Source organism: Phalangium opilio, unplaced genomic scaffold (genome assembly GCF_054372755.1).
Source record: "Phalangium opilio isolate 3A_F unplaced genomic scaffold, DU_Popi_V2 ptg001675l_1, whole genome shotgun sequence".
Lineage (NCBI taxonomy): Eukaryota > Metazoa > Arthropoda > Arachnida > Opiliones > Phalangiidae > Phalangium > Phalangium opilio.
Genome location: NW_028324261.1, coordinates 333,536 through 405,624, shown reverse-complemented (window position 1 = coordinate 405,624; position 72,089 = coordinate 333,536). Strand labels below are relative to the sequence as shown.

General features: G+C 40.0%; 2 non-coding genes and 20 pseudogenes across 2 annotated transcripts; 12 read left to right on the top strand and 10 right to left on the bottom strand.

Moving 5' to 3' along the window:
- Window positions 1–38,344: 38,344 nt before the first annotated feature.
- LOC149582397 (5S ribosomal RNA) lies at window positions 38,345–38,463 on the bottom strand (annotated as a pseudogene).
- A 360-nt stretch (window positions 38,464–38,823) lies between these two features.
- Window positions 38,824–38,942, bottom strand: LOC149582396 (5S ribosomal RNA; annotated as a pseudogene).
- A 583-nt stretch (window positions 38,943–39,525) lies between these two features.
- Window positions 39,526–39,628, bottom strand: LOC149582395 (5S ribosomal RNA; annotated as a pseudogene).
- A 133-nt stretch (window positions 39,629–39,761) lies between these two features.
- Window positions 39,762–39,880, bottom strand: LOC149582394 (5S ribosomal RNA; annotated as a pseudogene).
- Window positions 39,881–40,018: 138 nt separating this feature from the next.
- On the bottom strand, window positions 40,019–40,137 carry LOC149582393 (5S ribosomal RNA; annotated as a pseudogene).
- Window positions 40,138–46,460: 6,323 nt separating this feature from the next.
- LOC149582392 (5S ribosomal RNA) lies at window positions 46,461–46,579 on the top strand (annotated as a pseudogene).
- Window positions 46,580–46,714: 135 nt separating this feature from the next.
- LOC149582391 (5S ribosomal RNA) lies at window positions 46,715–46,833 on the top strand (annotated as a pseudogene).
- Window positions 46,834–46,968: 135 nt separating this feature from the next.
- Window positions 46,969–47,071, top strand: LOC149582390 (5S ribosomal RNA; annotated as a pseudogene).
- A 122-nt stretch (window positions 47,072–47,193) lies between these two features.
- On the top strand, window positions 47,194–47,312 carry LOC149582389 (5S ribosomal RNA; annotated as a pseudogene).
- Window positions 47,313–47,672: 360 nt separating this feature from the next.
- On the top strand, window positions 47,673–47,791 carry LOC149582388 (5S ribosomal RNA; annotated as a pseudogene).
- A 135-nt stretch (window positions 47,792–47,926) lies between these two features.
- Window positions 47,927–48,029, top strand: LOC149582387 (5S ribosomal RNA; annotated as a pseudogene).
- Window positions 48,030–48,150: 121 nt separating this feature from the next.
- LOC149582386 (5S ribosomal RNA) lies at window positions 48,151–48,269 on the top strand (annotated as a pseudogene).
- Window positions 48,270–48,404: 135 nt separating this feature from the next.
- On the top strand, window positions 48,405–48,507 carry LOC149582385 (5S ribosomal RNA; annotated as a pseudogene).
- A 376-nt stretch (window positions 48,508–48,883) lies between these two features.
- LOC149582384 (5S ribosomal RNA) lies at window positions 48,884–48,986 on the top strand (annotated as a pseudogene).
- Window positions 48,987–49,108: 122 nt separating this feature from the next.
- LOC149582383 (5S ribosomal RNA) lies at window positions 49,109–49,227 on the top strand (annotated as a pseudogene).
- Window positions 49,228–49,362: 135 nt separating this feature from the next.
- LOC149582382 (5S ribosomal RNA) lies at window positions 49,363–49,481 on the top strand. Its single transcript, XR_016380610.1, has one exon. It is a non-coding gene; the product is annotated as a 5S ribosomal RNA (ribosomal RNA).
- Window positions 49,482–49,860: 379 nt separating this feature from the next.
- Window positions 49,861–49,979, bottom strand: LOC149582381 (5S ribosomal RNA; annotated as a pseudogene).
- A 121-nt stretch (window positions 49,980–50,100) lies between these two features.
- Window positions 50,101–50,203, bottom strand: LOC149582380 (5S ribosomal RNA; annotated as a pseudogene).
- Window positions 50,204–50,325: 122 nt separating this feature from the next.
- Window positions 50,326–50,444, bottom strand: LOC149582379 (5S ribosomal RNA; annotated as a pseudogene).
- Window positions 50,445–50,565: 121 nt separating this feature from the next.
- On the bottom strand, window positions 50,566–50,668 carry LOC149582378 (5S ribosomal RNA; annotated as a pseudogene).
- A 136-nt stretch (window positions 50,669–50,804) lies between these two features.
- Window positions 50,805–50,922, bottom strand: LOC149582377 (5S ribosomal RNA; annotated as a pseudogene).
- Window positions 50,923–52,728: 1,806 nt separating this feature from the next.
- Window positions 52,729–52,801, top strand: TRNAS-GCU (transfer RNA serine (anticodon GCU)). Its single transcript has one exon. It is a non-coding gene; the product is annotated as a tRNA-Ser (tRNA).
- Window positions 52,802–72,089: the final 19,288 nt, after the last annotated feature.

Genomic DNA, 72,089 nt, shown 5'->3' with positions numbered 1-72,089 from the left:
CCCAAGATAATTCCAAAGATATTTCCCAAGAAGATTCCAAAGATATTTCCCAAGAAAATTCCAAAGATATTTCCCAAGGAAATTCCAAAGATATTTCCCAAGAAAAATCCAAAGATATTTCCCAAGAACATTCCAAAGATATTTCCCAAGAACATTCCAAAGATATTTCCCAAGGAAATTCCAAAGATATTTCCCAAGAACATTCCAAAGATATTTCCCAAGAAAATTCCAAAGATATTTCCCAAGAAAATTCCAAAGATATTTCCCAAGAAAATTCCAAAGATATTTCCCAAGAAAATTCCAAAGATATTTCGCAAGGAAATTCCAAAGATATTTCCCAAGAAAATTCCAAAGATATTTCCAAAGTAATTTCCAAAGAAAAAGAGGCCAATATTCCCCAATTTCCTAAAGAACGCCTTAAGGATTTCGAAAGAAATTTCCCAAGGAATTTTCTTAAGAGTTCTTAAGAAGATTTTTGTAAGGGAATTAAGCTAAACGTAAACAAACAACCCGTCCAAAGGAAATGCATTAGACTATGCTTTGCAGGCCCATAACTCTGTGTTTACTAGAGATACGGGGATGTCCTTAGGATATGTTATAGTCCAAATTGTCCCCCATCTAACCATACTAAAAACATTGAGCTACGACAAACAGGGGCCGAGATATTAAGCAAAATGTTCGTCAACTTTGGTATCGTCTCACTTATTTTTATTATGTTACTTATGATTTTTGCACTAAACTTTGGAGGCTCATAACTCTTGTTCTACAAGAGATACTGGGATCTCCTTTGGATATGTTATAGTACTCTTTGCTCCCCATACAAGGATACTTTAAACTTGAGGCTACCTCAATATCGTCGTCAACTTATTTTTTGTCTCACTTATTGTTAGAAGGTTACTTTTGATTTTTGAAAATAAAGTTTGCAGGCTCGTAACTCTGGTTCAACCAGAGATACGGGGATGTAAATAATGTGACCTTGACACTAATGTTCGGATAATTATAAAGGTCTTTGCATGTTCCAAGCAAAAAAAAAACTTCGCGGTTTCGAACCTGTGGCCTTCCGGGAGTGAGGCGGATGCGATAACCGCTACACTAAAGATATGTTATTATTTTTAATCGAAAGAACAGGTTCAAGTAATTAAGCCATACATGAACAAACAAACCCCTCCATAGAAAATGCATTAGACTATACTTTGCAGGCTCGTAACTCTGTTTCTACTGTAGATACGGCGAGGTCCTTTGAGTATGTTATATTCCAATTTGTCCCCCATCTAACCATACTAAAAACATTGAGCTACGAAAAACAGGGGCCGAGTAATTAAGCTAAACGTAAACAAACAACCCGTCCAAAGGAAATGCATTAGACTATACTTTGCAAGGCCCATAACTCTGTGTCTACTAGACATACCGGGATGTCCTTAGGATATGTTATAGTCCAATTTGTCATTCATCTAACCATACTAAAAACTTTGGGCTACGACAAACAGGGGCCGAGTACTTAAGCGAAACGTAAAGAAACAAACCCCCTCCATAGGAAATGAGTTAGACTATACTTTGCAGGCCCATAACTCTGTGTCTATTAGAGATACGGGGATGTCCTTTGAGTATGTTATAGTCCAATTTGTCCCCCATCTAACCATACTAAAAACATTGAGCTACGAAAAACAGGGGCCGAGTAATTAAGCTAAACGTAAACAAACAACCCGTCCAAAGGAAATGCATTAGACTATGCTTTGCAGGCCCATAACTCTGTGTTTACTAGAGATACGGGGATGTCCTTAGGATATGTTATAGGTCAAATTGTCCCCCATCTAACCATTCTAAAAACATTTAGCTACGACAAACAGGGGCCGAGATATTAAGCAAAATGTTCGTCAACTTTGGTATCGTCTCACTTATTTTTATTATGTTACTTATGATTTTTGCACTAAACTTTGGAGGCTCATAACTCTTGTTCTACAAGAGATACTGGGATCTCCTTTGGATATGTTATAGTACTCTTTGCTCCCCATACAAGGATACTTTAAACTTGAGGCTACCTCAATATCGTCGTCAACTTATTTTTTGTCTCACTTATTGTTAGAAGGTTACTTTTGATTTTTGAAAATAAAGTTTGCAGGCTCGTAACTCTGGTTCAACCAGAGATACGGGGATGTAAATAATGTGACCTTGACACAAATGTTCGGATAATTATAAAGGTCTTTGCATGTTCCAAGCAAAAAAAAAAACTTCGCGGTTTCGAACCTGTGGCCTTCCGGGAGTGAGGCGGATGCGATAACCGCTACACTAAAGATTTGTTATTATTTTTTATCGAAAGAACAGGGTCAAGTAATTAAGCAATACGTGAACAAACAAACCCCTCCATAGAAAATGCATTAGACTATACTTTGCAGGCCCATAACTCTGTGTCTATTAGAGATACGGGGATGTCCTTAGGATATGATATAGTCCAAATTGTCCCCCATCTAACTATACTAAAAACTTTGGGCTACGACAAACAGGGGCCGAGTAATTAAGCTAAACGTAAACAAACAACCCCTCCATAGGAAATGCATTAGATTATACTTTGCAGGCTCGTAACTCTGTTTCTACTGGAGATACGGGGATGTCCTTTGAGTATGTTATAGTCCAATTTGTCCCGCATCTAACCATACTAAAAACATTGAGCTACGACAAACAGTAGTCGAGTAATTAAGCTAATCGTAAACAAACAAACCCCTCCATAGGAAATGCATTAGACTATACTTTGCAGGCCCATAACTCTGTGTCTACTAGAGATACGGGGATGTCGTTAGGATATGTTATAGTCCAAATTGTCCCCCATCTAACCATACTAAAAACTTTGGGCTACGACAAACAGGGGCCGAGTACTTAAGCAAAACGTAACGAAACAAACCCCCTCCATAGGAAATGCATTAGACTATACTTTGCAGGCTCATAACTCTTGTTCTACAAGAGGTACTGGGATCTCCTTTGGATATGTTATAGTACTCTTTGCTCCCCATACAAGGATACTTTAAACTTGAGGCTACCTCAATATCGTCGTCAACTTATTTTTTGTCTCACTTATTGTTAGAAGGTTACTTTTGATTTTTGAAAATAAACTTTGCAGGCTCGTAACTCTGGTTCTACCAGAGATACGGGGATGTAAATAATGTGACCTTGACACAAATGTTCGGATAATTATAAAGGTCTTTGCATGTTCCAAGCAAAAAAAAAAAGTTTCGCGGTTTCGAACCTGTGGCCTTCCGGGAGTGAGGCGGATGCGATAACCGCTACACTAAAGATATGTTATTATTTTTAATCGAAAGAACAGGGTCAAGTAATTAAGCAATACGTGAACAAACAAACCCCTCCATAGAAAATGCATTAGACTATACTTTGCAAGGCCCATAACTCTGTGTCTACTAGACATACCGGGATGTCCTTAGGATATGTTATAGTCCAATTTGTCCTTCATCTAAATATACTAAAAACTTTGGGCTACGACAAACAGGGGCCGAGTACTTAAGCAAAACGTAAAGAAACAAACCCCCTCCATAGGAAATGAGTTAGACTATACTTTGCAGGCTCGTAACTCTGTTTCTACTGGAGATACGGGGATGTCCTTTGAGTATTTTATAGTCCAATTTGTCCACCATCTAACCATACTAAAAACATTGATCTACGAAAAACAGGGGCCGAGTAATTAAGCTAAACGTAAACAAACAACCCGTCCAAAGGAAATGCATTAGACTATGCTTTGCAGGCCCATAACTCTGTGTTTACTAGAGATACGGGGATGTCCTTAGGATATGTTATAGTCCAAATTGTCCCCCATCTAACCATACTAAAAACATTGAGCTACGACAAACAGGGGCCTAGATATTAAGCAAAATGTTCGTCAACTTTGGTATCGTCTCACTTATTTTTATTATGTTACTTATGATTTTTGCACTAAATTTTGGAGGCTCATAACTCTTGTTCTACAAGAGATACTGGGATCTCCTTTGGATATGTTATAGTACTCTTTGCTCCCCATACAAGGATACTTTAAACTTGAGGCTACCTCAATATCGTCGTCAACTTATTTTTTGTCTCACTTATTGTTAGAAGGTTACTTTTGATTTTTGAAAATAAAGTTTGCAGGCTCGTAACTCTGGTTCTACCAGAGATACGGGGATGTAAATAATGTGACCTTGACACAAATGTTCGGATAATTATAAAGGTCTTTGCATGTTCCAAGCAAAAAAAAAAGCTTCGCGGTTTCGAGCCTGTGGCCTTCCGGGAGTGAGGCGTATGCGATAACCGCTACACTAAAGATATGTTATTATTTTTAATCGAAAGAACAGGGTCAAGTAATTAAGCAATACGTGAACAAACAAACCCCTCCATAGAAAATGCATTAGACTATACTTTGCAAGGCCCATAACTCTGTGTCTACTAGACATACCGGGATGTCCTTAGGATATGTTATAGTCCAATTTGTCATTCATCTAACCATACTAAAAACTTTGGGCTACGACAAACAGGGGCCGAGTACTTAAGCGAAACGTAAAGAAACAAACCCCCTCCATAGGAAATGAGTTAGACTATACTTTGCAGGCTCGTAACTCTGTTTCCACTGGAGATACGGGGATGTCCTTTGAGTATGTTATAGTCCAATTTGTCCCCCATCTAACCATACTAAAAACATTGAGCTACGAAAAACAAGGGCCGAGTAATTAAGCTAAACGTAAACAAACAACCCGTCCAAAGGAAATGCATTAGACTATGCTTTGCAGGCCCATAACTCTGTGTTTACTAGAGATACGGGGATGTCCTTAGGATATGTTATAGTCCAAATTGTCCCCCATCTAACCATACTAAAAACATTGAGCTACGACAAACAGGGGCCGAGATATTAAGCAAAATGTTCGTCAACTTTGGTATCGTCTCACTTATTTTTATTATGTTACTTATGATTTTTGCACTAAACTTTGGAGGCTCATAACTCTTGTTCTACAAGAGATACTGGGATCTCCTTTGGATATGTTATAGTACTCTTTGCTCCCCATACAAGGATACTTTAAACTTGAGGCTACCTCAATATCGTCGTCAACTTATTTTTTGTCTCACTTATTGTTAGAAGGTTACTTTTGATTTTTGAAAATAAAGTTTGCAGGCTCGTAACTCTGGTTCTACCAGAGATACGGGGATGTAAATAATGTGACCTTGACACAAATGTTCGGATAATTATAAAGGTCTTTGCATGTTCCAAGCAAAAAAAAAAACTTCGCGGTTTCGAACCTGTGGCCTTCCGGGAGTGTGGCGGATGCGATAACCGTTACACTAAAGATATGTTATTATTTTTAATCGAAAGAACAGGGTCAAGTAATTAAGCAATACGTGAACAAACAAACCCCTCCATAGAAAATGCATTAGACTATATTTTGCAGGCCCATAACTCTGTGTCTACTAGAGATACCGGGATGTCCTTAGGATATGTTATAGTACAATTTGTCCTTCATCTAAATATACTAAAAACTTTGGGCTACGACAAACAGGGGCCGAGTACTTAAGCAAAACGTAAAGAAACAAACCCCCTCCATAGGAAATGAGTTAGACTATACTTTGCAGGCTCTTAACTCTGTTTCCACTGGAGATACGGGGATGTCCTTTGAGTATGTTATAGTCCAATTTGTCCCCCATCTAACCATACTAAAAACATTGAGCTACGAAAAACAAGGGCCGAGTAATTAAGCTAAACGTAAACAAACAACCCGTCCAAAGGAAATGCATTAGACTATGCTTTGCAGGCCCATAACTCTGTGTTTACTAGAGATACGGGGATGTCCTTAGGATATGTTATAGTCCAAATTGTCCCCCATCTAACCATACTAAAAACATTGAGCTACGACAAACAGCGGCCGAGATATTAAGCAAAATGTTCGTCAACTTTGGTATCGTCTCACTTATTTTTATTATGTTACTTATGATTTTTGCACTAAACTTTGGAGGCTCATAACTCTTGTTCTACAAGAGATACTGGGATCTCCTTTGGATATGTTATAGTACTCTTTGCTCCCCATACAAGGATACTTTAAACTTGAGGCTACCTCAATATCGTCGTCAACTTATTTTTTGTCTCACTTATTGTTAGAAGGTTACTTTTGATTTTTGAAAATAAAGTTTGCAGGCTCGTAACTCTGGTTCTACCAGAGATACGGGGATGTAAATAATGTGACCTTGACACAAATGTTCGGATAATTATAAAGGTCTTTGCATGTTCCAAGCAAAAAAAAAAACTTCGCGGTTTCGAACCTGTGGCCTTCCGGGAGTGTGGCGGATGCGATAACCGTTACACTAAAGATATGTTATTATTTTTAATCGAAAGAACAGGGTCAAGTAATTAAGCAATACGTGAACAAACAAACCCCTCCATAGAAAATGCATTAGACTATATTTTGCAGGCCCATAACTCTGTGTCTACTAGAGATACCGGGATGTCCTTAGGATATGTTATAGTACTATTTGTCCTTCATCTAAATATACTAAAAACTTTGGGCTACGACAAACAGGGGCCGAGTACTTAAGCAAAACGTAAAGAAACAAACCCCCTCCATAGGAAATGAGTTAGACTATACTTTGCAGGCTCTTAACTCTGTTTCTACTGGAGATACGGGGATGTCCTTTGAGTATTTTATAGTCCAATTTGTCCACCATCTAACCATACTAAAAACATTGAGCTACGACAAACAGGGGCCGAGTAATTAAGCTAAACGTAAACAAACAACCCGTCCAAAGGAAATGCATTAGACTATGCTTTGCAGGCCCATAACTCTGTGTTTACTAGAGATACGGGGATGTCCTTAGGATATGTTATAGTCCAAATTGTCCCCCATCTAACCATACTAAAAACATTGAGCTAAGACAAACAGGGGCCGAGATATTAAGCAAAATGTTCGTCAACTTTGGTATCGTCTCACTTATTTTTATTATGTTACTTATGATTTTTGCACTAAACTTTGGAGGCTCATAACTCTTGTTCTACAAGAGATACTGGGATCTCCTTTGGATATGTTATAGTACTCTTTGCTTCACATACAAGGATACTTTAAACTTGAGGCTACCTCAATATCGTCGTCAACTTATATTTTGTCTCACTTATTGTTAGAAGGTTACTTTTGATTTTTGAAAATAAACTTTGCAGGCTCGTAACTCTGGTTCTACTGGAGATACGGGGATGTCCTTTGAGTATGTTATAGACCAATTTGTCCCCCATCTAGCCATACTAAGAATTAGGGCTACGACAAACAGTAGTCGAGTAATTAAGCTAATCGTAAACAAACAAACCCCTCCATAGGAAATACATTAGACTAAATTCTGGAGGCTCGTAACTCTGGTTCTACCAGAGATACGGGGATGTAAATAATGTGACCTTGACACAAATGTTCGGATAATTATAAAGGTCTTTGCATGTTCCAAGCAAAAAAAAAAAGCTTCGCGGTTTCGAGCCTGTGGCCTTCCGGGAGTGAGGCGTATGCGATAACCGCTACACTAAAGATATGTTATTATTTTTAATCGAAAGAACAGGGTCAAGTAATTAAGCAATACGTGAACAAACAAACCCCTCCATAGAAAATGCATTAGACTATACTTTGCAAGGCCCATAACTCTGTGTCTACTAGACATACCGGGATGTCCTTAGGATATGTTATAGTCCAATTTGTCATTCATCTAACCATACTAAAAACTTTGGGCTACGACAAACAGGGGCCGAGTACTTAAGCGAAACGTAAAGAAACAAACCCCCTCCATAGGAAATGAGTTAGACTATACTTTGCAGGCTCGTAACTCTGTTTCCACTGGAGATACGGGGATGTCCTTTGAGTATGTTATAGTCCAATTTGTCCCCCATCTAACCATACTAAAAACATTGAGCTACGAAAAACAAGGGCCGAGTAATTAAGCTAAACGTAAACAAACAACCCGTCCAAAGGAAATGCATTAGACTATGCTTTGCAGGCCCATAACTCTGTGTTTACTAGAGATACGGGGATGTCCTTAGGATATGTTATAGTCCAAATTGTCCCCCATCTAACCATACTAAAAACATTGAGCTACGACAAACAGGGGCCGAGATATTAAGCAAAATGTTCGTCAACTTTGGTATCGTCTCACTTATTTTTATTATGTTACTTATGATTTTTGCACTAAACTTTGGAGGCTCATAACTCTTGTTCTACAAGAGATACTGGGATCTCCTTTGGATATGTTATAGTACTCTTTGCTCCCCATACAAGGATACTTTAAACTTGAGGCTACCTCAATATCGTCGTCAACTTATTTTTTGTCTCACTTATTGTTAGAAGGTTACTTTTGATTTTTGAAAATAAAGTTTGCAGGCTCGTAACTCTGGTTCTACCAGAGATACGGGGATGTAAATAATGTGACCTTGACACAAATGTTCGGATAATTATAAAGGTCTTTGCATGTTCCAAGCAAAAAAAAAAACTTCGCGGTTTCGAACCTGTGGCCTTCCGGGAGTGTGGCGGATGCGATAACCGTTACACTAAAGATATGTTATTATTTTTAATCGAAAGAACAGGGTCAAGTAATTAAGCAATACGTGAACAAACAAACCCCTCCATAGAAAATGCATTAGACTATATTTTGCAGGCCCATAACTCTGTGTCTACTAGAGATACCGGGATGTCCTTAGGATATGTTATAGTACAATTTGTCCTTCATCTAAATATACTAAAAACTTTGGGCTACGACAAACAGGGGCCGAGTACTTAAGCAAAACGTAAAGAAACAAACCCCCTCCATAGGAAATGAGTTAGACTATACTTTGCAGGCTCTTAACTCTGTTTCCACTGGAGATACGGGGATGTCCTTTGAGTATGTTATAGTCCAATTTGTCCCCCATCTAACCATACTAAAAACATTGAGCTACGAAAAACAAGGGCCGAGTAATTAAGCTAAACGTAAACAAACAACCCGTCCAAAGGAAATGCATTAGACTATGCTTTGCAGGCCCATAACTCTGTGTTTACTAGAGATACGGGGATGTCCTTAGGATATGTTATAGTCCAAATTGTCCCCCATCTAACCATACTAAAAACATTGAGCTACGACAAACAGGGGCCGAGATATTAAGCAAAATGTTCGTCAACTTTGGTATCGTCTCACTTATTTTTATTATGTTACTTATGATTTTTGCACTAAACTTTGGAGGCTCATAACTCTTGTTCTACAAGAGATACTGGGATCTCCTTTGGATATGTTATAGTACTCTTTGCTCCCCATACAAGGATACTTTAAACTTGAGGCTACCTCAATATCGTCGTCAACTTATTTTTTGTCTCACTTATTGTTAGAAGGTTACTTTTGATTTTTGAAAATAAAGTTTGCAGGCTCGTAACTCTGGTTCTACCAGAGATACGGGGATGTAAATAATGTGACCTTGACACAAATGTTCGGATAATTATAAAGGTCTTTGCATGTTCCAAGCAAAAAAAAAAACTTCGCGGTTTCGAACCTGTGGCCTTCCGGGAGTGTGGCGGATGCGATAACCGTTACACTAAAGATATGTTATTATTTTTAATCGAAAGAACAGGGTCAAGTAATTAAGCAATACGTGAACAAACAAACCCCTCCATAGAAAATGCATTAGACTATATTTTGCAGGCCCATAACTCTGTGTCTACTAGAGATACCGGGATGTCCTTAGGATATGTTATAGTACTATTTGTCCTTCATCTAAATATACTAAAAACTTTGGGCTACGACAAACAGGGGCCGAGTACTTAAGCAAAACGTAAAGAAACAAACCCCCTCCATAGGAAATGAGTTAGACTATACTTTGCAGGCTCTTAACTCTGTTTCTACTGGAGATACGGGGATGTCCTTTGAGTATTTTATAGTCCAATTTGTCCACCATCTAACCATACTAAAAACATTGAGCTACGACAAACAGGGGCCGAGTAATTAAGCTAAACGTAAACAAACAACCCGTCCAAAGGAAATGCATTAGACTATGCTTTGCAGGCCCATAACTCTGTGTTTACTAGAGATACGGGGATGTCCTTAGGATATGTTATAGTCCAAATTGTCCCCCATCTAACCATACTAAAAACATTGAGCTAAGACAAACAGGGGCCGAGATATTAAGCAAAATGTTCGTCAACTTTGGTATCGTCTCACTTATTTTTATTATGTTACTTATGATTTTTGCACTAAACTTTGGAGGCTCATAACTCTTGTTCTACAAGAGATACTGGGATCTCCTTTGGATATGTTATAGTACTCTTTGCTTCACATACAAGGATACTTTAAACTTGAGGCTACCTCAATATCGTCGTCAACTTATATTTTGTCTCACTTATTGTTAGAAGGTTACTTTTGATTTTTGAAAATAAACTTTGCAGGCTCGTAACTCTGGTTCTACTGGAGATACGGGGATGTCCTTTGAGTATGTTATAGACCAATTTGTCCCCCATCTAGCCATACTAAGAATTAGGGCTACGACAAACAGTAGTCGAGTAATTAAGCTAATCGTAAACAAACAAACCCCTCCATAGGAAATACATTAGACTAAATTCTGGAGGCTCGTAACTCTGGTTCTACCAGAGATACGGGGATGTAAATAATGTGACCTTGACACAAATGTTCGGATAATTATAAAGGTCTTTGCATGTTCCAAGCAAAAAAAAAGCTTCGCGGTTTCGAACCTGTGGCCTTCCGGGAGTGAGGCGGATGCGATAACCGCTACACTAAAGATATGTTATTATTTTTAATCGAGAGAACAGGGTCAAGTAATTAAGCAATACGTGAACAAACAAACCCCTCCATAGAAAATGCATTAGACTATACTTTGCAAGGCCCATAACTCTGTGTCTACTAGAGATACCGGGATGTCCTTAGGATATGTTATAGTCCAATTTGTCATTCATCTAACCATACTAAAAACTTTGGGCTACGACAAACAGGGGCCGAGTACTTAAGCGAAACGTAAAGAAACAAACCCCCTCCATATTAAATGAGTTAGACTATACTTTGCAGGCTCGTAACTCTGTTTCCACTGGAGATACGGGGATGTCCTTTGAGTATGTTATAGTCCAATTTGTCCCCCATCTAACCATACTAAAAACATTGAGCTACGAAAAACAAGGGCCGAGTAATTAAGCTAAACGTAAACAAACAACCCGTCCAAAGGAAATGCATTAGACTATGCTTTGCAGGCCCATAACTCTGTGTTTACTAGAGATACGGGGATGTCCTTAGGATATGTTATAGTCCAAATTGTCCCCCATCTAACCATACTAAAAACATTGAGCTACGACAAACAGGGGCCGAGATATTAAGCAAAATGTTCGTCAACTTTGGTATCGTCTCACTTATTTTTATTATGTTACTTATGATTTTTGCACTAAACTTTGGAGGCTCATAACTCTTGTTCTACAAGAGATACTGGGATCTCCTTTGGATATGTTATAGTACTCTTTGCTCCCCATACAAGGATACTTTAAACTTGAGGCTACCTCAATATCGTCGTCAACTTATTTTTTGTCTCACTTATTGTTAGAAGGTTACTTTTGATTTTTGAAAATAAAGTTTGCAGGCTCGTAACTCTGGTTCAACCAGAGATACGGGGATGTAAATAATGTGACCTTGACCCAAATGTTCGGATAATTATAAAGGTCTTTGCATGTTCCAAGCAAAAAAAAAAACTTCGCGGTTTCGAACCTGTGGCCTTCCGGGAGTGAGGCGGATGCGATAACCGCTACACTAAAGATATGTTATTATTTTTAATCGAAAGAACAGGTTCAAGTAATTAAGCAATACATGAACAAACAAACCCCTCCATAGAAAATGCATTAGACTATACTTTGCAGGCTCGTAACTCTGTTTCTACTGTAGATACGGCGAGGTCCTTTGAGTATGTTATATTCCAATTTGTCCCCCATCTAACCATACTAAAAACATTGAGCTACGAAAAACAGGGGCCGAGTAATTAAGCTAAACGTAAACAAACAACCCGTCCAAAGGAAATGCATTAGACTATGCTTTGCAGGCCCATAACTCTGTGTTTACTAGAGATACGGGGATGTCCTTAGGATATGTTATAGTCCAAATTGTCCCCCATCTAACCATACTAACAACATTGAGCTACGACAAACAGGGGCCGAGATATTAAGCAAAATGTTCGTCAACTTTGGTATCGTCTCACTTATTTTTATTATGTTACTTATGATTTTTGCACTAAACTTTGGAGGCTCATAACTCTTGTTCTACAAGAGATACTGGGATCTCCTTTGGATATGTTATAGTACTCTTTGCTCCCCATACAAGGATACTTTAAACTTGAGGCTACCTCAATATCGTCGTCAACTTATTTTTTGTCTCACTTATTGTTAGAAGGTTACTTTTGATTTTTGAAAATAAAGTTTGCAGGCTCGTAACTCTGGTTCTACTGGAGATACGGGGATGTCCTTTGAGTATGTTATAGACCAATTTGTCCCCCATCTAGCCATACTAAGAATTAGGGCTACGACAAACAGTAGTCGAGTAATTAAGCTAATCGTAAACAAACAAACCCCTCCATAGGAAATACATTAGACTAAATTCTGGAGGCTCGTAACTCTGGTTCTACCAGAGATACGGGGATGTAAATAATGTGACCTTGACACAAATGTTCGGATAATTATAAAGGTCTTTGCATGTTCCAAGCAAAAAAAAAGCTTCGCGGTTTCGAACCTGTGGCCTTCCGGGAGTGAGGCGGATGCGATAACCGCTACACTAAAGATATGTTATTATTTTTAATCGAGAGAACAGGGTCAAGTAATTAAGCAATACGTGAACAAACAAACCCCTCCATAGAAAATGCATTAGACTATACTTTGCAAGGCCCATAACTCTGTGTCTACTAGAGATACCGGGATGTCCTTAGGATATGTTATAGTCCAATTTGTCATTCATCTAACCATACTAAAAACTTTGGGCTACGACAAACAGGGGCCGAGTACTTAAGCGAAACGTAAAGAAACAAACCCCCTCCATATTAAATGAGTTAGACTATACTTTGCAGGCTCGTAACTCTGTTTCCACTGGAGATACGGGGATGTCCTTTGAGTATGTTATAGTCCAATTTGTCCCCCATCTAACCATACTAAAAACATTGAGCTACGAAAAACAAGGGCCGAGTAATTAAGCTAAACGTAAACAAACAACCCGTCCAAAGGAAATGCATTAGACTATGCTTTGCAGGCCCATAACTCTGTGTTTACTAGAGATACGGGGATGTCCTTAGGATATGTTATAGTCCAAATTGTCCCCCATCTAACCATACTAAAAACATTGAGCTACGACAAACAGGGGCCGAGATATTAAGCAAAATGTTCGTCAACTTTGGTATCGTCTCACTTATTTTTATTATGTTACTTATGATTTTTGCACTAAACTTTGGAGGCTCATAACTCTTGTTCTACAAGAGATACTGGGATCTCCTTTGGATATGTTATAGTACTCTTTGCTCCCCATACAAGGATACTTTAAACTTGAGGCTACCTCAATATCGTCGTCAACTTATTTTTTGTCTCACTTATTGTTAGAAGGTTACTTTTGATTTTTGAAAATAAAGTTTGCAGGCTCGTAACTCTGGTTCTACCAGAGATACGGGGATGTAAATAATGTGACCTTGACACAAATGTTCGGATAATTATAAAGGTCTTTGCATGTTCCAAGCAAAAAAAAAAACTTCGCGGTTTCGAACCTGTGGCCTTCCGGGAGTGTGGCGGATGCGATAACCGTTACACTAAAGATATGTTATTATTTTTAATCGAAAGAACAGGGTCAAGTAATTAAGCAATACGTGAACAAACAAACCCCTCCATAGAAAATGCATTAGACTATATTTTGCAGGCCCATAACTCTGTGTCTACTAGAGATACCGGGATGTCCTTAGGATATGTTATAGTACTATTTGTCCTTCATCTAAATATACTAAAAACTTTGGGCTACGACAAACAGGGGCCGAGTACTTAAGCAAAACGTAAAGAAACAAACCCCCTCCATAGGAAATGAGTTAGACTATACTTTGCAGGCTCTTAACTCTGTTTCTACTGGAGATACGGGGATGTCCTTTGAGTATTTTATAGTCCAATTTGTCCACCATCTAACCATACTAAAAACATTGAGCTACGACAAACAGGGGCCGAGTAATTAAGCTAAACGTAAACAAACAACCCGTCCAAAGGAAATGCATTAGACTATGCTTTGCAGGCCCATAACTCTGTGTTTACTAGAGATACGGGGATGTCCTTAGGATATGTTATAGTCCAATTTGTCATTCATCTAACCATACTAAAAACTTTGGGCTACGACAAACAGGGGCCGAGTACTTAAGCGAAACGTAAAGAAACAAACCCCCTCCATATTAAATGAGTTAGACTATACTTTGCAGGCTCGTAACTCTGTTTCCACTGGAGATACGGGGATGTCCTTTGAGTATGTTATAGTCCAATTTGTCCCCCATCTAACCATACTAAAAACATTGAGCTACGACAAACAGGGGCCGAGTAATTAAGCTAAACGTAAACAAACAACCCGTCCTTAGGAAATGCATTAGACTATACTTTGCAGGCCCATAACTCTGTGTCTACTAGAGATACGGGGATGTCCTTAGGATATGTTATAGTGCAAATTGTCCCCCATCTAACCATACTAAAAACATTGAGCTACGACAAACAGGGGCCGAGTATTTAAGCTAAACGTAAACAAACAACCCGTCCATAGGAAATGCATTAGACTATACTTTGCAGGCCCATAACTCTGTGTCTATTAGAGATACGGGGATGTCCTTAGGATATGATATAGTCCAAATTTACCCCCATCTAACCATACTAAAAACTTTGGGCTACGACAAACAGGGGCCGAGTAATTAAGCTAAACGTAAACAAACAACCCCTCCATAGGAAATGCATTAGACTATACTTTGCAGGCTCGTAACTCTGTTTCTACTGGAGATACGGGGATGTCCTTTGAGTATGTTATAGTCCAATTTGTCCCCCATCTAACCATACTAAAAACATTGAGCTACGACAAACAGTAGTCGAGTAATTAAGCTAATCGTAAACAATCAAACCCCTCCATAGGAAATGCATTAGACTATACTTTGCAGGCCCATAACTCTGTGTCTACTAGAGATACGGGGATGTCCTTAGGATATGTTATAGTCCAAATTGTCCCCCATCTAACCATACTAAAAACTTTGGGCTACGACAAACAGGGGCCGAGATATTAAGCAAAATGTTCGTCAACTTTGGTATCGTCTCACTTATTTTTATCATGTTACTTATGATTTTTGCACTAAACTTTGGAGGCTCATAACTCTTGTTCTACAAGAGGTACTGGGATCTCCTTTGGATATGTTATAGTACTCTTTGCTCCCCATACAAGGATACTTTAAACTTGAGGCTACCTCAATATCGTCGTCAACTTACTTTTTGTCTCACTTATTGTTAGAGGGTTACTTTTGATTTTTGAAAATATACTTTGCAGGCTCGTAACTCTGGTTCTACCAGAGATACGGGGATGTCCTTAGAGTATGTTATAGACCAATTTGTCCCCCATCTAGCCACACTAAGAATTAGGGCTACGACAAACAGTAGTCGAGTAATTAAGCTAATCGTAAACAAACAAACCCCTCCATAGGAAATACATTAGACTAAATTCTGGAGGCTCGTAACTCTGGTTCTACCAGAGATACGGGGATGTAAATAATGTGACCTTGACACAAATGTTCGGATAATTATAAAGGTCTTTGCATGTTCCAAGCAAAAAAAAACTTCGCGGTTTCGAACCTGTGGCCTTCCGAGAGTGAGGCGGATGCGATAACCGCTACACTAAAGATATGTTATTATTTTTAATCGAAAGAACAGGGTCAAGTAATTAAGCAATACATGAACAAACAAACCCCTCCATAGAAAATGCATTAGACTATACTTTGCAGGCTCGTAACTCTGTATCTACTGGAGATACGGGGATGTCCTTTGAGTATGTTATAGTCCAATTTGTCCCCCATCTAACCATACTAAAAACATTGAGCTACGACAAACAGGGGCCGAGTAATTAAGCTAAACGTAAACAAACAACCCGTCCTTAGGAAATGCATTAGACTATACTTTGCAGGCCCATAACTCTGTGTCTACTAGAGATACGGGGATGTCCTTAGGATATGTTATAGTGCAAATTGTCCCCCATCTAACCATACTAAAAACATTGAGCTACGACAAACAGGGGCCGAGTATTTAAGCTAAACGTAAACAAACAACCCGTCCATAGGAAATGCATTAGACTATACTTTGCAGGCCCATAACTCTGTGTCTATTAGAGATACGGGGATGTCCTTAGGATATGATATAGTCCAAATTTACCCCCATCTAACCATACTAAAAACTTTGGGCTACGACAAACAGGGGCCGAGTAATTAAGCTAAACGTAAACAAACAACCCCTCCATAGGAAATGCATTAGACTATACTTTGCAGGCTCGTAACTCTGTTTCTACTGGAGATACGGGGATGTCCTTTGAGTATGTTATAGTCCAATTTGTCCCCCATCTAACCATACTAAAAACATTGAGCTACGACAAACAGTAGTCGAGTAATTAAGCTAATCGTAAACAATCAAACCCCTCCATAGGAAATGCATTAGACTATACTTTGCAGGCCCATAACTCTGTGTCTACTAGAGATACGGGGATGTCCTTAGGATATGTTATAGTCCAAATTGTCCCCCATCTAACCATACTAAAAACTTTGGGCTACGACAAACAGGGGCCGAGATATTAAGCAAAATGTTCGTCAACTTTGGTATCGTCTCACTTATTTTTATCATGTTACTTATGATTTTTGCACTAAACTTTGGAGGCTCATAACTCTTGTTCTACAAGAGGTACTGGGATCTCCTTTGGATATGTTATAGTACTCTTTGCTCCCCATACAAGGATACTTTAAACTTGAGGCTACCTCAATATCGTCGTCAACTTACTTTTTGTCTCACTTATTGTTAGAGGGTTACTTTTGATTTTTGAAAATATACTTTGCAGGCTCGTAACTCTGGTTCTACCAGAGATACGGGGATGTCCTTAGAGTATGTTATAGACCAATTTGTCCCCCATCTAGCCACACTAAGAATTAGGGCTACGACAAACAGTAGTCGAGTAATTAAGCTAATCGTAAACAAACAAACCCCTCCATAGGAAATACATTAGACTAAATTCTGGAGGCTCGTAACTCTGGTTCTACCAGAGATACGGGGATGTAAATAATGTGACCTTGACACAAATGTTCGGATAATTATAAAGGTCTTTGCATGTTCCAAGCAAAAAAAAACTTCGCGGTTTCGAACCTGTGGCCTTCCGAGAGTGAGGCGGATGCGATAACCGCTACACTAAAGATATGTTATTATTTTTAATCGAAAGAACAGGGTCAAGTAATTAAGCAATACATGAACAAACAAACCCCTCCATAGAAAATGCATTAGACTATACTTTGCAGGCTCGTAACTCTGTATCTACTGGAGATACGGGGATGTCCTTTGAGTATGTTATAGTCCAATTTGTCCCCCATCTAACCATACTAAAAACATTGAGCTACGACAAACAGGGGCCGAGTAATTAAGCTAAACGTAAACAAACAACCCGTCCTTAGGAAATGCAATAGACTATACTTTGCAGGCCCATAACTCTGTGTCTACTAGAGATACGGGGATGTCCTTAGGATATGTTATAGTCCAAATTGTCCCCCATCTAACCATACTAAAAACATTGAGCTACGACAAACAGGGGCCGAGTAATTAAGCTAAACGTAAACAAACAACCCGTCCATAGGAAATGCATTAGACTATATTTTGCAGGCCCATAACTCTGTGTCTACTAGAGATACGGGGATGTCCTTAGGATATGATATAGTCCAAATTGTCCCCCATCTAACCATACTAAAAACATTGAGCTACGACAAACAGGGGCCGAGATATTAAGCAAAATGTTCGTCAACTTTGGTATCGTCTCACTTATTTTTATAATGTTACTTATGATTTTTGCACTAAACTTTGGAGGCTCATAACTCTTGTTCTACAAGAGGTACTGGGATCTCCTTTGGATATGTTATAGTACTCTTTGCTCCCCATACAAGGATACTTTAAACTTGAGGCTACCTCAATATCGTCGTCAACTTACTTTTTGTCTCACTTATTGTTAGAAGGTTACTTTTGATTTTTGAAAATATACTTTGCAGGCTCGTAACTCTGGTTCTACCAGAGATACGGGGATGTCCTTAGAGTATGTTATAGACCAATTTGTCCCCCATCTAGCCACACTAAGAATTAGGGCTACGACAAACAGTAGTCGAGTAATTAAGCTAATCGAAAACAAACAAACCCCTCCATAGGAAATACATTAGACTAAATTCTGGAGGCTCGTAACTCTGGTTCTACCAGAGATACGGGGATGTAAATAATGTGACCTTGACACAAATGTTCGGATAATTATAAAGGTCTTTGCATGTTCCAAGCAAAAAAAAACTTCGCGGTTTCGAACCTGTGGCCTTCCGAGAGTGAGGCGGATGCGATAACCGCTACACTAAAGATATGTTATTATTTTTAATCGAAAGAACAGGGTCAAGTAATTAAGCAATACGTGAACAAACCCCTCCATAGAAAATGCATTAGACTATACTTTGCAGGCTCGTAACTCTGTATCTACTGGAGATACGGGGATGTCCTTTGAGTATGTTATAGTCCAATTTGTCCCCCATCTAACCATACTAAAAACATTGAGCTACGACAAACAGTAGTCGAGTAATTAAGCTAATCGTAAACAAACAAACCCCTGCATAGGAAATGCATTAGACTATACTTTGCAGGCCCATAACTCTGTGTCTACTAGAGATACGGGGATGTCCTTAGGATATGTTATAGTCCAAATTGTCCCCCATCTAACCATACTAAAAACATTGAGCTACGACAAACAAGGGCCGAGATATTAAGCAAAATGTTCGTCAACTTTGGTATCGTCTCACTTATTTTTATTATGTTACTTATGATTTTTGCACTAAACTTTGGAGGCTCATAACTCTTGTTCTACAAGAGATACTGGGATCTCCTTTGGATATGTTATAGTACTCTTTGCTCCCCATACAAGGATACTTTAAACTTGAGGCTACCTCAATATCGTCGTCAACTTATTTTTTGTCTCACTTATTGTTAGAAGGTTACTTTTGATTTTTGAAAATAAACTTTGCAGGCTCGTAACTCTGGTTCTACCAGAAATACGGGGATGTAAATAATGTGACCTTGACACAAATGTTCGGATAATTATAAAGGTCTTTGCATGTTCCAAGCAAAAAAAAAAAGCTTCGCGGTTTCGAACCTGTGGCCTTCCGGGAGTGAGGCGGATGCGATAACCGCTACACTAAAGATATGTTATTATTTTTAATCGAAAGAACAGGGTCAAGTAATTAAGCAATACGTGAACAAACAAACCCCTCCATAGAAAATGCATTAGACTATACTTTGCAAGGCCCATAACTCTGTGTCTACTAGAGATACCGGGATGTCCTTAGGATATGTTATAGTCCAATTTGTCATTCATCTAACCATACTAAAAACTTTGGGCTACGACAAACAGGGGCCGAGTACTTAAGCGAAACGTAAAGAAACAAACCCCCTCCATAGGAAATGAGTTAGACTATACTTTGCAGGCTCGTAACTCTGTTTCCACTGGAGATACGGGGATGTCCTTTGAGTATGTTATAGTCCAATTTGTCCCCCATCTAACCATACTAAAAACATTGAGCTACGACAAACAGGGGCCGAGTAATTAAGCTAAACGTAAACAAACAACCCGTCCTTAGGAAATGCATTAGACTATAATTTGCAGGCCCATAACTCTGTGTCTACTAGAGATACGGGGATGTCCTTAGGATATGTTATAGTCCAAATTGTCCCCCATCTAACCATACTAAAAACATTGAGCTACGACAAACAAGGGCCGAGATATTAAGCAAAATGTTCGTCAACTTTGGTATCGTCTCACTTATTTTTATTATGTTACTTATGATTTTTGCACTAAACTTTGGAGGCTCATAACTCTTGTTCTACAAGAGATACTGGGATCTCCTTTGGAAATGTTATAGTACTCTTTGCTCCCCATACAAGGATACTTTAAACTTGTGGCTACCTCAATATCGTCGTCAACTTATTTTTTGTCTCACTTATTGTTAGAAGGTTACTTTTGATTTTTGAAAATAAAGTTTGCAGGCTCGTAACTCTGGTTCTACCAGAGATACGGGGATGTAAATAATGTGACCTTGACACAAATGTTCGGATAATTATAAAGGTCTTTGCATGTTCCAAGCAAAAAAAAAAAACTTCGCGGTTTCGAACCTGTGGCCTTCCGGGAGTGAGGCGGATGCGATAACCGCTACACTAAAGATATGTTATTATTTTTAATTGAAAGAACAGGTTCAAGTAATTAAGCAATACATGAACAAACAAACCCCTCCTTGTTCACAGTGGCTGGTGCTCTGAAGTGTGAAAAATTGAGATTCCAAATTTTTCGTCGGTTGCTGATAAAATAAGAGATATTCGATTTTATTTTTTATATAGCGGGCGTTGAATGTTACACGAAAGTACGTTGGTCTTGAATTTACACGCCAGTTTTTTTAGGTTGCGACGCAATAACAGAAGATTTTTTAACACGGTTTGCTAGTTACTCGTTTTTGATGGGGCCGGATTTGGCAACAAAACTAATCGATCACGAGCGAAAGCGAACTGACTTCTCACAAGTAGGGCACAACAGAAAGATAGCAATAATCACGGTAGTGGGAGCGTCGAGAATGCAGTTAGATCTTGTTACCAGTGACTGAAGCTCCAAAGCGTTGAGATCACAATTTAAATCCTCGGTTGTAGATGAGATAAGCGAGAGTAGTTCCTTTCTTTTTTTTTAGAAGCGGGCGTTGATTTTTTTAAGAAGACCGATGCTCTTGGCTTTGCACGCCAGGTCTTTTTTAAGCGACGCAAGAACGGATGTTTTTTGTTTCAGCACGGATTGTAAGTTATGCGTTAATGGTACTTATCACGAGGCAAATACGGGTCTTGGAGAAAGCTGTCCACCAGCAAAAGCGGGATGACTTACGACGATTTGCAAGTAGCTAAGCCGACGGTAGCGATCACAGTGGAAGGCGAGACGTTGAATACGTTAAAGGTGATCATTCATACCTGAAAGATAGAATACAGTTAGTCCTTGTTCACAGTGGCTGGTGCTCTGAAGAGTGAAAAATTGAGATTCCAAATTTTTCGTCGGTTGCTGATAAAATAAGAGATATTCGATTTTATTTTTTATATAGCGGGCGTTGAATGTTTCACGAAAGTACGTTGGTCTTGAATTTACACGCCATTTTTTTTAGGTTGCGACGCAATAACAGAAGATTTTTTAACACGGTTTGCTAGTTTCTCGTTTTTGATGGGGCCGGATTTGGCAACAAAACTAATCGATCACGAGCGAAAGCGAACTGACTTCTCACAAGTAGGGCACAACAGAAAAATAGCAATAATCACGGTAGTGGGAGCGTCGAGAATGCAGTTAGATCTTGTTACCAGTGACTGTAGTATTTCTTCACTATTTTCAAATATGTTCACTGAAACCATTATTTTTATACTTTTTGCTTTAATTCAAGCAAATGTAACGATATTCAATCAAAAAACTGTTAAAATTCAATTTTTCAATAAGAAATCGTTGTCACGGATTTTGTATCTTGAAGAAGAAAAACATGCGATTTTTTCGGTACACTTTTGAATGCATTTTTTTCTGGAGAAATTTTTGACCCAATTCAGCTTAATTCCCTATAAAACACTCATTTAAAGTGATTTCATCTCGATTGAACAATAAATAAAAATGTACCTCGATTTTTAATAACATTTTCAAAATCGACGTTTCACGGCCAAAGAAGCATATTTTGAGTATTTCTTCACTATTTTCAAATATAACCACTGAAACCATTATTTTTATACTTTTTGCTTTAATTCAAGCAAATATAACGATATTCATTCAAAAAACTGTTAAAATTCAATTTTTCAATAAGAAATCGTTGTCACGGATTTTGTATCTTGAAGAAGAAAAACATGCGATTTTTTCGGTACACTTTTGAATGCATTTTTTTCTGGAGAAATGTTTGACCGAATTCAGCTTAATTCCCTATAAAACACTCAATAAAAGTGATTTCATCTCGATTGAACAATAAATAAAAATGTACCTCGATTTTTAATAACATTTTCAAAATCGACGTTTCACGGCCAAAGAATCATACTTTGAGTATTTCTTCACTATTTTCAAATATATTCATTGAAACCATTATTTTTATACTTTTTGCTTTAATTCAAGCAATGTAACGATATTCATTCAAAAAACTTAAAATTCAATTTTCAATATGAAATCGTATTCACGGATTTTGTGTCTTGAAGAAGGAAAACCTGCGATTTTTTCGGTACTTTTTTGAATGAATTTTTTTGTGAGGAATTTTTGACCGAATTCAGCTTAATTCCCTATAAAACACTCATTGAAAGTGGTGGTTCGAGCCCACCCGGGACCGGTGTTGTGGGATCTCAAATGTAACGTAAAAACCAAAGTTTTTCCACAATACCTGACAACCATTTAATTTTTGGGTTTCCGTGCAGCATTGGTTAGCGCTTTCGGCTATGAACCGAAAGGTTGGTGGTTCGTGCCCATCCGGGAGCGGTGTTGTGAGGTCTCAGATGTGACGTAAAAAGTCAGAGTTTTTCCACAATACCTGACAAACATTTAATATTTGGGCTTCCGTGGCGCAATGGTTAGCGCGCTCAACTGTTATTCAAAAGGTTGGTGGTTCGAGCGTACCCGGGAGTGGTGTTGTGATGTCTCAGATGTGACGTAAAAAGTCGAGATTTTTCACAATACCTGACGACCATTTAATATTTGGGCTTCCGTGGCGCAATGGTTAGCGCGTTCGGCTGTTCACCGAAAGGTTAGTGGTTCGAGCCCACCCGAAAGCGGTGTTGTGAGGTCTCAGATGTAACGTAAAATGTCATAGTTTTTCCACAATAACTGACGAACATTTAACATTTGGGCTTCCGTGGAGCAATGGTTAGCGCGTTCAGCAGTTAACCGAAAGGTTGGTGTTTCGAGCCCACCCAGGAGAGGCGTTGTGGGGTCTCAGTTGTAGCGTAAAAAGTCAAAACTTTTCCACAATACGGGACAAACATTTAATTTCTGAATTTCCGTGGCTCAATGGTTAGCTCGTACAGCTGTTAACCGAAAGTTTGGTGGTTCGAGCCCACCCGGGAGAGGTGTTGTGAGGTCTCAGATGTGACGTAAAAAGTCAAAGTTTTTCCACAATACCTGACGACCATATAAGTTTCTAGCTTCCATGGCGCAATGGTTGGCGCGTTCGGCTGTTAACCGAAAGGTTGGTGGTTCGAGCCCATCCGGGAGCGGTGTTTTAGGGTATCAGATATAACGTAATAAGTCATAACTTATCCACAATACCTGACAACCATTTAATTTCTGAGCTTCCGTGGCTCAATGGTTATCGCGTTCGGCTGTTAACCAATAGATTTGTGGTTCGAGCCCATCCGGGATGCGGTGTTGTGAGGTCTCAGATGTAACGTAAAATGTCAGAGTTTTTCACAATACCTGACGAACATTTAATTTTTGGGCTTCCGTGGCGCAATGATTAGCGCGTTCAGCTGTTAATCGAAAGGTTGAAGGTTCGAGCCCACCCGGGAGAGGTGTTGTGGGGTCTCAGATGTAGCGTAAAAAGTCAAAACTTTTCCACAATACGTGACAACCATTTAATTTTTGAGCTTCCGTGGCTCAATGGTTAGCGCGTTCGGCTGTTAACCAATAGGTTGGTGGTTCGAGCCCATCCGGGAGCGGTGTTGTGAGGTCTCAGATGTGACGTAAAAAGTCAAGGTTTTTACACAATACCTGACGAGCATTTAACTTTGGGCTTCCGTGGCTCAATGGTTAGCGCGTTCGGCTGTTAACCAATAGGTTGGTGGTTCGACCCCATCCGGGAGCGGTGTTGTGAGGTCTCAGATGTAACGTAAAATGTCAGAGTTTTTCCACAATACCTGACGAACATTTAATTTTTGGGTTTCCGTGACGCAATGATTAGCGCGTTCAGCTGTTAATCGAAAGGTTGAAGGTTCGAGCCCACCCGGGAGAGGTGTTGTGGGGTCTCAGATGTAGAGTAAAAAGTCAAAACTTTTCCACAAGACGTGACAACCATTTAATTTCTGAGCTTCCGTGGCTCAATGGTTAGCGCGTTCAGCTGTTAACCAATAGGTTGGTGGTTCGAGCCCATCCGGGAGCGGTATATTGACGTCTCAGATGTGACGTTAAAAGTCAAGGTTTTTCCAAAATACATGACGACCATTTAATTTTTGGGCTTCCGTGGCGCAATGGTTAGCGCGTTCAGCTGCTATTCAAAAGACTGGTGGTTTGAGCCCTCCCGGGAGCGGTGTTGTGACGTCTCAAATGTAACATAAAATGTCAGAGTTTTTCCACAATACCTGTCGAACATTGAATTTTTGGGCTTCCGTGCGCAATGATTAGCGCGATCAGCTGTTAATCGAAAGGTTGGTGGTACGAGCCCACACGGGAGAGGTGTTGTGGGGTCTCAGATGTAGCGTAAAAGGTCATAACTTTTCCACAATACGTGACAACCATTTAATTTCTGAGCTTCCGTGGCTCAATGGTTAGCGCGTTCGGCTGTTAACCAATAGGTTAGTGGTTCGAGCCCATCCGGGAACGGTGTTGTGAGGTTTCAGATGTGACGTAAAAAGTCAAGGTTTTTACACAATACCTGACGAGCATTTAATTTTTGGGCTTCCGTGGCGCAATGGTTAGCGCGTTCGGCTGTTAACCAATAGGTTGGTGGTTCGGCCCCTGTTTGTCGTAGAGCCGAGATATTAAGCAAAATGTTCGTCAACTTTGGTATCGTCTCACTTATTTTTATTATGTTACTTATGATTTTTGCACTAAACTTTGGAGGCTCATAACTCTTGTTCTACAAGAGATACTGGGATCTCCTTTGGATATGTTATAGTACTCTTTGCTCCCCATACAAGGATACTTTAAACTTGAGGCTACCGCAATATCGTCGTCAACTTATTTTTTGTCTCACTTATTGTTAGAAGGTTACTTTTGATTTTTGAAAATAAATTTTGCAGGCTCGTAACTCTGTTTCTACTGGAGATACGGGGATGTCCTTTGAGTATGTTATAGACCAATTTGTCCTTCATCTAGCCATACCAAGTATTAGGGCTACGACAAACAGTAGTCGAGTAATTAAGCTAATCGTAAACAAACAAACCCCCTCCATAGGAAATACATTAGACTAAATTCTGGAGGCTCGTAACTCTGGTTCTACCAGAGATACGGGGATGTAAATTATGTGACCTTGACACAAATGTTCGGATAATTATAAAAAAAAACTTCGCGGTTTCGAACCTGTGGCCTTCCGGGAGTGAGGCGGATGCGATAACCGCTACACTAAAGATATGTTATTATTTTTAATCGAAAGAACAGGGTCAAGTAATTAAGCAATACGTGAAAAAACAACACCCTCCATAGAAAATGCATTAGACTATACTTTGCAGGCTCCTAACTCTGTTTCTACTGGAGATACGGGGATGTCCTTTGAGTATTTTATAGTCCAATTTGTCCCCCATCTAACCATACTAAAAATATTGAGCTACGACCAACAGGGGCCGAGTAATTAAGCTAAACGTAAACAAACAACCCGTCCATAGGAAATGCAGTAGACTATATTTTGCAGGCCCATAACTCTGTGTCTACTAGAGATACAGGGATGTCCTTAGGATATGTTATAGTCCAAATTGTCCCCCATCTAACCATACTAAAAACATTGAGCTACGACAAACATTGGCCGAGATATTAAGCAAAATGTTCGTCAACTTTGGTATCGTCTCACTTATTTTTATTATGTTACTTATGATTTTTGCACAAAACTTTGGAGGCTCATAACTCTTGTTCTACAAGAGATACTGGGATCTCCTTTGGATATGTTATAGTACTCTTTGCTCCCCATACAAGGATACTTTAAACTTGAGGCTACCTCAATATCGTCGTCAACTTATTTTTTGTCTCACTTATTGTTAGAAGGTTACTTTTGATTTTTGAAAATAAACTTTGCAGGCTCGTAACTCTGGTTCTACCAGAGATACGGGGATGTAAATAATGTGACCTTGACACAAATGTTCGGATAATTATAAAGGTCTTTGCATGTTCCAAGCAAAAAAAAAACTTCGCGGTTTCGAACCTGTGGCCTTCCGAGAGTGAGGCGGATGCGATAACCGCTACACTAAAGATATGTTATTATTTTTAATCGAAAGAACAGGGTCAAGTAATTAAGTAATACGTGAACAAACAAACCCCTCCATAGAAAATGCATTAGACTATACTTTGCAGGCTCGTAACTCTGTTTCTACTGGAGATACGGGGATGTCCTTTGAGTATGTTATAGTCCAATTTGTCCCCCATCTAACCATACTAAAAACATTGAGCTACGACAAACAGCAGTCGAGTAATTAAGCTAATCGTAAACAAACAAACCCCTCCATAGGAAATGCATTAGACTATACTTTGCAGGCCCATAACTCTGTGTCTACTAGAGATACGGGGATGTCCTTAGGATATGTTATAGTCCAAATTGTCCCCCATCTAACCTTACTAAAAACTTTGGGCTACGACAAACAGGGGCCGAGTACTTAAGCAAAACGTAACGAAACAAACCCCCTCCATAGGAAATGCATTAGACTATACTTTGCAGGCTCGTAAATCTGTTTCTACTGGAGATACGGGGATGTCCTTTGAGTATGTTATAGTCCAATATGTCTCCCATCTAACCATACTACAAATAATGAGCTACGACAAACAGGGGCCGAGTAATTAAGCTAAACGTAAACAAACAACCCGTCCATAGGAAATGCAGTAGACTATATTTTGCAGGCCCATAACTCTGTGTCTACTAGAGATACGGGGATGTCCTTAGGATATGTTATAGTCCAAATTGTCCCCCATCTAACCATACTAAAAACATTGAGCTACGACAAACTCAAAAGACATACCCGTATCTCCAATAGAAACAGAGTTACGAGCCTGCAAACTATAGTCTAATGCATTTCCTATGCAGGGGGTTTGTTTCGTTACGTTTTGCTTAAGTACTCGGCCCCTGTTTGTCGTAGCCCAAAGTTTTTAGTATGGTTAGATGGGGGACAATTTGGACTATAACATATCCTAAGGACATCCCCGTATCTCTAGTAGACACAGAGTTATGGGCCTGCAAAATATAGTCTAATGCATTTCCTATGGACTGGTTGTTTGTTTACGTTTAGCTTAATTACTCGGCCCTTGTTTGTCGTAGCTCATTATTTGTAGTATGGTTAGATGGGAGACATATTGGACTATAACATACTCAAAGGACATCCCCGTATCTCCAGTAGAAACAGATTTACGAGCCTGCAAAGTATAGTCTAATGCATTTCCTATGGAGGGGGTTTGTTTCGTTACGTTTTGCTTAAGTACTCGGCCCCTGTTTGTCGTAGCCCAAAGTTTTTAGTAAGGTTAGATGGGGGACAATTTGGACTATAACATATCCTAAGGACATCCCCGTATCTCTAGTAGACACAGAGTTATGGGCCTGCAAAGTATAGTCTAATGCATTTCCTATGGAGGGGTTTGTTTGTTTACGATTAGCTTAATTACTCGACTGCTGTTTGTCGTAGCTCAATGTTTTTAGTATGGTTAGATGGGGGACAAATTGGACTATAACATACTCAAAGGACATCCCCGTATCTCCAGTAGAAACAGAGTTACGAGCCTGCAAAGTATAGTCTAATGCATTTTCTATGGAGGGGTTTGTTTGCTCACGTATTACTTAATTACTTGACCCTGTTCTTTCGATTAAAAATAATAACATATCTTTAGTGTAGCGGTTATCGCATCCGCCTCACTCTCGGAAGGCCACAGGTTCGAAACCGCGAAGTTTTTTTTTTGCTTGGAACATGCAAAGACCTTTATAATTATCCGAACATTTGTGTCAAGGTCACATTATTTACATCCCCGTATCTCTGGTAGAACCAGAGTTACGAGCCTGCAAAGTTTATTTTCAAAAATCAAAAGTAACCTTCTAACAATAAGTGAGACAAAAAATAAGTTGACGACGATATTGAGGTAGCCTCAAGTTTAAAGTATCCTTGTATGGGGAGCAAAGAGTACTATAACATATCCAAAGGAGATCCCAGTATCTCTTGTAGAACAAGAGTTATGAGCCTCCAAAGTTTTGTGCAAAAATCATAAGTAACATAATAAAAATAAGTGAGACGATACCAAAGTTGACGAACATTTTGCTTAATATCTCGGCCAATGTTTGTCGTAGCTCAATGTTTTTAGTATGGTTAGATGGGGGACAATTTGGACTATAACATATCCTAAGGACATCCCTGTATCTCTAGTAGACACAGAGTTATGGGCCTGCAAAATATAGTCTACTGCATTTCCTATGGACGGGTTGTTTGTTTACGTTTAGCTTAATTACTCGGCCCCTGTTGGTCGTAGCTCAATATTTTTAGTATGGTTAGATGAGGGACAAATTGGACTATGAAATACTCAAAGGACATCCCCGTATCTCCAGTAGAAACAGAGTTAGGAGCCTGCAAAGTATAGCCTAATGCATTTTCTATGGAGGGGTTTGTTTTTTCACGTATTGCTTAATTACTTGACCCTGTTCTTTCGATTAAAAATAATAACATATCTTTAGTGTAGCGGTTATCGCATCCGCCTCACTCCCGGAAGGCCACAGGTTCGAAACCGCGAAGTTTTTTTTTATAATTATTCGAACATTTGTGTCAAGGTCACATTATTTACATCCCCGTATCTCTGGTAGAACCAGAGTTACGAGCCTCCAGAATTTAGTCTAATGTATTTCCTATGGAGGGGGTTTGTTTGTTTACGATTAGCTTAATTACTCGACTACTGTTTGTCGTAGCCCTAATACTTGGTATGGCTAGATGAAGGACAAATTGGTCTATAACATACTCAAAGGACATCCCCGTATCTCCAGTAGAAACAGAGTTACGAGCCTGCAAAATTTATTTTCAAAAATCAAAAGTAACCTTCTAACAATAAGTGAGACAAAAAATAAGTTGACGACGATATTGCGGTAGCCTCAAGTTTAAAGTATCCTTGTATGGGGAGCAAAGAGTACTATAACATATCCAAAGGAGATCCCAGTATCTCTTGTAGAACAAGAGTTATGAGCCTCCAAAGTTTAGTGCAAAAATCATAAGTAACATAATAAAAATAAGTGAGACGATACCAAAGTTGACGAACATTTTGCTTAATATCTCGGCTCTACGACAAACAGGGGCCGAACCACCAACCTATTGGTTAACAGCCGAACGCGCTAACCATTGCGCCACGGAAGCCCAAAAATTAAATGCTCGTCAGGTATTGTGTAAAAACCTTGACTTTTTACGTCACATCTGAGACCTCACAACACCGTTCCCGGATGGGCTCGAACCACTAACCTATTGGTTAACAGCCGAACGCGCTAACCATTGAGCCACGGAAGCTCAGAAATTAAATGGTTGTCACGTATTGTGGAAAAGTTATGACCTTTTACGCTACATCTGAGACCCCACAACACCTCTCCCGGGTGGGCTCGTACCACCAACCTTTCGATTAACAGCTGATCGCGCTAATCATTGCGCACGGAAGCCCAAAAATTCAATGTTCGACAGGTATTGTGGAAAAACTCTGACATTTTATGTTACATTTGAGACGTCACAACACCGCTCCCGGGAGGGCTCAAACCACCAGTCTTTTGAATAGCAGCTGAACGCGCTAATCATTGCGCCACGGAAGCCCAAAAATTAAATGGTCGTCATGTATTTTGGAAAAACCTTGACTTTTAACGTCACATCTGAGACGTCAATATACCGCTCCCGGATGGGCTCTAACCACCAACCTATTGGTTAACAGCTGAACGCGCTAACCATTGAGCCACGGAAGCTCAGAAATTAAATGGTTGTCACGTATTGTGGAAAAGTTTTGACTTTTTACGCTACATCTGAGACCCCACAACACCTCTCCCGGGTGGGCTCGAACCTTCAACCTTTCGATTAACAGCTGAACGCGCTAATCATTGCGTCACGGAAACCCAAAAATTAAATGTTCGTCAGGTATTGTGGAAAAACTCTGACATTTTACGTTACATCTGAGACCTCACAACACCGCTCCCGGATGGGGTCGAACCACCAACCTATTGGTTAACAGCCGAACGCGCTAACCATTGAGCCACGGAAGCCCAAAGTTAAATGCTCGTCAGGTATTGTGTAAAAAGCTTGACTTTTTACGTCACATCTGAGACCTCACAACACCGCTCCCGGATGGGCTCGAACCACCAACCTATTGGTTAACAGCCGAACGCGCTAACCATTGAGCCACGGAAGCTCAGAAATTAAATGGTTGTCACGTATTGTGGAAAAGTTTTGACTTTTTACGCTATATCTGAGACCCCACAACACCTCTCCCGGGTGGGCTCGAACCTACAACCTTTCGATTAACAGCTGAACGCGCTAATCATTGCGCCACGGAAGCCCAAAAATTAAATGTTCGTCAGGTATTGTGAAAAACTCTGACATTTTACGTTACATCTGAGACCTCACAACACCGCATCCCGGATGGGCTCGAACCACAAATCTATTGGTTAACAGCCGAACGCGATAACCATTGAGCCACGGAAGCTCAGAATTTAAATGGTTGTCAGGTATTGTGGATAAGTTATGACTTATTACGTTATATCTGATACCCTACAACACCTCTCCCGGTTGGCATCGAACCACCAACCTTTCGGTTAACAGCCGAACGAGCTAACCATTGCCCCAAGGAACCCCAAAAATTAAATGTTCGTCAGGTATTGTGGAAAAACCTTGAATTTTTACGTTACATTTGAGATCCCACAACACCGCTCCCGGGTGGGCTCGAACCACCAACCTATTGGTTAACAGCCGAACGCGCTAATCATTGAGCCACGGAAGCTCAGAAATTAAATGGTTGTCACGTGTTGTGGAAAAGTTTTGACTTTTTACGCTACATCTGAGACCCCACAACACCTCTCCCGGGTGGGCTCGTACCACCAACCTTTCGATTAACAGCTGAACGCGCTAACCATTGCGCCACGGAAGCCCAAAAATTCAATGTTCGACAGGTATTGTGGAAAAACTCTGACATTTTATGTTACATTTGAGACGTCACAACACCGCTCCCGGGAGGGCTCAAACCACCAGTTTTTTGAATAGCAGCTGAACGCGATAACCATTGCGCCGCGGAAGCTCAGAAATTAAATGGTTGTCACGTATTGTGGAAAAGTTTTGACATTTTACGCTACATCTGAGACGTCACAACACCGCTCCCGGATGGGCTCGAACCACCAACCTATTGGTTAACAGCCGAACGCGCTAACCATTGAGCCACGGAAGCCCAAAGTTAAATGCTCGTCAGGTATTGTGTAAAAACCTTGACTTTTTACGTCACATCTGAGACCTCACAACACCGCTCCCGGATGGGCTCGAACCACCAACCTATTGGTTAACAGCCGAACGCGCTAACCATTGAGCCACGGAAGCTCAGAAATTAAATGGTTGTCACGTATTGTGGATAAGTTTTGACTTTTTACGCTACATCTGAGACCCCACAACACCTCTTCCGGGTGCGCTTGAACCACCAGCCTTTCGATTAACAGTTGAACGCGCTAATAATAGCGCCACGGAAGCCCAAAAATTAAATGTTCGTCAGGTATTGTGGAAAAACTCTGACATTTTACGTTACATCTGAGACGTCACAACACCGCTCCCGGATGGGCTCGAACCACCAACCTTTCGGTTAACAGCTGAACGCGCTGACCATTGCGCCACGGAAGCCCAAAAATTAAATGGTCGTCAGTTATTGTGGAAAAATTTTGGCTTTCAACGTTACATTTGAGATCCCAAAACACCGCTCCCGGGTGGGCTCGAACCACCAACCTATTTGTTAGCAGCCGAATTCGCTAACCATTGAGCCACGGAAGCTCAGAATTTAAATGGTCGTCAGGTGTTGTGGAAAAAACCTTGACTTTTTACGTCACATCTGAGACGTCTCAACACCGCTCCCGGATGGGCTCGAACCACACACCTATTGGTTAACAGCCGAACGCGCTAACCTTTGAGCCACGGAAGCTCAGAAATTAAATGGTTGTCAGGTATTGTTGATAAGTTATGACTTTTTACGTTACATCTGAGACCCTACAACACCTCTCCCGGGTGGGCTCGAACCTTCAACCTTTCGATTAACAGCTGAACGCGCTAATCATTGCGCCACGGAAGCCCAAAAATTAAATGTTCGTCAGGTATTGTGGAAAAACTCTGACATTTTACGTTACAACTGAGACCTCACAACACCGCTCCCGGATGGGCTCGAACCACCAACCTATTGGTTAACAGCCGAACGCGCTAACCATTGCGCCACGGAAGCCCAAAATTTAAATGGTCGTCAGATGTTGTGGAAAAAACCTTGACTTTTTACGTCACATCTGAGACGTCACAACACCGCTCCCGGATGGGCTCGAACCACACACCTATTGGTTAACAGCCGAACGCGCTAACCTTTGAGCCACGGAAGCTCAGAAATTAAATGGTTGTCAGGTATTGTAGATAAGTTATGACTTTTTACGTTACATCTGAGACCCTACAACACCTCTTCCGGTTGGGCTCGAACCACCAACCTTTCGGTTAACAGCCGAACGCACTAACAATTGCGCCAAGGAAGCCCAAAAATTTAATGGTCGTCAGGTATTGTGGCAAAACTTTGGCTTTCTACGTTACATTTGAGATCCCACACCACCGCTTCCGGGTGGGCTCGAACCACCAACCTATTGGTTAACAGCCGAACGCGCTAACCATTGAGCCACGAAAGCTCAGAAATTAAATGGTTGTCACGTATTGTGGATAAGTTTTGACTTTTTACGCTACATCTGAGACCCCACAACACCTCTTCCGGGTGGGCTTGAACCACCAGCCTTTCGATTAACAGTTGAACGCGCTAATAATTGCGCCAAGGAAGCCCAAAAATTAAATGTTCGTCGGGTATTGTGGAAAAGCTCTGACATTTTACGTTACATCTGAGACGTCACAACACCGCTCCCGGATGGGCTCGAACCACCAACCTTTCGGTTAACAGCCGAACGCGCTAACCATTGCGCCAAGGAAGCCCAAAAATTAAATGTTCGTCAGGTATTGTGGAAAAACCTTGACTTTTTACGTCACTTCTGAGACCTGACAACACCGCTCCCGGATGGGCTCGAACCACCAACCTATTGGTTAACAGCCGAACGCGCTAACCATTGAGCCACGGAAGCTCAGAAATTAAATGGTCGTCACGTATTGTGGAAAAACTTTGGCTTTCTACGTTACATTTGAGATCCCACAACACCGCTCCCGGATGGGCTCGAACCACCAACCTATTGGTTAACAGCCGAACGCGCTAACCATTGCGCCACGGAAGCACAAAAGCTAAATGCCCGTCAGGTATTGTGCAAAAACCATGACTTTTTACGTCACATCTGAGACCTCACAACACCGCTCCCGGATGGGCTCGAACCACCAACCTATTGGTTAACAGCCGAACGCGCTAACCATTGCGCCACGGAAGCCCAAAAGTTAAATGCTCGTCAGGTATTGTGTAAAAACCTTGACTTTTTACGTCACATCTGAGACCTCACCACACCTCTCCCGGATGGGCTCGAACCACCAACCTATTGGTTAACAGCCGAACGCGCTAACCATTGCGCCACGGAAGCCCAAAAGTTAAATGCTCGTCAGGTATTGTGTAAAAACCTTGACTTTTTACGTCACATCTGAGACCTCACAACACCGCTCCCGGATGGGCTCGAACCACCAACCTATTGGTTAACAGCCGAACGCGCTAACCATTGCGCCACGGAAGCCCAAAAGTTAAACGCTCGTCAGGTATTATGTAAAAACCTTGATTTTTTACGTCACATCTGAGACCTCACAACACCGCTCCCGGATGGGGTCGAACCACCAACCTATTGGTTAACAGCCGAACGCGCTAACCATTGCGCCACGGAAGCCCAAAAGTTAAATGCTCGTCAGGTATTGTGTAAAAACCTTGACTTTTTACGTCACATCTGAGACCTCACAACACCTCTCCCGGATGGGCTCGAACCACCAACCTATTGGTTAACAGCCGAACGCGCTAACCATTGTGCCACGGAAGCCCAAAAGTTAAATGCTCGTCAGGTATTGTGTAAAAACCTTGACTTTTTACGTCACATCTGAGACCTCACAACACCGCTCCCGGATGGGCTCGAACCACCAACCTATTGGTTAACAGCCGAACGCGCTAACCATTGCGCCACGGAAGCCCAAAAGTTAAACGCTCGTCAGGTATTATGTAAAAACCTTGATTTTTTACGTCACATCTGAGACCTCACAACACCGCTCCCGGATGGGGTCGAACCACCACCCTATGGGTTAACAGCCGAACGCGCTAACCATTGCGCCACGGAAGCCAAAAAATTAAATGTTCGTCAGGGATTGTGGAAAAACTCTGACATTTTACGTTACATCTGAGACGTCACAACACCGCTCCCGGGAGGGCTCAACGATTTTGAAAATGTTATTAAAAATCGAGGTACATTTTTAATTATTGTTCAATCGAGATGAAATCACTTTCAATGAGTGTTTTATAGGGAATTAAGCTGAATTCGGTCAAACATTTCTCCAGAAAAAAATGCATTCAAAAGTGTACCGAAAAAATCGCATGTTTTTCTTCTTCAAGATACAAAATCCGTCACAACGATTTCTTATTGAAAAATTGAATTTTAACAGTTTTTTGAATGAATATCGTTACATTTGCTTGAATTAAAGCAAAAAGTATAAAAATAATGGTTTCAGTGGTTATATTTGAAAATAGTGAAGAAATACTCAAAATATGCTTCTTTGGCCGTGAAACGTCGATTTTGAAAATGTTATTAAAAATCGAGGTACATTTTTATTTATTGTTCAATCGAGATGAAATCACTTTTAATGAGTGTTTTATAGGGAATTAAGCTGAATTCGGTCAAAAATTTCTCCAGAAAAAAATGCATTCAAAAAAGTACCGAAAAAATCGCATGTTTTTCTTCTTCAAGATACAAAATCCGTGACAACGATTTCTTATTGAAAAATTTAATTTTAACAGTTTTTTGATTGAATATCGTTACATTTGCTTGAATTAAAGCAAAAAGTATAAAAATAATGGTTTCAGTGAATATATTTGTAAATAGTGAAGAAATACTCAAAATATGCTTCGTTGGCGGTGAAACGTCGATTTTGAAAATGTTATTAAAAATCGAGGTACATTTTTAATTATTGTTCAATCGAGATGAAATCACTTTTATTGAGTGTTTTAGAGGGAATTAAGCTGAATTCGGTCAAACATTTCTCCAGAAAAAAATGCATTTAAAAGTGTACCGAAAAAATCGCATGTTTTTTCTCTTCAAGATACAAAATCCGTGACAACGATTTCTTATTTAAAATTGAATTTTAACAGGTTGTTGAATGAATATCGTTACATTTGCTTGAATTAACGCAAAAATTACAAAAATAATGGTTTCAGTGGTTATATTTGAAAATAGTGAAGAAATACTCAAAATGTTTTTCTTTGGCCGAGTTACGTCGATTTTGAAAATGTTATTAAAAATCGAGGTACATTTTTATTTATTGTTCAATCGAGATGAAATCACTTTTAATGAGTGTTTTATAGGGAATTAAGCTGAATTCGGTCAAAAATTTCTCCAGAAAAAAATGCATTCAAAAAAGTACCGAAAAAATCGCATGTTTTTCTTCTTCAAGATACAAAATCCGTGACAACGATTTCTTATTGAAAAATTTAATTTTAACAGTTTTTTGATTGAATATCGTTACATTTGCTTGAATTAAAGCAAAAAGTATAAAAATAATGGTTTCAGTGAACATATTTGAAAATAGTGAAGAAATACTCAAAGTATGCTTCTTTGGCCGTGAAATGTCGATTTTGAAAATGTTATTAAAAATCGAGGTAAATTTTTAATTATTGTTCAATCGAGATGAAATCACTTTCAATGAGTGTTTTATAGGGAATTAAACAGAATTCGGTCAAAAATGTCTCCAGAAAAAAATGCATTCAAAAAAGTAACGAAAAAATCGCATGTTTTTCTTCTTCAAGATACAAAATCCGTGACAACGATTTCCTATTGAAAAATTTAATTTTAACAGTTTTTTGATTGAATATCGTTACATTTGCTTGAATTAAAGCAAAAAGTATAAAAATAATGGTTTCAGTGAATATATTTGTAAATAGTGAAGAAATACTCAAAATATGCTTCGTTGGCGGTGAAACGTCGATTTTGAAAATGTTATTAAAAATCGAGGTACATTTTTAATTATTGTTCAATCGAGATGAAATCACTTTTATTGAGTGTTTTAGAGGGAATTAAGCTGAATTCGGTCAAACATTTCTCCAGAAAAAAATGCATTTAAAAGTGTACCGAAAAAATCGCATGTTTTTTCTCTTCAAGATACAAAATCCGTGACAACGATTTCTTATTTAAAATTGAATTTTAACAGGTTGTTGAATGAATATCGTTACATTTGCTTGAATTAACGCAAAAATTACAAAAATAATGGTTTCAGTGGTTATATTTGAAAATAGTGAAGAAATACTCAAAATGTTTTTCTTTGGCCGAGTTACGTCGATTTTGAAAATGTTATTAAAAATCAAGGTACATTTTTATTTATTGTTCAATCGAGATGAAATCACTTTTAATGAGTGTTTTATAGGGAATTAAGCTGAATTCGGTCAAAAATTTCTCCAGAAAAAAATGCATTCAAAAAAGTACCGAAAAAATCGCATGTTTTTCTTCTTCAAGAGACAAAATCCGTGACAACGATTTCTTATTGAAAAATTTAATTTTAACAGTTTTTTGATTGAATATCGTTACATTTGCTTGAATTAAAGCAAAAAGTATAAAAATAATGGTTTCAGTGAACATATTTGAAAATAGTGAAGAAATACTCAAAATGTTTTTCTTTGGCCGAGTTACGTCGATTTTGAAAAGTTATTAAAAATCGAGGTACATTTTTATTTATTGTTCAATCGAGATGAAATCACTTTTAATGAGTGTTTTATAGGGAATTAAGCTGAATTCGGTCAAAAATTTCTCCAGAAAAAAATGCATTCAAAAAAGTACCGAAAAAATCGCATGTTTTTCTTCTTCAAGACACAAAATCCGTGAATACGATTTCTTATTGAAAATTGAATTTTAACAGTTTTTTGAATGAATATCGTTACATTGCTTGAATTAAAGCAAAAAGTATAAAAATAATGGATTCAATGAATATATTTGAAAATAGAGAAGAACTACTCAAAATATGCTTCTTTGGCCGTGAAACGCCGATTTTGAAAATGTTATTAAAAATCGAGGTAAATTTTTAATTATGTTCAATCGAGATGAAATCACTTTTTATGGGTGTTTTATAGGGAATTAAGCTGAATTCGGTCAAACATTTCTCCAGAAAAAAATGCATTCAAAAGTGTACCGAAAAAATCGCATGTTTTTCTTCTTCAAGATACAAAATCCGTGACAACGATTTCTTATTGAAAAATTTAATTTTAACAGTTTTTTTAATGAATATCGTTACATTTGCTTGAATTAAAGCAAAAGGTATAAAAATAATGGTTTCAGTGGTTATATTTGAAAATAGTGAAGAAATACTCAAAGTGGTCTCCCTCCCAAGGACTGACTGCGCTCGACGCTTCTTAACTTCGGTTATCGGACGAGAACCGGTGTATTCAGCGTGTTATGGCCGTTTCTCGAGAGTGCTAGTTAATAATTTGAATTAAATTAACTTTCATCTTTATAAAACAATAACAAAAAGAAGATATGTTTGCTTTTTTCGTATTTGGTGGAATTTGAAAGAGGAAACAAAAGTGAAAAAGCCGACGGCACGCAGTATTCCCAAGTACTGTATGCGCTCGACGCTGCTTAACTTCGGTTATCGGACGAGAACCGGTGTATTCAGCGTGATATGGCCGTTGCCGAGAGTGCTAGGTAATAATTCGAATTTAAATTAAGTGAGACAAATTAACCATCATCTTTTTAAAACAATAACAAAAAGAAAATAAGTTTGCTTTTTTCAAATCTACTGGAATTTAAAAGAGGAAAAAAAAGTGAAAAAGCCAACGGCACGCAGTGTTCCTAAGTGGTCTCCCTCCCAAGTAGTGACTGCGCTCGACGCTGCTTAACTTCGGTTATCGGACGAGAACCGGTGTATTCAGCGTGATATGGCCGTTGCCGAGAGTGCTAGTTAGTAATTTGAATTTAATTAACTTTCATCTTTATAAAACAATAACAAAATGAAGATATGTGTGCTTTTTTCAAATCGGGTGGAATTTAAAAGAGGAAACAAAAGTGAAAAACCAACGGCACGCAATATTCCCAAGTACTGACTGCGCTCGACGCTGCTAACGTCGGCGATCGGACGAGAACCGGTGTTCTCAGCGTGATATGGCCGTTGCCGAGAGTGCTAGTTAAAAATTCGAATTTAAATTAAGTGAGACAAATTAACCCTCATCTTTCTAAAACAATAACAAAAAGAAGATATGTTTGCTTTTTTCATATCTATTGGAATTTAAAAGAGGAAAAAAAAGTGAAAAAGCTAACGGCACGCAGTGTTCCTAAGTGGTCGCCCTCCCAAATACTGACTGCGCTCGACGCTGCTTAACTTCGGTTATCGTACGAGAACCGGTGTATTCAGCGTGTTATGGCCGTTGCCGATAGTGCTAGTTAATAATTTGAATTAAATTAACTTTCATCTTTATAAAACAATAACAAAAAGAAGATATGTGTGCTTTTTTCAATTCGGGTGGAATTTAAAAGAGGAAACAAAAGTGAAAAACCAACGGCACGCAGTATTCCCAAGTACTGACTGCGCTCGACGCTGCTACCAGGGCGATCGGACGAGAACCGGTGTTCTCAACGTGATATGGCCGTTGCCGAGAGTGCTAGTTAAAAATTCGAATTTAAATTAAGTGAGACAAATTAACCTTCATCTTTATAAAACATTAACAAAAAGAAAATATGTTTGTTTTTTTCATATCGGGTGGAATTTAAAAGAGGAAACAAAAGTGAAAAAGCCAACGGCACGCAGTATTCCCAAGTACTGACTGCGCTCGACGCTGCTAACGTCGGCGATCGGACGAGAACCGGTGTTCTCAGCGTGATATGGCCGTTGCCGAGAGTGCTAGTTAATAATTTGAATTAAATTAACTTTCATCTTTATAAAACAATAACAAAAAGAAGATATGTTTGCTTTTTTCATATCTGGTGGAATTTGAAAGAGGAAATAAAAGTGAAAAAGCCAACGGCACGCAGTATTCCCAAGTACTGTATGCGCTCGACGCTGCTTAACTTCGGTGATCGGACGAGAACCGGTGTTTTCAGCGTGATATGGCCGTTGCCGAGAGTGCTAGTTAATAATTCGAATTTAAATTAAGTGAGACAAATTAACCTTCATCATTTTAAAACAATAACAAAAAAACATGTTTGCTTTTTTCATATCTATTAAAATTTAAAAGAGGAAAAAAAGTGAATAAGCCAACGGCACGCAGTGTTCCTAAGTGGTCTCCCTCCCAAGTACTGACTGCGCTCGACGCTGCTTAACTTCGGTGATCGGACGAGAACCGCTGTATTCAGCGTGATATGGTCGTTGCCGAGAGTGCTAGTTAATAATTCGAATTTAAATTAAGTGAGACAAATTAACCTTCATCATTTTAAAACAATAACAAAATGAAAACATGTTTGCTTTTTTCATATCTATTAAAATTTAAAAGAGGAAAAAAAAAGTGAAAAAGCCAACGGCACGCAGTGTTCCTAAGTGGTCTCCCTCCCAAGTAGTGACTGCGCTCGACGCTGCTTAACATCGGTTATCGGACGAGAACCGCTGTATTCAGCGTGATATGGCCGTTGCCGAGAGTGCTGGTTAATAATTTTAATTTAATTAACTTTCATCTTTATAAAACAATAACAAAAAGAAGATATGTTTGCTTTTGTCATATCGGGTGGAATTTAAAAGAGGAAACAAAAGTGAAAAAGCCAACGGCACGCAGTATTCCCAAGTACTGACTGCGCTCGACGCTGCTAACGTCGGCGATCGGACGAGAACCGTTGTTCTCAGCGTGATATGGCCGTTGCCGAGAGTGCTAGATAATAATTCGAATTTAAATTAAGTGAGACAAATTAACCTTCATCTTTTTAAAACAATAACAAAAAGAAAATATGTTTGCTTTTTTAATATCTATTGGAATTTAAAAGAGGAAAAAAAAGTGAAAAAGCTAACGGCACGCAGTGTTCCTAAGTGGTCGCCATACTAAAAGCATTGAGCTACGACAAACATTGGCCGAGATATTAAGCAAAATGTTCGTCAACTTTGGTATCGTCTCACTTATTTTTATTATGTTACTTATGATTTTTGCACTAAACTTTGGAGGCTCATAACTCTTGTTCTACAAGAGATACTGGAATCTCCTTTGGATATGTTATAGTACTCTTTGCTCCCCATACAAGGATACTTTAAACTTGAGGCTACCTCAATATCGTCGTCAACTTATTTTTTGTCTCACTTATTGTTAGAAGGTTACTTTTGATTTTTGAAAATAAACTTTGCAGGCTCGTAACTCTGGTTCTACCAGAGATACGGGGATGTAAATAATGTGACCTTGACACAAATGTTCGGATAATTATAAAGGTCTTTGCATGTTCCAAGCAAAAAAAAAACTTCGCGGTTTCGAACCTGTGGCCTTCCGAGAGTGAGGCGGATGCGATAACCGCTACACTAAAGATATGTTATTATTTTTAATCGAAAGAACAGGGTCAAGTAATTAAGCAATACGTGAACAAACAAACCCCTCCATAGAAAATGCATTAGACTATACTTTGCAGGCTCGTAACTCTGTTTCTACTGGAGATACGGGGATGTCCTTTGAGTATGTTATAGTCCAATTTGTCCCCCATCTAACCATACTAAAAACATTGAGCTACGACAAACAGCAGTCGAGTAATTAAGCTAATCGTAAACAAACAAACCCCTCCATAGGAAATGCATTAGACTATACTTTGCAGGCCCATAACTCTGTGTCTACTAGAGATACGGGGATGTCCTTAGGATATGTTATAGTCCAAATTGTCCCCCATCTAACCATACTAAAAACTTTGGGCTACGACAAACAGGGGCCGAGTACTTAAGCAAAACGTAACGAAACAAACCCCCTGCATAGGAAATGCATTAGACTATAGTTTGCAGGCTCGTAACTCTGTTTCTATTGGAGATACGGGGATGTCCTTTGAGTATGTTTTAGTCCAATTTGTCCCCCATCTAACCATTCTAAAAACATTGAGCTACGACCAACAGGGGCCGAGTAATTAAGCTAAACGTAAACAAACAACCCGTCCATAGGAAATGCAGTAGACTATATTTTGCAGGCCCATAACTCTGTGTCTACTAGAGATACGGGGATGTCCTTAGGATATGTTATAGTCCAAATTGTCCCCCATCTAACCATACTAAAAACATTGAGCTACGACAAACTCAAAGGACATCCCCGTATCTCCAATAGAAACAGAGTTACGAGCCTGCAAACTATAGTCTAATGCATTTCCTATGCAGGGGGTTTGTTTCGTTACGTTTTGCTTAAGTACTCGGCCCCTGTTTGTCGTAGCCCAACGTTTTTAGTATGGTTAGATGGGGGACAATTTGGACTATAACATATCCTAAGGACATCCCCGTATCTCTAGTAGACACAGAGTTATGGGCCTGCAAAGTATAGTCTAATGCATTTCCTATGGAGGGGTTTGTTTGTTTACGATTAGCTTAATTACTCGACTGCTGTTTGTCGTAGCTCAATGTTTTTAGTATGGTTAGATGGGGGACAAATTGGACTATAACATACTCAAAGGACATCCCCGTATCTCCAGTAGAAACAGAGTTACGAGCCTGCAAAGTATAGTCTAATGCATTTTCTATGGAGGGGTTTGTTTGTTCACGTATTGCTTAATTACTTGACCCTGTTCTTTCGATTAAAAATAATAACATATCTTTAGGGTAGCGGTTATCGCATCCGCCTCACTCTCGGAAGGCCACAGGTTCGAAACCGCGAAGTTTTTTTTTTGCTTGGAACATGCAAAGACCTTTATAATTATCCGAACATTTGTGTCAAGGTCACATTATTTACATCCCCGTATCTCTGGTAGAACCAGAGTTACGAGCCTGCAAAGTTTATTTTCAAAAATCAAAAGTAACCTTCTAACAATAAGTGAGACAAAAAATAAGTTGACGACGATATTGAGGTAGCCTCAAGTTTAAAGAATCCTTGTATGGGGAGCAAAGAGTACTATAACATATCCAAAGGAGATCCCAGTATCTCTTGTAGAACAAGAGTTATGAGCCTCCAAAGTTTAGTGCAAAAATCATAAGTAACATAATAAAAATAAGTGAGACGATACCAAAGTTGACGAACATTTTGCTTAATATCTCGGCCAATGTTTGTCGAAGCTCAATGTTTTTAGTATAATTAGATGGGGGACAATTTGGACTATAACATATCCTAAGGACATCCCCGTATCTCTAGTAGACACAGAGTTATGGGCCTGCAAAATATAGTCTACTGCATTTCCTATGGACGGGTTGTTTGTTTACGTTTAGCTTAATGACTCGGCCCCTGTTGGTCGTAGCTCAATATTTTTAGTATGGTTAGATGGGGGACAAATTGGACTATAACATACTCAAAGGACATCCCCGTATCTCCAGTAGAAACAGAGTTAGGAGGCCTGCAAAGTATAGTCTAATGCATTTTCTATGGAGGGGTTTGTTTTTTCACGTATTGCTTAATTACTTGACCCTGTTCTTTCGATTAAAAATAATAACATATCTTTAGTGTAGCGGTTATCGCATCCGCCTCACTCCCGGAAGGCCACAGGTTCGAAACCGCGAAGTTTTTTTTATAATTATCCGAACATTTGTGTCAAGGTCACATTATTTACATCCCCGTATCTCTGGTAGAACCAGAGTTACGAGCCTCCAGAATTTAGTCTAATGTATTTGGGCTCGAACCACCAGCCTTTCGGTTAACAGCCGAACGCGCTAACCCTTGCGTCACGGAAGCCCAAAAATTAAATGGTCGTTAGGTATTGTGGAAAAACTTTGGTTTTTTACGTTACATTTGAGACTTCACAACACCGCTCCCGGGTGGGCTGGAACCACCAACCTTTTGGTTAACATCCGAACGCGCTAACCATGGAGCCACGGAAGCTCAGAAACTAAATGTTCGTCAGGTATTTTGGAAAAACTCTGACTTTTTACGTTACACTAGAGACCTCACAACAACGCTCCCAGGTGGGCTCGAACCACCAACCTATTGGTTAACAGCCAAACGCGCTAACCATTGAGCCACGGAAGCTCAGAAATTAAATGGTTGTCACGTTATGTGGAAAAGTTTTGACTTTTTACGATACTTCTGAGACCCCACAACACCACTTCCGGGTGGGCTCGAACCACCAGCCTTTCGGTTAACAGCCGAACGCGCTAACCCTTGCGTCACGGAAGCCCAAAAATTAAATGGTCGTCAGGTATTGTGGAAAAACTCTGACTTTTTACGTTACACTAGAGACCTCACAACACCGCTCCCGGGTGAGCTCGAACCACCAGCCTTTTGAATAACAGCTGAGCGCGCTAACCAGTGCGCCACGGAAGCCCAAAAATTATATGGTCGTCAGGTATTGTGAAAAAAATTTGGCTTTTTACGTTACATTTGAGATACCACAACACCGCTCCCTGGTGGGCTCGATCCACAAACCTATTGGTTAACAGCCGAACGCGCTAACTATTGAGCCACGGAAGCTCAGAAATTAAATGGTTGTCACGTATTGTGGAAAAGTTTTGACATTTTACGTCACATCAGAGACCTCACAACACCGCTCCCGGATGGGCTCGAACCACCAATTTTTCGGTTAACAGCCGAACGCGCTAACCATTGCGCCACGGAAGCCCAAAAATTAAATGGTCGTCAGGTACTGTGGAAAAACTTTGGGTTTTTACGTTACATTTGAGATCTTACAACACAGCTCCCGGGTGGGCCCGAACCACCAACCTTTCGGTTAACAGCTGAACGCGCTAACCATTGCGCCACGGAAGCCCAAAAATTAAATGTTCGTCAGGTATTGTGGAAAAACTCTGACTTTTTACGTTATATCTGAGACCTCACATCACCGCTCCCGGGTGGGCTCGAACCACCAGCCTTTTGGATAACAGCTGAGCGCGCTAACCAGTGCGCCACGGAAGCCCAAAAATTATATGGTCATCAGGTATTGTGGAAAAACTTTGGCTTTTTACGTTACATTTGAGATACCACAACACCGCTCCCGGATGGGGTCGAACCACCAACCTTTCGGTTAACAGCCGAACGCGCTAACCATTGCGCCACGGAAGCTCGAAAATTAAATGGTCGTCAGTTATTGTGGAAAAACTTTGACTTTTTACGTCACATCTGAGACGTCACAACACCGCTCCCGGATGGGCTCGAACCACCAACCTTTCGGTTAACAGCCGAACGCGCTAACCATTGCGCCACGGAAGCTCAAAAATTATATGGTCGTGAGGTATTGTAGAAAAACTTTGACTTTTTACGTCACATCTGAGACCTCACAACACCGCTCCCGGATGGTCTCGAACCACCAACCTTTCAGTTAACAGCCGAACGCGCTAACCATTGCGCCACGGAAGCCCAAAAATTAAATGGTCGTCAGGTATTGTGGAAAAACTTTGGCATTTTACATTACGTTTGAGATCCCACAACACCGCTCCCGGGTGGGCTCGAACCACCAACCTATTGGTTAACAGAAGAACGCGCTAACCATTGAGCCAAGGAAGCTCAGAAATGAAATGGTCGTCAGGTATTGTGGAAAAACTTTGACTTTTTACGTCACGTTTGAGACTTCACAACACCGCTCCCGGATGGGCTCGAACCACAAACCTTTTGAATAACAGCTGAACGCTCTAACCATTGCGCCACGGAAGCCCAAAAATTAAATGTTCGTCAGTTATTTTTAAAAAACTCTGAATTTTACGTTACATCTAAGACCTCACAACACCGCTCCCGGATGGGCTCGAACCACCAACCTTTCGGTTAACAGCCGACGGCGTTAACCATTGCGCAACGGAAGCCCAAAGATTAAATGTTCGTCAGGTATTGTGGAAAAACTTTGGATTTTTACGTTACACGTGAGATTTTACAACACCGCTCCCGGGTGGGCTCGAACCACCAACCTTTCAGTTAACAGCCGAACGCGCTAACCATTGCGCCACGGAAGCCCAAAAATTAAATGGTCGTCAGGTATTGTGGAAAAACTTTGGCATTTTCCATTACGTTTGAGATCCCACAACACCGCTCCCGGGTGGGCTCGAACCACCAACCTATTGGTTAACAGAAGAACGCGCTAACCATTGAGCCAAGGAAGCTCAGAATGAAATGGTCGTCAGGTATTGTGGAAAAACTTTGACTTTTTACGTCACATCTGAGACTTCACAACACCGCTCCCGGATGGGCTCGAACCACAAACCTTTTGACTAACAGCTGAACGCTCTAACCATTGAGCCACGGAAGCCCAAAAATTAAATGTTCGTCAGTTATTTTTAAAAAACTCTGAATTTTACGTTACATCTAAGACCGCACAACACCGCTCCCGGATGGGCTCGAACCACCAACCTTTCGGTTAACAGCCGAACGCGCTAACCATTGCGCCACGGAAGCTCAGAAATGAAATTGTCGTCAGGTATTGTGGAAAAACTTTGACTTTTTACGTCACATCTGAGACCTCACAACACCGCTCCCGGGTGGGCTCGAACCACCAACCTATTGGTTAACAGCCGAATGCGCTAACCATTGAGCCACGGAAGCCCAAAAATTAAATGGTCGTCAGGTATTGTGGAAAAACTTTGGCTTTTTATGTTATTGTTTTAAAAAGATGGTTAATTTGTGTCACTTAATTTAAATTCGAATTATTAACTAGCACTCTCGGCAACGGCCATATCACGCTGAAAACAAAGGTTCTCGTCCGATCACCGAAGATAAACAGCGTCGAGCGCAGTCAGTACTTGGGAACACTGCGTGCCGTTGGCTTTGTCACTTTTGTTTTCTCTTTTAAATTCCACCAGATAAGAAAAAAGCAAACATATCTTCTTTTTGTTATTGTTTTATAAAGATGAATGTTAATTAAATTCAAATTATTAAATAGCACTCTCGGCAACGGCCATATCACGCTGAAAACACCCTTTCTCGTCCGATCACCGAAGTTAAGCAGCGTCGAGCGCTGTCAGTACTTTGGAGGGAGACCAATTAGGAACACTGCGTGCCGTTGGGTTTTTCACTTTTATTCGTCTTTTAAATTCCAATAGATTTGAAAAAAGCAAACATATTTTCTTTTGTTATTGTTTTAAAAAGATGAAGGTTAATTGGTTTCACTTATTTTAAATTCGAATTATTAACTACCAATCTCGGCAACGGCCATATCACGCTGAAAACACCCGTTCTCGTCCGATCACCGAAGTTAAGCAGCGTCGAGCGCTGTCAGTACTTTGGAGGGAGACCAATTAGGAACACTGCGTGCCGTTGGGTTTTTCACTTTTATTCGTCATTTAAATTCCAATAGATTTGAAAAAAGCAAACATATTTTCTTTTGTTATTGTTTTAAAAAGATGAAGGTTAATTGGTTTCACTAAATTTAAATTTGAATTATTAACTACCAATCTCGGCAACGGCCATATCACGCTGAAAACACCGGTTCTCGTCCGATCACCGAAGTTAAACAGCGTCGAGCGCAGTCAGTACTTGGGAACACTGCGTGCCGTTGGCTTTGTCACTTTTGTTTCCTCTTTTAAATTCCACCAGATATGAAAAAAACAAACATATCTTCTTTTTGTTATTGTTTTATAAAAATGAAGGTTAATTAAATTCAAATTATTAAATAGCACTCTCGGCAACGGCCATATCACGCTGAAAAAAGAGGTTCTCGTCCGATCACCGAAGTTAAGCAGCGTCGAGCGCAGTAAGTACTTGGGAGGGAGAAAACTTAGGAACACTGCGTGCCGTTGGCTTTTTCACTTTTCTTCCTCTTTTAAATTCCAATAGATATGAAAAAAGCAAACATATTTTCTTTTGCTATTGTTTTAAAAAGATGAAGGTTAATTTATCTCACTTAATTTAAATTCGAATTATTAACTAGCACTCTCGGCAACAGCCATATCACGCTGAAAACACCGGTTCTCGCCCGATCACCGAAGTTAAGCAGCGTCGAACGCAGTCAGTACTTGGGAACACTGCGTGCCGTTGGCTTTGTCACTTTTGTTTCCTCTTTTAAATTCCACCAGATATGAAAAAAGCAAACATATCTTCTTTTTGTTATTGTTTTATAAAGATGAATGTTTATTAAATTCAAATTATTAAATAGCACTCTCGGCAACGGCCATATCACGCTGAAAACACCCGTTTTCGTCCGATCACCGAAGTTAAGCAACGTCGAGCGCTGTCAGTACTTTGGAGGGAGACCAATTAGGAACACTGCGTGCCGTTGGGTTTTTCACTTTTATTCGTCTTTTAAATTCCAATAGATTTGAAAAAAGCAAACATATTTTCTTTCGTTATTGTTTTAAAAAGATGAAGGTTAATTGGTTTCACTTAATTTAAATTTGAATTATTAACTACCAATCTCGGCAACGGCCATATCACGCTGAAAACACCGGTTCTCGTCCGATCACCGAAGTTAAACAGCGTCGAGCGCAGTCAGTACTTGGGAACACTGCGTGCCGTTGGCTTTGTCACTTTTGTTTCCTCTTTTAAATTCCACCAGATATGAAAAAAACAAACATATCTTCTTTTTGTTATTGTTTATAAAAATGAAGGTTAATTAAATTCAAATTATTAAATAGCACTCTCGGCAACGGCCATATCACGCTGAAAACAAAGGTTCTCGTCCGATCACCGAAGTTAAGCAGCGTCAAGCGCAGTCAGTACTTGGGAGGGAGACCAATTAGGAACACTGCGTGCCGTTGGGTTTTTCTCTTTTCTTCGTCTTTTAAATTCCAATAGATATGAAAAAAGCAAACATATTTTCTTTTGTTATTGTTTTAAAGCGATGAAGGTTAATTTGTTTCACTTAATTTAAATTCGAATTATTATCTAGCACTCTCGGCAACGGCCATATCACGCTGAAAACACTGGTTCTCGTCCGATCACCGAAGTTAAACAGCGTCGAGCGCAGTCAGTACTTGCGAACACTGCGTGCCGTTGGCTTTGTCACTTTTGTTTCCTCTTTTAAATTCCACCAGATATGAAAAAAACAAACATATCTTCTTTTTGTTATTATTTTATAAAGATGAAGGTTAATTAAATTCAAATTATTAAATAGCACTCTCGGCAACGGCCATACCACGCTCAAAACAGAGGTTGTCGTCCGATCACCGAAGTTAAGCAGCGTCGAGCGCAGTAAGTACTTGGGAGGGAGACAACTTAGGAACACTGCATGCCGTTGGCTTTTTCACTTTTCTTCCTCTTTTAAATTCCAATAGATATGAAAAAAGCAAACATATTTTCTTTTGCTATTGTTTTAAAAAGATGAAGGTTAATTGGTTTCACTTAATTTAAATTTGAATTATTAACTACCAATCTCGGCAACGGCCATATCACGCTGAAAACACCGGTTCTCGTCCGATCACCGAAGTTAAACAGCGTCGAGCGCAGTCAGTACTTGAAAACACTGCGTGCCGTTGGCTTTGTCACTTTTATTTCCTCTTTTAAATTCCACCAGATATGAAAAAAACAAACATATCTTCTTTTTGTTATTGTTTTATAAAAATGAAGGTTAATTAAATTCAAATTATTAAATAGCACTCTCGGCAACGGCCATATCACGCTGCAAACAAAGGTTCTCGTCCGATCACCGAAGTTAAGCAGCGTCGAGCGCAGTCAGTACTTGGGAGAGAGACCAATTAGGAACACTGCGTGCCGTTGGGTTTTTCACTTTTCTTCGTCTTTTAAATTCCAATAGATATGAATAAAGCAAACATATTTTCTTTTGTTATTGTTTTAAAACGATGAAGGTTAATTTGTCTCACTTAATTTAAATTCTGATTATTAACTAGCACTTTCGGCAACGGCCATGTCACGCTGAAAACACCGGTTCTCGTCCGATCACCGAAGTTAAGCAGCGTCGAGCGCAGTTAGTACTTGGGAGGGAGACCACTTAGGAACACTGCGCGCCGTTGGCTTTTTCAATTTTTTTCCTCTTTTAAATTCCAATAGATATGAAAAAAGCAAACATATTTTCTTTATGTTATTGTTTTAAAATGATGAAGGTTAATTTATATCACTTAATTTAAATTCGAATTATTAACTAGCACTCTCGGCAACGGCCATATCACCCTGAAAACACCGGTTCTCGTCCGATCACCATAATTAAGCAGCGTCGAGCAGTCAGTACTCCACGCTGCTTAACCGGTGTTTTCAGCGTGATATGGCCGTTGCCGAGAGTGCTATTTAATAATTTGAATTTATTTAACCTTCATCTTTATAAAACAATAACAAAAAGAAAATATTTTGCTTTTTCCATATCTATTGGAATTTAAAACAGGAGAAAAAATGTGAAAAAGCCAATGGCACGCAGTGATCCTAAGTGGTCTCCCTCCCAAGTACTGACTGCGCTCGACGCTGCTTAACTTCGGTGATCGGACGAGAACCGGTGTTTTCAGCCTGATATGGCCGTTGCCGAGAGTGCTATTTAATAATTTGAATTTAATTAACCTTCATTTTTTAAAAAAAAATCAAAAAGAATATATGTTTGCTTTTTTCATATCTGGTGGAATTTAAAAGAGGAAACAAAAAGGAAAAAGCCAACGGCACGCAGTGTTCCCAAGTACTGACTGCGCTCGACGCTGCTTAACTTCGGTGATCGGACGAGAACCGGTGTATTCAGCGGGATATGGCCGTTTCCGAGAGTGCTAGTTAATAATTTGAATTTAATTAACCTTCATCTTTATAAAACAATAACAAAATGAAGATGTGTTTGCTTTTTTCATATCAATTGGAATTTAAAAGAGGAAAAAAAAGTGAAAAAGCCAACGGCACGCAGTGTTCCTAAATGGTCTACCTCCCAAGTACTGACTGCGCTCGACGCTGCTTAACTTCGGTGATCGGACGAGAACCGGTGTTTTCAGCCTGATATGGCCGTTGCCGAGAGTGCTATTTAATAATTTGAATTTAATTAACCTTCATTTTTAAAAAAAAAATCAAAAAGAATATATGTTTGCTTTTTTCATATCTGGTGGAATTTAAAAGAGGAAACAAAAAGGAAAAAGCCAACGGCACGCAGTGTTCCCAAGTACTGACTGCGCTCGACGCTGCTTAACTTTGGTGATCGGACGAGAACCGGTGATTTCAGCGTGATATAGCCGTTGCCGAGAGTGCTAGTTAATAATTCGAATTTAAATTAAGTGAGACAAATTAGCCTTCATCATTTTAATACAATAACAAAAAGAAAACATGTTTGCTTTTTTCATATCTTTTAAAATTTAAAAGAGGAAAAAAAGTGAAAAAGCCAACGGCACGCAGTGTTCCTAAGTGGTCTCCCTCCCAAGTATTGACTGCGCTCGACGCTGCTAACGTCGGCGATCGGACGAGAACCGGTGTTCTCAGCGTGATATGGCCGTTGCCGAGAGGTCTAGTTAATAATTCGAATTTAAATTTAGTGAGACAAATTAACCTTCATCTTTTAAACAATGGCTTTTTAATTTTTTTCCTCTTTTAAATTCCAATAGATATGAAAAAACAAACATATCTTCTTTTTGTTATTGTTTGATAAAGATGAAAAGCTTTGACTTTCTACGTTACTTCTAAAACTTCACACCATCGTTCCCGGATGGGCTCGAACCACCGACCTTTCAGTTAACAGCTGAACGCGCTAACTATTGCGCCCCGGAAGCCCAAAAATTAAATGTTCTTCAGGTATTGTGGAAAAACTTTGACATTTTACGTTACATCTGAGACCTGAAATGGTCGTCAGGTATTGTGGAAAAACTTTGGCTTTTTACGTTATATCTGATACCTCAAAACACCGCTCCCGGGTGTGCTCGATCCACCAACCTTTCTGATAACAGCCGAACGCGCTAAAAGGCGCCACGGAAGCCCAGAAATTAAATGGTCGTCAGGTATTGTGGAAAAGCTTTGACTTTTTACGTTACATCTGAGACCTCACAACACCGCTCCCGGGCGTGCTCGATCCACAAACCTTTCGATTAACAGCCGAACGCGTTAACCATTGCGCAAAGGAAGCCCAAAATGTAAATGGTCGTCAGGTATTGTGGAAAAGCTTTGACTTTTTACGTTACCGATATATTTGCTTGAATTAAAGAAAAAAGTACAAAAATAATGGTGTCAGTGGTTATACTTGAAAATAGCGAAAAAAAACTCAAAATGTTCTTCTCTGGTCGAGAAACGTCGATTTTGAAAATGGTATTAAAAATCGAGGTACATTTTTATTTATTGATCAATCGAGATGAAATCACTTTTAATGAGTATTTAATAGGTATTTAAGGTAAATTCGGTCAAAAATTTGTGCAGAAAATAATGCATTCAAAAGTGTACCGAAAAAATCACATGTTTTTTTATTCAAGGTAGAAAGTCCGTGACAACGATTTATTTTTGAAAGTTGAATTTGAACAGTTTTTTGAATGAATATCGTTACATTTGCTTGAATTAAAGCAAAAAGTACAAAAATAATGGTTTCAGTGGTTATATTTGAAAATAGTGAAGAAATACTCAAAATATGCTTCTATGGCCGAGAAACGTCGATTTTGAAAATGTTATTAAAAATCTAGGTACATTTTTATTTATTGATCAATCGAGATGAAATCACTTTTAATGAGTATTTTATAGGTAATTAAGCTGAATTCGGTCAAAAAATTGTCCAGAAAAAAATGCATTCAAAAGTCTATCGAAAAAATCGCATATTTTTTGTCTTCAAGATACAAAATCCGTGACAACGATTTCTTATTGAAAATTCAATTTGAAGTTTTTAGAATGAATATCGTTACATTTGCTTGAATTAAAGCAAAAAGTACAAAAAAAATGGTTTCAGTGGTTATATTTGAAAATAGTGAAAAAATTCTCAGATATAATGTAAATAGCAAGGTTTTTCCACAATACCTGTCGAACATTTAATTCTTGGGCTTCCGTGGCGCAATGGTTAGCGCGTTCAGCTGTTAACCGAAAGGTTGGTGGTTCGAGACGACCCGGGAGCGTAGGTGTGAAGTTTTATAAGTAATGTAAAAAGGCAAACTTTTCCACAATACTTGACAACCATTTATTTTCTAAGCTTCCATGGCGCAATGCTTTACGCGTTCGGCTGTTAACTGAAATGTTGGTGCTTGGAGCCCACCCTGGAGCGGTGTTGTGGGGTCTCAGATGTAGCGTAAAAAGTCATAATTTTTCAACAATATCTGAAGACCATGTAATTTTTGGGCTTCCGTGGCTCAATGGTAAGCGCGTTCGGCTGCTAACCGAAAGGTTAGTGGTTCGAGCCCACCCGGGAGCGGTGTTGTGAGGTATCAGATGTAACGTAAAAAGTCAAAGTTTTTCCACAATACCTGACGAAAGTTTAATTTTAGGGCTTCCGTGGCGCGATGGTTAGCGCGTTCAGCTGTTAACCGAAAGGTTGGTGGATGGAGCACACCCGGGAGCAGTGTTGTGAGGTCTCAGATGTAACGTAAAAAGTCAAAGTTTTTCCACAATAGCTGAAGAACATTTAATTTTTGGGCTTCCGTTGCGCAATGGTTAGCGCGTTTGGCTGTTAACCGAAAGGTTGGTGGTTCGAGCACACCCGGAAGCGGTGTTGTGAGGTATCAGATGTAACGTAAAAAGCTAAAGTTTTTCTACAATACCTGACGACCATTTCAGTTCTCAGATGTAAGGTAAAAAGTCCAAGTTTTTCCACAATAGCTGAAGAAGATTTAATTTTTGGGCTTCCGTGGCGCAATGGTTGGCGCGTTCAGCTGTTAACCGTAAGGTTGGTGGTTCGAGCCCACCTGGGAGCGGTGTTGTGAGGTATCAGATGTAACGTAAAAAGTCAAAGCTTTTCCACAATACCTGACGACCATTTAATTTCTGAATTTCCGTGGCTCAATGGTTAGCGCGTTCGGCTGTTAACCGAAAGGTTGATGCTTGGAGCCCACCCGGGAGCGGTGTTGTGGGGTCTCATATGTAACGTAAAAAGACAAAGATTTTCCACAATACCTGACGACAATTTAACTTATAGGCTTTCGTAGCGCAATGGTTAGCTTGTTTAGCTCTTAAGCAAAAGGTTGGTGGTTCGAGCACACCCGGAAGCGGTGTTGTGAGGTATCAGATGTAACGTAAAAAGCCAAAGTTTTTCTGCAATACCTGACGACCATTTCAGGTCTCAGATGTAAGGTAAAAAGTCCAAGTTTTTCCACAATAGCTGAAGAACATTTAATTTTTGGGCTTCCGTGGCGCAATGGTTGGCGCGTTCAGCTGTTAACCGAAAGGTTGGTGGTTCGAGCCCACCTGGGAGCGGTGTTGTGAGGTATCAGATGTAACGTAAAAAGTCAAAGTTTTTCCACAATACCTGACGAAAGTTTAATTTTAGGGCTTCCGTGGCGCGATGGTTAGCGCGTTCAGCTGTTAACCGAAAGGTTGGTGGATGGAGCACACCCGGGAGCAGTGTTGTGAGGTCTCAGATGTAACGTAAAAAGTCAAAGTTTTTCCACAATAGCTGAAGAACATTTAATTTTTGGGCTTCCGTTGCGCAATGGTTAGCGCGTTTGGCTGTTAACCGAAAGGTTGGTGGTTCGAGCACACCCGGAAGCGGTGTTGTGAGGTCTCAGATGTAACGTAAAAAGTCAAAGTTTTTCCACAATAGCTGAAGAACATTTAATTTTTGGGCTTCCGTTGCGCAATGGTTAGCGCGTTTGGCTGTTAACCGAAAGGTTGGTGGTTCGAGCACACCCGGAAGCGGTGTTGTGAGGTATCAGATGTAACGTAAAAAGCTAAAGTTTTTCTACAATACCTGACGACCATTTCAGTTCTCAGATGTAAGGTAAAAAGTCCAAGTTTTTCCACAATAGCTGAAGAACATTTAATTTTTGGGCTTCCGTGGCGCAATGGTTGGCGCGTTCAGCTGTTAACCGTAAGGTTGGTGGTTCGAGCCCACCTGGGAGCGGTGTTGTGAGGTATCAGATGTAACGTAAAAAGTCAAAGCTTTTCCACAATACCTGACGACCATTTAATTTCTGAATTTCCGTGGCTCAATGGTTAGCGCGTTCGGCTGTTAACCGAAAGGTTGATGCTTGGAGCCCACCCGGGAGCGGTGTTGTGGGGTCTCATATGTAACGTAAAAAGACAAAGATTTTCCACAATACCTGACGACAATTTAACTTATAGGCTTTCGTAGCGCAATGGTTAGCTTGTTTAGCTCTTAAGCAAAAGGTTGGTGGTTCGAGCACACCCGGAAGCGGTGTTGTGAGGTATCAGATGTAACGTAAAAAGCCAAAGTTTTTCTGCAATACCTGACGACCATTTCAGGTCTCAGATGTAAGGTAAAAAGTCCAAGTTTTTCCACAATAGCTGAAGAACATTTAATTTTTGGGCTTCCGTGGCGCAATGGTTGGCGCGTTCAGCTGTTAACCGTAAGGTTGGTGGTTCGAGCCCACCTGGGAGCGGTGTTGTGAGGTATCAGATGTAACGTAAAAAGTCAAAGCTTTTCCACAATACCTGACGACCATTTAATTTCTGAATTTCCGTGGCTCAATGGTTAGCGCGTTCGGCTGTTAACCGAAAGGTTGATGCTTGGAGCCCACCCGGGAGCGGTGTTGTGGGGTCTCATATGTAACGTAAAAAGACAAAGATTTTCCACAATACCTGACGACAATTTAACTTATAGGCTTTCGTAGCGCAATGGTTAGCTTGTTTAGCTCTTAAGCAAAAGGTTGGTGGATCGAGCACAAACGGGAGCGGTGTTGAGAGGTCTCAGATGTAACGTAAAAAGTCAAAATGTTTCCACAACACCTGACGAACATTTAATTTTTGGGCTTCCGTTGCGCAATGGTTAGCGCGTTTGGCTGTTAACCGAAAGGTTGGTGGTTCGAGCACACCCGGAAGCGGTGTTGTGAGGTCTCAGATGTAACGTAAAAAGTCAAAGTTTTTCCACAATAGCTGAAGAACATTTAATTTTTGGGCTTCCGTTGCGCAATGGTTAGCGCGTTTGGCTGTTAACCGAAAGGTTGGTGGTTCGAGCACACCCGGAAGCGGTGTTGTGAGGTATCAGATGTAACGTAAAAAGCTAAAGTTTTTCTACAATACCTGACGACCATTTCAGTTCTCAGATGTAAGGTAAAAAGTCCAAGTTTTTCCACAATAGCTGAAGAACATTTAATTTTTGGGCTTCCGTGGCGCAATGGTTGGCGCGTTCAGCTGTTAACCGTAAGGTTGGTGGTTCGAGCCCACCTGGGAGCGGTGTTGTGAGGTATCAGATGTAACGTAAAAAGTCAAAGCTTTTCCACAATACCTGACGACCATTTAATTTCTGAATTTCCGTGGCTCAATGGTTAGCGCGTTCGGCTGTTAACCGAAAGGTTGATGCTTGGAGCCCACCCGGGAGCGGTGTTGTGGGGTCTCATATGTAACGTAAAAAGACAAAGATTTTCCACAATACCTGACGACAATTTAACTTATAGGCTTTCGTAGCGCAATGGTTAGCTTGTTTAGCTCTTAAGCAAAAGGTTGGTGGATCGAGCACAAACGGGAGCGGTGTTGAGAGGTCTCAGATGTAACGTAAAAAGTCAAAATGTTTCCACAACACCTGACGAACATTTAATTTTTGGGCTTCCGTTGCGCAATGGTTAGCGCGTTCGGCTGTTAACCGAAAGGTTGGTGGTTCGAGCACACCCGTAAGCGGTGTTGTGAGGTATCAGATGTAACGTAAAAAGCCAAAGTTTTTCTGCAATACCTGACGACCATTTCAGGTCTCAGATGTAAGGTAAAAAGTCCAAGTTTTTCCACAATAGCTGAAGAACATTTAATTTTTGGGCTTCCGTGGCGCAATGGTTGGCGCGTTCAGCTGTTAACCGAAAGGTTGGTGGTTCGAGCCCACCTGGGAGCGGTGTTGTGAGGTATCAGATGTAACGTAAAAAGTCAAAGCTATTCCACAATACCTGACGACCATTTAATTTCTGAATTTCCGTGGCTCAATGGTTAGCGCGTTCGGCTGTTAACCGAAAGGTTGATGCTTGGAGCCCACCCGGGAGCGGTGTTGTGGGTTCTCATATGTAACGTAAAAAGACAAAGATTTTCCACAATACCTGACGACAATTTAACTTATAGGCTTTCGTAGCGCAATGGTTAGCTTGTTTAGCTCTTAAGCAAAAGGTTGGTGGATCGAGCACAAACGGGAGCGGTGTTGAGAGGTCTCAGATGTAACGTAAAAAGTCAAAATGTTTCCACAACACCTGACGAACATTTAATTTTTGGGCTTCCGTTGCGCAATGGTTAGCGCGTTCGGCTGTTAACCGAAAGGTTGGTGGTTCGAGCACACCCGGAAGCGGTGTTGTGAGGTATCAGATGTAACGTAAAAAGCCAAAGTTTTTCTGCAATACCTGACGACCATTTCAGGTCTCAGAAGTAAGGTAAAAAGTCCAAGTTTTTCCACAATAGCTGAAGAACATTTAATTTTTGGGCTTCCGTGGCGCAATGGTTGGCGCGTTCAGCTGTTAACCGAAAGGTTGGTGGTTCGAGCCCACCTGGGAGCGGTGTTGTGAGGTATCAGATGTAACGTAAAAAGTCAAAGCTTTTCCACAATACCTGACGACCATTTAATTTCTGAATTTCCGTGGCTCAATGGTTAGCGCGATCGGCTGTTAACCGAAAGGTTGATGCTTGGAGCCCACCCGGGTGCGGTGTTGTGGGGTCTCATATGTAACGTAAAAAGACAAAGATTTTCCACAATACCTGACGACAATTTAACTTATAGGCTTTCGTAGCGCAATGGTTAGCTTGTTTAGCTCTTAAGCAAAAGGTTGGTGGATCGAGCACAAACGGGAGCGGTGTTGAGAGGTCTCAGATGTAACGTAAAAAGTCAAAATGTTTCCACAACACCTGACGAACATTTAATTTTTGGGCTTCCGTTGCGCAATGGTTAGCGCGTTCGGCTGTTAACCGAAAGGTTGGTGGTTCGAGCACACCCGGAAGCGGTGTTGTGAGGTATCAGATGTAACGTAAAAAGCCAAAGTTTTTCTGCAATACCTGACGACCATTTCAGGTCTCAGAAGTAAGGTAAAAAGTCCAAGTTTTTCCACAATAGCTGAAGAACATTTAATTTTTGGGCTTCCTTGGCGCAATGGTTGGCGCGTTCAGCTGTTAACCGAAAGGTTGGTGGTTCGAGCCCACCTGGGAGCGGTGTTGTGAGGTATCAGATGTAACGTAAAAAGTCAAAGCTTTTCCACAATACCTGACGACCATTTAATTTCTGAATTTCCGTGGCTCAATGGTTAGTGCGTTCGGCTGTTAACCGAAAGGTTGATGCTTGGAGCCCACCCGGGAGCGGTGTTGTGGGGTCTCATATGTAACGTAAAAAGACAAAGATTTTCCACAATACCTGACGACAATTTAACTTATAGGCTTTCGTAGGCTTCGTTAGCTTGTTTAGCTCTTAAGCAAAAGGTTGGTGGATCGAGCACAAACGGGAGCGGTGTTGAGAGGTCTCAGATGTAACGTAAAAAGTCAAAATGTTTCCACAACACCTGACGAACATTTAATTTTTGGGCTTCCGTTGCGCAATGGTTAGCGCGTTCGGCTGTTAACCGAAAGGTTGGTGGTTCGAGCACACCCGGAAGCGGTGTTGTGAGGTATCAGATGTAACGTAAAAAGCCAAAGTTTTTCTGCAATACCTGACGACCATTTCAGGTCTCAGAAGTAAGGTAAAAAGTCCAAGTTTTTTCACAATAGCTGAAGAACATTTAATTTTTGGGCTTCCGTGGCGCAATGGTTGGCGCGTTCAGCTGTTAACCGAAAGGTTGGTGGTTCGAGCCCACCTGGGAGCGGTGTTGTGAGGTATCAGATGTAACGTAAAAAGTCAAAGCTTTTCCACAATACCTGACGACCATTTAATTTCTGAATTTCCGTGGCTCAATGGTTAGCGCGATCGGCTGTTAACCGAAAGGTTGATGCTTGGAGCCCACCCGGGAGCGGTGTTGTGGGGTCTCATATGTAACGTAAAAAGACAAAGATTTTCCATAATACCTGACGACAATTTAACTTATAGGCTTTCGTAGCGCAATGGTTAGCTTGTTTAGCTCTTAAGCAAAAGGTTGGTGGATCGAGCACAAACGGGAGCGGTGTTGAGAGGTCTCAGATGTAACGTAAAAAGTCAAAATGTTTCCACAACACCTGACGAACATTTAATTTTTGGGCTTCCGTTGCGCAATGGTTAGCGCGTTCGGCTGTTAACCGAAAGGTTGGTGGTTCTAGCACACCCGGGAGCGGTGTTGTAAGGTCTCAGATGTAACGTAAAATGCCAAAGATTTTCCTCAATTCCTGACGACCTTTTAATTTATAGGCTTTCGTAGCGCAATGGTTAGCGCGATTAGCTCTTAATCAAATGTTTGGTGGTTCGAGCACACCCGGGGGCGGTGTTGTGAGGTATCAGATGTAACGTAAAAAGCCAAAGTTTTTCTACAATACCTGACGACCATTTCAGGTCTCAGATGTAAGGTAAAAAGTCCAAGTTTTTCCACAATAGCTGAAGAACATTTAATTTTTGGGCTTCCGTGGCGCAATGTTTGGCGCGTTCAGCTGTTAACCGAAAGGTTGGTGATTCGAGCCCACCTGGGAGCGGTGTTGTGAGGTATCAGATGTAACGTAAAAAGTCAAAGCTTTTCCACAATACATGACGACCATTAAATTTCTGAATTTCCGTGGCTCAATGGTTAGCGCGTTCGGCTGTTAACCGAAAGGTTGATGCTTGGAGCCCACCCGGGAGCGGTGTTGTGGGGTCTCATATGTAACGTAAAAAGACAAAGATTTTCCACAATACCTGACGACAATTTAACTTATAGGCTTTCGTAGCGCAATGGTTAGCTTGTTTAGCTCTTAAGCAAAAGGTTGGTGGATCGAGCACAAACGGGAGCGGTGTTGAGAGGTCTCAGATGTAACGTAAAAAGTCAAAATGTTTCCACAACACCTGACGAACATTTAATTTTTGGGCTTTCGTAGCGCAATGGTTAGCGCGTTTAGCTCTTAATCAAATGTTTGGTGGTTCGAGCACACCCGGGAGCGGTGTTGTGAGGTATCAGATGTAACGTAAAAAGCCAAAGTTTTTCTACAATACCTGACGACCATTTCAGGTCTCAGATGTAAGGTAAAAAGTCCAAGTTTTTCCACAATAGCTGAAGAACATTTAATTTTTGGGCTTCCTTGGCGCCATGGTTGGCGCGTTCAGCTGTTAACCGAAAGGTTGGTGGTTCGAGCCCACCTGGGAGCGGTGTTGTGAGGTATCAGATGTAACGTAAAAAGTCAAAGCTTTTCCACAATACCTGACGACCATTTAATTTCTGAATTTCCGTGGCTCAATGGTTAGTGCGTTCGGCTGTTAACCGAAAGGTTGATGCTTGGAGCCCACCCGGGAGCGGTGTTGTGGGGTCTCATATGTAACGTAAAAAGACAAAGATTTTCCACAATACCTGACGACAATTTAACTTATAGGCTTTCGTAGGCTTCGTTAGCTTGTTTAGCTCTTAAGCAAAAGGTTGGTGGATCGAGCACAAACGGGAGCGGTGTTGTGAGGTCTCAGATGTGACGTAAAAAGTCAAGGTTTTTACACAATACCTGACGAGCATTTAACTTTTGGGCTTCCGTGGCGCATTGGTTAGCGCGTTCGGCTGTTAACCAATAGGTTGGTTGTTCGAGCCCATCCGGGAGCGGTGTTGTGAGGTCTCAGATGTGAGGCAAAAAGTCAAGGTTTTTACACAATACCTGACGAGCATTTAATTTTTGGGCTTCCGTGGCTCAATGGTTAGCGCGTTCGGCTGTTAACCTAAAGGTTGGTGGTTCGAGCCCATCCTGGAGCGGTGTTGTGACGTCTCAGATGTAACGTAATATGTCAGAGTTTTTCCACAATACCTGACGAACATTTAATTTTTGGGCTTCCTTGGCGCAATTATTAGCGCGTTCAACTGTTAATCGAAAGGCTGGTGGTTCAAGCGCACCCGGAAGAGGTGTTGTGGGGTCTCAGATGTAGCGTAAAAAGGCAAAACTTATCCACAATACGTGACAACCATTTAATTTCTGAGCTTCCGTGGCTCAATGGTTAGCGCGTTCGGCTGTTAACCAATAGGTTGGTGGTTCGAGCCCACCCGGGAGCGGTGGTGTGTTATCTCAAATGTAACGTAGAAAGACAAAGTTTTGCAACAATACCTGACGACCATTAAATTTTTGGGCTTCCTTGGCGCAATGGTTAGCGCGTTCGGCTGTTAACCGAAAGGTTGGTGGTTCGAGCCCAACCGGAAGAGGTGTTGTAGGGTCTCAGATGTAACGTAAAAAGTCATAACTTATACACAATACCTGACAACCATTTAATTTCTGAGCTTCCGTGGCTCAAAGGTTAGCGCGTTCGGCTGTTAACCAATAGGTGTGTGGCTCGAGCCCATCCGGGAGCGGTGTTGTGACGTCTCAGATGTGACGTAAAAAGTCAAGGTTTTTTCCACAACACCTGACGACCATTTAATTTTTGGGCTTCCGTGGCGCAATGGTTAGCGCGTTCGGCTGTTAACCAATAGGTTGGTGGTTCGAGCCCATCCGGGAGTGGTGTTGTGAGGTCTCAGATGTGACGTAAAAAGTCAAGGTTTTTACACAATACCTGACGAGCATTTAATTTTTGGGCTTCCGTGGCGCAATGGTTAGCGCGTTCAGCTGTTAATCGAAAGGTTGGTGGTTCGAGCCCATCCGGGAGAGGTGTTGTGGGGTCTCAGATGTAGCGTAAAAAGTCAAAACTTTTCCACAATACCTGACGACCATTTAATTTTTGGGCTTCTGTGGCGCAATGTTTAGCGCGTTCGGCTGTTAAACAATAGGTTAGTGGTTCGAGCCCATCCGGGAGTGGTGTTGTGAGGTCTCAGATGTGACGTAAAAAGTCAAGGTTTTTACACAATACCTGACGAGCATTTAATTTTTGGGCTTCCGTGGCGCAATGGTTAGCGCGTTCAGCTGTTATTCGAAAGGTTGGTGGTTCGAGCCCACCCGGGAGAGGTGTTGTAGGGTCTCAGATTGTTGAATCCGGCGATCCACAACGAGCCTGGTCATTTAGACCTAAATAATGATTGAAATTAATGGTTTTCCCCACTGGGGTTTTCCCAGGACCTTTTTTCCCATAAGCAGAAGTTATGGGTTTTTATGGTCCGAATTTAGTTTAGATACAGTTTAGTTAAGATTATTTAAGGTTTACTTATAATGAATACTTATGTTTGATATGTTTTTTATGTAAAGACCTTTAAGATAACATTTAACTCTAAACCAAAATAAGAACTGTCGTATGGCACGGCCTGTAATTGCTAAGAAATACTGTACTATTGTAAAGGCTATAGTAATGCATTTGAAAGGTTCGACGGATGGTTTTTGTTACTAGGATGTTAAAAGGCCCTCTGGCCCTGTAAAGTCATAAAACTTCGGAGTGACGAATATTGGGGATCGCTTTGTAACAATAATAGGGGGTAAAACTTGAACTTTGTGTTAAAACTAGCAAAAGCAAAGCCTGAGTAGAACGTATTGGACTCTTGATGGAAAAAGAGCGCTTGTTACCATCGGACAATATAGAAAGCAAACCGACTCTGCCGAGAGAGGTTGTAAAAGAAAGATTTAGAACTTTAGATAAACGGACGTGTTTTAAGGAAAATTAATGTAAAGATATGTTAATTTGAGTATGATTTGACAGACAATACAACAATTAAAGAAATTATTGACGATTGCATTTGGAGCTTCTTCGTTTTTGAATAAAGACACACAAATAAGTTAGGGATTTAGATCGGTGTTTCAGTCCGCCAATGTGATATCAGAAGGGTATCACAAACTCTTATGTTGGGATGGAAGTCGCAACATAAAATGGTGCCGAAACCCGGGACTAATTACGTGCTCGGGATTAATTACGCGCCCGGGACAAATTACGTGCTCGGGAAAAATTACGTTAATTGGACAATTTTGTGAAAATTGGACTTGGTTCGAGAACTTCGAAAAATTTTGGAAATCTTCAAGTCTCTAGTCAACTCCACGATGGATGCTTTTTGCCGATGCCTGAGAGAAAGGGTACATGAACGTGCCGCAAGAAGTCCAGCGGCGGAGAGCGACAAGGAGCGGGATAAAGGAGTCCCAGCCCAAAGACATCAGAGTCTACAGAAGCCGAAGGAGTGGTGTTTGTCAAGGTTGGATGCAACTATATGCAGTTTGGAAGCAACGAACAACCGTTACACTTCAGGTTGATAAAATTGATTCGCACTTCGCAATGAAGTTGGGTTCGTAGAAAAATTTGTATTAAGTGAAACGAAGGTTTGACACTAAGTTGACGTAAGATAGAAACTTGTGCTCTGGTTGAGCTTGGTTAAAGTTGTGCTCTGGTTGAGCTGAGTTAAAGTTGTGCTCTGGTTGAGCTGAGTTAAAGTTGTGCTCTGGTTGAGCTGAGTTAAAGTTGTGCTCTGGTTGAGCTTGGTTAAAGTTGCGCTCTGGTTGAGCTGAGTTAAAGTTGTGCTCTGGTTGAGCTGAGTTAAAGTTGTGCTCTGGTTGAGCTTGGTTAAAGTTGTCCTCTGGTTGAACTTGGTTAAAGTTGTCCTCTGGTTGAGCTTGGTTAAAGTTGTGCTCTGGTTGAGATTGGTTAAAGGTGTTCTGGTTGAGCTTGGTTTAAGTGCTCTGGTTGAGCTTGGTATAAGGGTTTATTACCAATAGGTCGGTCTTGGCTTGTTGTGAAAGAGAGGTTGTATGATGGCGTGGCCACGGTAAGAAATTAGATGCCCCATAAAGAGCGAAAATAAGTAAATAACCTAGCCGGGTATCCCCTCCCATGCCCCAGCACGGGCATTAGACAAAGTCCATGAAAGGACAAAAAGCTCTTAATTGAGCACGAACCTTTTCCTAAAAGGATAAAAGGGTTAGCCAAGATAAAAGAGTTGCACATGGGCATTATTAAGACCTGATCGGGGCGTACAGACTGTTAAAAAAGTCTTTGCGCGTTGCGTTTTTCGCACATATTTTACAATATTTCAAAAACTATTCAAGCTAGCGCTCTGGAATAAAGTGCGTTATAAAAGTTTTGAATTTCTCTTTCATATTTTACCCGTTCCAAAATTGTCCTTTGCATACTTATACCGGAAACCGGAAATGTCAAAATTATCAACTTTGAAAATATTGGATTCTCGAAGATATAAATGCGATTTTCGGAATCCTTGGGGTCGATTCATATTTGAAAAGTGTTCACCAAATTCAATTCGGATGAATAGGTCACGAGTAATCAGCCTTTATTCAAAATCTGGCAAACTTGGTTAGATTGGCGATAATTCATAATCGAGTATCGAATCTTTCTCGTAATAATGCTTGTTAGATGTTATGACACTTTATGCATATATATATGATTGGTCTTTTGGCGCAATACTTTGAAACAAATCAGACGTTCATTAAAGGGATGGTGAAGTGGAAAATAAAGTAATTTTTTATTAATTCTTCTATAAGACCAATCTGCATCGTGAAACATCCAGGAAATAACACCGAACGATTTTTAAACGACAATTAGTTTGAAATTTCATGGATAATTTTAAATAGGGATCGCCGACCAATCGCGTAGCGCCCCGCCTTTTTATCAACAATTTTCTCTTGGCACGCTCCGTGTTGAATAAATTTATCGCGAGACTTGAAAAAATTTGCACGATGTGACAATTGTGGCGCGAGACATGGAGTGTGCCACGAAAATTTTGTTAACGCAAAGGCACGGCGTTACGGGATTGGTCGGAGTTCCTTTTTTGAAATTATTCTTAAAATCTTAACCTAATTTGAATATTAAAATCAATGGGAGGTATTTCCTGAATTTTTCATTATGCATACTGGTAGAAGAATCAATAAAAAAATCACTTAATTTTCCACTTCCCACTCCCTTTAAGAGAAAACTCGCGTCTTTTGAAGAGGAGAAGCGGTTTGAAAATTTTGTTATTTGGGCCATGATATCATAATATTTAGAACTCATATTAATTACGTCTAGGTCTTCAGCCCGATTCATTGCAGCCTAGAGAAAATCTCATTCGTGATGGCGTATGCGCTTCACGTGATCCCTTCAAATAGACATATTCGACTATTCCAAATAAGAAACAACTTCAGAGGAGAGGGCTTCTATGCTAGGAATGTTCGCTACGCGATTGAGCTTCGCTAAACGGAGCCTGAGGTTGGCTATAGCCTCCCGCGTTTAGCGCAAATGTGAGGCCAGGGATAGATTTAATTTTAGAAGTGGGAATAGAGAATAGAGTAATCTAGGAACGCGTCAAATTCCCGGACCCCCTTCCACGGAAAGGAGGGGTATGAAAGAAGAGGCGTGTCAAAGCGACAAAGGTAAAAAGGAATAACGTATTTTTTGCCGATCCCGTCAGTAACGTCATAAAAACCTAGTTTAAGTGAGCTAATGTGAAATTTTAAACTTTTTATTACGGGTTGGAGGGAGGGGCTCTATACTGGGCTATGAGTCGGACTGAATTAAACGCTAACCGTTCTCGAATCCTGCCTCTAAAATTAAATCTATCTCTATTGAGGCTTAATAATAAAGCCGACCACAACCAAAGCATGGGCAAAGGCATATTTCACAACTGACGTTCAAAGCTAAGGATGGAAAAACCTAAAAATTAAATGAAAAAAAAATGAATGCCGGTAAGAATGATCACAACTGAAAATAACAGCTAACAGCTAAAACGAACGCGAACGGTAAACACTTGAAGTTGGCCTCTCTGCGCTGCTGGTCTGCTACTCCTTTCGTTTATTTTCTATGGCAAAAATACTAACTTTGGAAGGAATGGGATATTAGGGCATTTGAGTTTTAACTTTTTAAGACTTTTATTGTGTAGGAAAGAAAAAACGACCTTGTTTAAAGAAACTTTGGACAAATTTTAATATTTAGTTAAAAGTTGAAATTTTTTTATAAAATTTGGACGAAAATATTTAAATAACAAGACTTCCTTTTAGTTTCAAATTGAAGAATGTTCGTGTGCTTTATTGAACTATTTTTTTTCAAAAAAGACAGTCACTTTCAGTTTTAATTGTTGCTTTTATTGGACATCCCCTAGTCGTTAAAGGAAGGATGAAGAGGAAAAATAAAGTGATTTTTTGATCGATTTTTCTTATTATGAGACCATTATATGCACAGTGAAACATCCAGGAAATATAGTCTCCGAATGATTTTAAAATTCAAATTAGGTTCAGATTTTAAAGATAATTTGAAGTAAGCACCACTGACTAATAGCTTAACGCCCTGCCTTCCTGTTAACAAAATTTCCGTTGCACGCTCTATATCTCGCGCCACGATAGTCACATCGCAAGCAATTTTTATTAAATCTCGCGATAAATTTCATTCGGCATGGAGCATGCCACGTGAATTTTGTCAATAGGAAGGCAGGGCGTTACGCGATGGGTCGGAGGTCATTATTTCAAATTTTCCGTAAAATCTGAACCTAATTGGAGTTTCAAAACCATTCGGAGATATTTTCAGGATGTTTCACTATGCAGAATGGTGTTATAATTAGTAGAAGAATCGATAAAAAATTATTTGATTTTTCATTTCACCCTCCCATTAAACACATTCTTAATCGTATTCTAAAAGACAGACATAAACTCTAATGAAATTAGGAAGTAAAGCATTGTAATATTAAAAATAGAGATGCGCCCTGTTCGCTGGTATTTTTTTCTCCGTATGAGTAACCAGCCCACGTCGTGACCGGTAATAATATTAATAACCTGATAGTTATTCTTGATTAACTTAAAACATAGTTTTAGTGTATGGTTTCAGGCTCAGCAGGACAATTGTCCAACCCATACGTCCCGACTCGTTGCAAGATTTTTGGAGAACGAAGGAATTAACGCTTTGGATTGGCCCGACTTGAACCTGATTTAGCGTTTATGTCTGTCATTTAATAAAAGATTAAAAATGTGTTTAAGGGCTACGGGAGGTTAAGTAAAATATTAAGCTACAATTGAAACTGAAAGTGACAGTCTTGTTTGTAATAGATAGTTCAAGAACGCAGACGGTATTTCCTGGATGTTTCACTATGCAAAATGGTCTTATAATTAGAAGAAGAATCGATAAAAAAAAATCACTTTATTGTCCTCTTCATCCTCCCTTCAAGGGCTAGGGGATGTCCAATAAAATATCAAGCAACAATTCAAGCTGAAAGTGACTGTCTTGTTTGTATAAAATAGTTCAATAAAGCACACGAGCATTCTTCAATTTGAAACTCGAAGGAAGTCTTGTTATTTTAAAATGTTCGTCCAAATTTTATAAACATTTTTCAACTTTTAACTAGTTATCAATAATGATATTAATAGTTATCCAAAATTTCTTTAAAAAGGCTAGTTATCTTTTCTACACAATAAAAGTCTTAAAACACAAAATGGCCTAATATCCCAATACCTCCCAAAGTTAGTATTTTTGCCATAGAAAATAAACGAAAGGAGTAGCAGACCAGCAGCGCAGAGAGGCCAACTTCAAGTGTTTACCGTTCGGGTTCGTTTTAAGCTGTTAGCTGTTATTTTCAGTTGTGATCATTCTTACAGGCATTCATTTTTGTTTTCATTTAATTTTTAGGTTTTTCCATCGGTAGCTTTGAACGTCAGTTGTGAAATACGCCTTTGCCTATGCTTTGGTTGTGGTCGGCTTTATTATTAAGCCTCAATAGAGATAGATTTAATTTTAGAAGCAGGATTCGAGAACGGTTAGCGTTTAATTCAGTCCGACTCATAGCCCAGTATAGAGCCCCCTGCCTCCAACCCGTAATAAAAAGTTTAAAATTTCAGATTAGCTCACTTAAACTAGGTTTTTATGACGTTACTGACGAGATCGGCAAAAAATACGTTATTCCTTTTTACCTTTGTCGCTTTGACACGCCTCTTCTTTCATACCCCTCCTTTCCGTGGAAGGGGGTCCGGGAATTTGACGCGTTCCTAGATTACTCTATTCTCTATTCCCACTTCTAAAATTAAATCTATCCCTGGCCTCACATTTGCGCTAAACGCGGGAGGCTATAGCCAACCTCAGGCTCCGTTTAGCGAAGCTCAATCGCGTAGCGAACATTCCTAGCATAGAAGCCCTCTCCTCTGAAGTTGTTTCTTATTTGGAATAGTCGAATATGTCTATTTGAAGGGATCACGTGAAGCGCATACGCCATCACGAATGAGATTTTCTCTAGGCTGCAATGAATCGGGCTGAAGACCTAGACGTAATTAATATGAGTTCTAAATATTATGATATCATGGCCCAAATAACAAAATTTTCAAACCGCTTCTCCTCTTCAAAAGACGCGAGTTTTCTCTTAAAGGGAGTGGGAAGTGGAAAATTAAGTGATTTTTTTATTGATTCTTCTACCAGTATGCATAATGAAAAATTCAGGAAATACCTCCCATTGATTTTAATATTCAAATTAGGTTAAGATTTTAAGAATAATTTCAAAAAAGGAACTCCGACCAATCCCGTAACGCCGTGCCTTTGCGTTAACAAAATTTTCGTGGCACACTCCATGTCTCGCGCCACAATTGTCACATCGTGCAAATTTTTTCAAGTCTCGCGATAAATTTATTCAACACGGAGCGTGCCAAGAGAAAATTGTTGATAAAAAGGCGGGGCGCTACGCGATTGGTCGGAGATCCCTATTTAAAATTATCCATGAAATTTCAAACTAATTGTCGTTTAAAAATCGTTCGGTGTTATTTCCTGGATGTTTCACGATGCAGATTGGTCTTATAGAAGAATTAAAAAAAATTACTTCATTTTCCACTTCACCATCCCTTTAATGAACGTCTGATTTGTTTCAAAGTATTGCGCCAAAAGACCAATCATATATATATGCATAAAGTGTCATAACATCTAACAAGCATTATTACGAGAAAGATTCGATACTCGATTATGAATTATCGCCATTTAAATCGAAGTTGCCAGATTTTGAATAAAGGCTGATTACTCGTGACCTATTCATCCGAATTGAATTTGGTGAACACTTTTCAAATATGAATCGACCCCAAGGATTCCGAAAATCGCATTTATATCTTCGAGAATCCAATATTTTCAAAGTTGATAATTTTGACATTTCCGGTTTCCGGTATAAGTATGCAAAGGACAACTTTGGAACGGGTAAAATATGAAAGAGAAATGCAAAACTTTTATAACGCACTTTATTCCAGAGCGCTAGCTTGAATAGTTTTTGAAATATTGTAAAATATATGCGAAAAACGCAACGCGCAAAGACTTTTTTAACAGTCTGTACCTAAGAAAAAGGCGACGATTATTAGTTGGCTATTTCGATACACTTAGTAGCGCATTCACGATACGAGCGGCGCTGTAAGATTTATTTCGAACGGCGTCGACGAGTGATTAACAGGTGTACAGACCGAAGTTTGGATACTCCCTTTTTGGTGGTCCCTTCGCGAGTCCCTGGCTGACTTTGTCCAATCATTATTGCCGTTAACTAGGTTGTTTGGTAAAAGGTAAAATTACTATTTGTAAAAGGTAATGTTGGTATTTGTTAAAAGTATAAAGGGTGTATTGGTTTAAAAGGAACACTTATAAGGTGATTGCATTACATGTATTTGGTGAAATATGGTAAAAAGAAAATTTGGTACAATGACATTGATACTGGTATAAGTAATTGCACTGTAAAAAATGGTTGTTTAAAAGGGAAAGATAAGTTAGTACCCCTGGTGTGAAGGGATGAACGACGTGGATGGTGGCATTCCTACTTTTCTTTGGTGCCTCTATTTTCATGGCACGTCCTTTTCCCACTTCCCTGCCCACCTGACATGATTCGTTCTAGTTGTATCGAGCCCACCCGGGAAAGGTGTTGTGGGGTCTCAGATTTAGCGTTAAAAGTCAAAACTTTTCCACAATACCTGACAACCATTTAATTTCTGAGCTTCCGTGGCTCAATGGTTAGCGCGTTCGGCTGTTAACCAATAGGTTGGAGTATGTTATAGTCCAATTTGTCCCCCATCTAACCATACTAAAAACATTGAGCTACGACAAACAAGGGCCGAGATATTAAGCAAAATGTTCGTCAACTTTGGTATCGTCTCACTTATTTTTATTATGTTACTTATGATTTTTGCACTAAACTTTGGAGGCTCATAACTCTTGTTCTACAAGAGATACTGAGATCTCCTTTTGATATGTTATAGTACTCTTTGCTCCCCATACAAGGATGCTTTAAACTTGAGGCTACCTCAATATCGTCGTCAACTTATTTTTTGTCTCACTTATTGTTAGAAGGTTACTTTTGATTTTTGAAAATAAACTTTGCAGGCTCGTAACTCTGTTTCTACTGGAGATACCGGGATGTCCTTAGGATATGTTATAGTCCAATTTGTCTTTCATCTAACCATACTAAAAACTTTGGAATACGACAAACAGGGGCCGAGTACTTAAGCAAAACGTAAAGAAACAAACCCCCTCCATAGGAAATGAGTTAGACTATACTTTGCAGGCTCGTAACTCTGTTTCTACTGTAGATACGGGGATGTCCTTTGAGTATGTTATAGTCCAATTTGTCCCCCATCTAACCATACTAAAAACATTGAGCTACGACAAACAGTAGTCGAGTAATTAAGCTAATCGTAAACAAACAAACCCCTCCATAGGAAATACATTAGACTAAATTCTGGAGGCTCGTAACTCTGGTTCTACCAGAGATACGGGGATGTAAATAATGTGACCTTGACACAAATGTTCGGATAATTATAAAAAAAAACTTCGCGGTTTCGAACCTGTGGCCTTCCGGGAGTGAGGCGGATGCGATAACCGCTACACTAAAGATATGTTATTATTTTTAATCGAAAGAACAGGGTCAAGTAATTAAGCAATACATGAACAAACAAACCCCTCCATAGAAAATGCATTAGACTATACTTTGCAGGCTCGTAACTCTGTTTCTACTGTAGATACGGCGATGTCCTTTGAGTATGTTATATTCCAATTTGTCCCCCATCTAACCATACTAAAAACATTGAGCTACGAAAAACAGGGGCCGAGTAATTAAGCTAAACGTAAACAAACAACCCGTCCATAGGAAATACATTAGACTAAATTCTGGAGGCTCGTAACTCTGGTTCTACCAGAGATACGGGGATGTAAATAATGTGACCTTGACCCAAATGTTCGGATAATTATAAAAAAAACTTCGCGGTTTCGAACCTGTGGCCTTCCGGGAGTGAGGCGGATGCGATAACCGCTACACTGAAGATATGTTATTATTTTTAATCGAAAGAACAGGGTCAAGTAATTAAGCAATACATGAAGAAACAAACCCCTCCATAGAAAATGCATTAGACTATACTTTGCAGGCTCGTAACTCTGTTTCTACTGTAGATACGGCGATGTCCTTTGAGTATGTTATATTCCAATTTGTCCCCCATCTAACCATACTAAAAACATTGAGCTACGAAAAACAGGGGCCGAGTAATTAAGCTAAACGTAAACAAACAACCCGTCCATAGGAAATACATTAGACTAAATTCTGGAGGCTCGTAACTCTGGTTCTACCAGAGATACGGGGATGTAAATAATGTGACCTTGACACAAATGTTCGGATAATTATAAAAAAAAACTTCGCGGTTTCGAACCTGTGGCCTTCCGGGAGTGAGGCGGATGCGATAACCGCTACACTGAAGATATGTTATTATTTTTAATCGAAAGAACAGGGTCAAGTAATTAAGCAATACATGAACAAACAAACCCCTCCATAGAAAATGCATTAGACTATACTTTGCAGGCTCGTAACTCTGTTTCTACTGTAGATACGGCGATGTCCTTTGAGTATGTTATATTCCAATTTGTCCCCCATCTAACCATACTAAAAACATTGAGCTACGAAAAACAGGGGCCGAGTAATTAAGCTAAACGTAAACAAACAACCCGTCCATAGGAAATACATTAGACTAAATTCTGGAGGCTCGTAACTCTGGTTCTACCAGAGATACGGGGATGTAAATAATGTGACCTTGACACAAATGTTCGGATAATTATAAAAAAAACTTCGCGGTTTCGAACCTGTGGCCTTCCGGGAGTGAGGCGGATGCGATAACCGCTACACTAAAGATATGTTATTATTTTTAATCGAAAGAACAGGGTCAAGTAATTAAGCAATACATGAAGAAACAAACCCCTCCATAGAAAATGCATTAGACTATACTTTGCAGGCTCGTAACTCTGTTTCTACTGTAGATACGGCGATGTCCTTTGAGTATGTTATATTCCAATTTGTCCCCCATCTAACCATACTAAAAACATTGAGCTACGAACAGCAGGGGCCGAGTAATTAAGCTAAACGTAAACAAACAACCCGTCCATAGGAAATACATTAGACTAAATTCTGGAGGCTCGTAACTCTGGTTCTACCAGAGATACGGGGATGTAAATAATGTGACCTTGACACAAATGTTCGGATAATTATAAAAAAAAACTTCGCGGTTTCGAACCTGTGGCCTTCCGGGAGTGAGGCGGATGCGATAACCGCTACACTGAAGATATGTTATTATTTTTAATCGAAAGAACAGGGTCAAGTAATTAAGCAATACATGAACAAACAAACCCCTCCATAGAA